General features: G+C 44.2%; 1 long non-coding RNA gene across 1 annotated transcript; it reads right to left on the bottom strand.

Annotated features, from left to right (window-relative positions):
• Positions 1 to 23,194: 23,194 nt before the first annotated feature.
• On the bottom strand, positions 23,195 to 59,422 carry LOC147011023 (uncharacterized). Its single transcript, XR_015052303.1, has 3 exons — positions 59,338 to 59,422; positions 34,993 to 35,110; positions 23,195 to 25,411 (listed from the first exon to the last, which is right to left on the bottom strand). It is a non-coding gene; the product is annotated as an uncharacterized LOC147011023 (long non-coding RNA).
• Between the last annotated feature and the right edge of the window lie 12,667 nt (positions 59,423 to 72,089).

Raw genomic sequence — 72,089 nt, 5'->3', positions numbered from 1 at the left:
CAATAACGGTTAAAGCATACTTGTACCCCTTATCATAATTGAGTTCAATCAAATCAACGGACCAGATATAATCAACTTCCTTGGAATAAACCTTCCTTCTATGAAACTTTGTGAATATTGGTTTATGTAATTCATCAGCGAATTGTTCTTCAGTCTTAATGACATCATTAGAGCCAATAAGATTTTTGAATTTCCAAGCCCAAGTTTCAATTTAGTACTGATCATCTTCTTCACGATGAACCAATCAACTTTTTCTCTCAAGGTTGGATTTTGTATCAGACACAAATTATACAACATTTCTCTATCAGCTTCATGCTTTTCTTCCAAAGTTGTGGTATTCCCATAATCAATATCGTGCCTCATGCACACTTCATCAACCCTATTTATGGGTTTACTCATTGGTTTATGATTATCTTCCTCATTTAATCTTTTATCCAAGTTTGTGCCTGGACCACAGAAAGAATACCCTGGAAGATGTAATTCCCCTGGTATTCCAGTAGTTGTAAATTTACTTCCTGATAAAAACTTTTGTATATCTCCTCCACGTTTGTGTTTGGAGATAAATTGACTCTTTTTTTGAACCACACACTGAACATGTACCTTTTTGTATAACCCTATTATTTTTACTTTTAAAATATGAGATTTTTTAGTGTTATTTTCTTTTTACATTTGACACAATAACTCATTTATTTATGAGAAAAATTCCGACAGAGTGCAAAAACCTTTTTAGTTTCCAACATTCACATTTGAATCTTCATTTTTAAAACATAAAGAATCCTCAGAAATGTCTTCACTCTCTCCTGAATTTATTTAAGAAAAAATGAAAAACTTTAATTAACGTCAATATCTTTCCCTTGAAAACGATGTCAATAGTCTTGTCGAAAATATTTCTAATAGACTTGTCAATTCTTTGTTTTCCTCCTCGGTACGTTGAGATTTATTTATATTCTGTAATACCACCAATCTTTTTTAATCTCACAGGTTTCCATATTTTTATATTTATTTATTCTCTCTCTTTCTTCTCTTCCCTCCCTCTCTCTCTTCTCTCTTTCCTCCTTCTCTCTCTTCTCCTCTTCTCTCTCTTCTTTTGTCTCAGTTTCTTCAACTCCTTCCTCGTCCCTTACTATCCTTGAATCAATTACACCCCAAAGAATATCATACATATATTCATCAGGATTTCCTGTTAATCCTCCATCCAAAATAATTTTTTTACAACAGGAAGCCAATAAAATTTCTTCTGAATTTCGAAAAGCCCTACGTTGTCTTAACTTTATATTTTTTTCATTATTTAACATTTTAATTAAATCTAAAGTTGTCAGTTTAACAACATCAGTATAAAGCCAATCTTTCATTGAAAATGCATCATTCTTATGTTGTAAAACATATTTATTAAAACACCGAATACCCTTTTCTTGAAGGTATGGTTGGACACAGAAATTATAATTTTCTTGAAGCCTTCTTGCTGTCATTTATGTATTCGAAATATATGACAGAATAATTTTATGACACGAAACACCTCCCCATAGTTAAATCATTTTGTATTTCCTTACTTATTATATATAATCCTGTTTTTTCTGTTTTCATGATGTAAACTTGGGCAAAACCATTATTATATTTATCCTTATTAAATTCTTTTATTTGTTGTTTACAAATCATGCTTCCACAAAACTCATTCTCAACACCAAGTGGATAATATTCTTCCTTACGAGACTGATTTAATTGTCCCAGGTCTTCTAGATCAATTTTAAATGACCAATTAAACCCGAGATCAGTGGTTCTTAACCTTTTTATGTGCTCGTACCCCTTGAGATTTCATAATATTTCCCTGTACCCCCTGTCGAAAATGACATGGAAATAAATGAAATTATAATAATTGATATGAAATACAATGTAATCACTATGCAGCATTGAATTTGACACCATATATCGTACCCCCTGCTGTGATGCTTCGTACCCCCGGTTAAGAACCACTGTTCGAGATCAATCATATCATACCCCATTGTTCCATTCTCATATAAACGATACGCCCTTCTTTATAAAAATTTATTTTAATTGGAATTATGAATTCTGTATGACCTGGAGATAAAATTAACACTTCTGTATCTTTGGAATACATGGCCATTTTATTTAAAGATAGATAGATAGATATATATATACATATATACATATACATACATACAGTGGGGAGAACAAGTATTTGACACACTGCCGATTTTGCAGGTTTTCCCAATTTCAAAACACGTCGAGGTCTGTAATTTTTATCATCGGTACACATCAACTGTAAAAGACGGAATCTAAAATAAAAATCCTGAAACCCATATTGTATGATTTTAAAATAATTAATTTGCATTTTATTGCATGAAATAAGTATTTGATCACCTACCAACCAGTAAGAATTCTGGCTCTTACAGACCTGTTAGTTTTGTTTTTAAGAAGCCCTCCCATTCTCCACTCATTACCTGTATTAACTGCACCTGTTTGAACTCGTTATCTGCATCAAAGACAGCTGTCCACATTCAATCAATCAGACTCCAACCTCTCCACAATGGGCAAGACCAGAAAACTGTCGAAGGACATCAGGGACAAAATTGTAGACTTGCACAAGGCTGGCATGGGCGACAGGACAATAGGCAAGCAGCTTGGTGAGAAGGCAACAACTGTTGGCGCAATTATTAGAAAATGGAAGAAGTTCAAGATAACAGTCAATCTCCCTCGGTCTGGGGCTCCATGCAAGATCTCACCTCGTGGAGCCTCAATGATCATGAGAAAGGTGAGGGATCAGCCCAGAACTACACGGCAGGACCTGCTCAATGACCTGAAGAGAGCTGGGACCACAGTATCAAAATAAACCATCAGTAACACACTACGCCGTCATGGATTAAAATCCTGCAGCGCACGCAAGGACCCTCTGCTCAAGCCAGTGCATGTCCAGGTCTATCTGAAGTTTGCCAATGACCATCTGGATGATCCAGAGGAGGAATGGGAGAAGGTCATGTGGTCTGATGAGACCAAAATAGAGCTTTTTGGTTTAAACTCCACTCGCCGTGTTTGGAGGAAGAAGACGGATGAGTACAACCCCAAGAACTCCATCCCAACCGTGAAGCATGGAAGTGGAAACATCATTATTTGGGGATGCTTTTCTGCAAAGGGTACAGGACGACTAAACCATATTGAGGGGAGGATGGATGGGGCCATGTATCACGAGATCTTGGCCAACAACCTCCTTCGCTCAACAAGAGCATTGAAGATGGGGTGTGGCTGGGTCTTCCAGCATGACAACGACCCGAAACACACAGCCAGGGCAACGAAGGAGTGGCTCCGTAAGAAGCATCTCAAGGTCCTGGAGTGGCCTCGCCAGTCTACAGAGCTGAACCCAATAGAAAATCTTTGGAGGGAGCTGAAAGTCTGTGTTACCCAGCGACAGCCCCGAAACCTGAAGGATCTGGAGAAGATCTGTATGCAGGAATGGGCCAAAATCCCTGCTGCAGTCTGTGCAAACCTGGTTAAGAACGACAGGAAAGGTCTGATCTCTGTAATTGCAAACAAAGGTTTCTGTACCAAATATTAAATTATGTTTGTCTGATGTATCAAATACTTATTTCATGCAATAAAATGCAAATTAATTATTTAAAAACCATACAATGTGATTTTCAAGATTTTTATTTTAGATTCTGTCTTTCACAGTTGAAGTGTACCTATGATAAAAAAAATTACAGACCTCTACATGTTTTGGAAGTGGGAAAACCTGCAAAATCGGCAGTGTATCAAATACTTGTTCTCTCCACTGTATATATTGTGATAAATCACTTAATCTCACCAAGTCATTCACGTCAGTCGGGCTTGGATAATTTATTAATTTATAAGCATTTTTCACATTAATATTTTTTGCTATTCTATATTTCTGTCGTTCAGCCTGTGCCTTTGTGTAATAATTTGATAAATCAATATCCAGTTCTTGGGATACACCAAAGATAGAACCATCTTTACCAAAATAAGTCATTAATATTAGATTAAAAATAATGTCATAAAATTTTTTATTTTTGTTGAGTTGAAATAACACATATAGACAAAATTGACCACAACACTTGGAATTTAATTCTTGGACTTGAAATGTTTGATAAACACCATTCTGTAAGAATTTTATGACTTCAACAGGTGGTGGAAGACCAAAACTATCAAAATAATATTTATCTTGACGATTAAAAATACAAACCCAATGAGAACCTTTCCCATTATTATCTTCTAATTTCATAATAATATTCCTTGTATGTTTAGGCACGTTTTTAATTCATCTCTCATACAAATAACCACATTATTAATTTTTTATTTCTTACATTATTTGACAAGTTGTAAATTTGATGTTGCATTCTTTCCAAATTCTTTAAACCACTCATCAATGCTCATTTATTTATTGGAAAGATATCATCCATTACCTCTTTTGGTTAATTTCACACCTGCTCGTGCGATAGAAGAAAGCATATCTCCAACTAACAATCTCACTTTATCAGGCAGACTTTCAAGTTTTTCAGCAAAATCTTCATTTACACCACTTCCACTAATTTGTTTCTCCAACTCTTTGTTATGTCTTTCCAAATATTTTTGAGCCCGGAGTTGAGCCTTCCTTTCATTGGAAGCTTTCACCGCTGTTGAAATACCACCCATCATTGCTCCAACCGCACTTAAACCAGCAAACAAAGGAATTAGAAATGGGAGAATTCCTCCACTCGTCTTTCTTATTGAATATTTTTTCAACATTGGTTTTGACATTTTAATTTTAAGTGAGCCAGTATCGTTCAAGATTTTAACCTGTTCTCTTGTTAGCAAAACATCAATTATTACTGCTCCTTTTCTCTGAATTGTATTAACGTTAATCATACAAGGCTTTTGATTTTGAACACAAGATGATAGTTTATGATGATTGATTTGATTAACATATACTCCAGTTGTTACTTTGCCACTCATTTATTGAACAAAAAATTATGTGAGACTAATCATAACACCATTATCTGTATTAATCTGTAATTCTGTTTCTTCCAAAAGCAAACAATATGCATCAACTTCTTCACTCTCTCCTCTTTCAATATATAGGGAAGTGTCCACTCGATTAGACTTTATAGTTTACTTTTGAGCACTCAGGTCAAACGCATAGATTGTATACAAACTTTTAAATGCTGTCATATCCAAAATAGGTTCATTATTTCCATTACTTTCACACACCTTTGGTAAGACTTGTGTGCTTCAGCATAATCATTTTTTTTCCCCAAATAATTTCCAATCTATGTCGTGGATAAAATGTTCCATCAAGAGAAACACGAAGTTGTTTCACCTTAGCATTATCACTCAATGCATTGTTCTTATCAGTAGCAGTATCACCATCTGTTTTTTTTTTTTAATGATCCTCAGATATCGTGGCTTTCCTTCCAGAACACCCAAATTCCCCGTGTAAGTGGTTTGGCTCAGTTTAACGTGTTGACATCTTTTCTTAAGGTATGATACATTTAGTGGTTTGTTTGAGTTAAGTCTTCTATTCAACATCTCTTCTGTTTTAAGATTAGGAGTATATTCACTAATATACCAACTCATTTCATCAATTACAAATTTATTCTGAGCACCAAAAGCACAAGCAACACCAAAAAGTAATCTATTTTCATTATCATTCCTTTGCAGTTGAAATCTAATTTTAAGACCATACAGAACTTTATCATGATCACAAAATCCAAATATACCTTTAAGAGGAACTGCCACAGTAAAACTATTAACTGCTTTTGCATCATCATTATACATTCATTTCCTTTGACTATTTCCAGGGAATGTGTTTGTTCCCGTTGACATATCAGGAATAAAATCTTCGACAGCCCCCTTTCCCATTCTATCACCGAATGAATATAGTATAAATTTCATCATTTCAGATACAGCAGAGAAATAATCAACCGCTTCAACTTCTTGTGTTCCAATGTGCAAATGAACACTATCAAACATTTTCCAGAAGAAATCATTTACGAATGCAGCGTTTGTGTTATTCCCAGCCTTAGTGAATGTAAATTTACACAACAAGAAACTTTCGGATATATTCAAATAAGTTTGTTGATTATTTATTTCAAAACTTTTTGTACCATTTGCATTCCAGTCTGTTCCAGTTATTGCATTTACCTTGAAGTAATCTTCTTCTTTAGTGGAGTTTGAGATGACAATGGTATCATCCAAATCATAGATACTATCAATTGCTTCCATACTTGTATTAATTTAGGAAAAAAGATGTTAAAACTTTTGGAGAATTTTGTCTCCACTTCCCGGATTATAACTAAACTTGTTATTTTTCTCGGTTATATTAAATAAGGTATTATAAGTTTCCATGGACAATAAAGATGCCTCATATTATTTTGTTGTGTCAAGTTGTAGTGGGTATGGGAATGAAGATGTGTGGTCACTTGTGAAATTAAAACTAAGGATTGTGCTTCTCATCTTATTTAACATGACATAAAATGTCTTTGTATTGACATTTATTAATTGTTTTCATGTTCATCAACTGGTCTAAAATGGCTGATGCTTCATTGAAACAATTATTTCCAGCCTTCTTACTACCCCACAACAATAACAGTTTATTAATTAATTGTGATGGGTCATTCGGAAGAAAACTAACACTTGAACCATGGATACTTAAAGCCTGAAAGATGTGTTTCTCCTTCTCATGCTTCCTACTTTTACCAGATAGACTAACCCTATAATTAAGAGAGTTCAGCAGATCAATATATACTCCATCATCCTTATTTTTCATATCCAATGGTTGATCAAAATACTTTGATTCATCCCTCACATAGTCGGGTAAATCTACAACAAAAAATAGCCTTACCCCAAAAAAATTGATACAAAAGGTTTTTTAACGGTTTTGGGTAGGGTTTGACCTCCAAAATAACATACTAAAAATCTACTCAAATCCACCTACCGGAAAGGGCCTATTTTCAAGATGGCGTCCAAAATGGCCGCCGTGGGCTTAAATTGCCATAGAATGGGCACTAGTTGGCCTACATTTGCGATTTTTGTGTCAATTTCTATGTTTCGGAGGTCAACAAATCTATTGAAATCATTTTCAAAGTTGATCAGTGATGGAAAAGCCTTAAATCCAAGATGGCGTCCAAAATGGATGGCGTATAAAGTTCTGGGCGGGTCTAAGCTCTGATCTTGTCATCGAACAGACCTTGATGAGATCCCTGAAGAGCACTGGTGGCCTAACACGTGGAAGTGGGATGGGTGAAGAACAACGGTCTCTATGGACAATGTCAATGCCGGTCACGTCGGAATATAACAGTGCGATGCAGGAATTCACTGATCTTTTGTACACGACTAGTGAACAACACAAGGAATCTAGTGGCGCAAGGATGGAAAGAGATGCTTCAAATCAAACCTAGCCAAAATCAGTTCAAAACTCAGTGAATGCTCTCCGTTTTCACCAGATCCCTCACTAAGAAATGTTGTGACTGGAGTGGTGGCCGCGTCGGATGTGAATGTCCACGAGCATAAGTCTGTTGGAGAGAAGATTATGGAAAGTATGGTCAATAAACCCGCTTTCACATCTTCCTTAAAACGAAAAGACAGAGCCAAAACACTTGGAGATGTATCTTCAGTCAAACTTGGTCCAGACAGAGCAATTGACCCTGCTCTACTCTTTCAAAGATTTTTTGTTGTGTCAAAAACAGGAGACATTTCGTTGGAAGATGTCATGGGCTATGAGCTGAGCCCATTTCCCCTGCCCTGTTTGAGGGTATAGGTATTTTCAGAAAGGCTGACAAACCTCAATTAGTTCAAGCTATCAGAGACCATTCTGCCAAAGTGTCAAATGATACCGTGTCTGACTGTTTCCCAAACTGAGCACTATGTTCTTGATGGTGGCTCCTTGCTGCATCGTTTGTCATGGACAGCCGGGGACAGTTTCAATGTGATAGCCAAGTCGTATGCTGACTTCACTATTCGTCACTATGGAAAAGCAACAGTCGTTTTTGATGGTTATGACGATGGACCATCTATTAAGGACAATACACACAAGCGCCGTGGCCATATTGTTCATCCCGAAGTCAGCTTCACACCTGGAACATAATTCTCTGGCAAAAAGGATGAGTTCCTGTCCAGGAGCTCCAACAAGCAACAGCTCATCAACCTCATCAGTGAGGAAATGAAGAAAATTAGCTTGAACGTAATTCATGCACCAGGGGATGCCGATGTAGACATAGTAAAAGCGGCAGTGACATCGTCATACCAACAATAAACTACCCTGATTGGAGAAGATACAGATCTGTTGGTGCTATTATTGCATTACGCTAGCGTCGACAGCAAAGAACTGTATTTTCGTTCTGACAATTCATCCAGGAACTGGAAGGTGCACAATATCAACCAGCTGAAAGTATCATTGGGTGAAGATCTATGCCCACATCTTCTCTTCCTTCATGCCTTCACTGGGTGTGACTCGACATCTCGAGTATTTGGAATTGGAAAAAAGTCAGCATTTCAGAAACTGGCAAAGGGGGATTCAGCAATCAAGACTTGTGCAAACACCTTCCTTGTCCCCAACCAAACAAGAGACATGGTCGTGGAAAACGGCAACAATGCCATGAAAGTATTATTTTGAGGACATCCCTGCGATTCCCTTGCCAAGTTGCGATATAATGTCTTTGTGAAGAAACTGGCTTCAGCTAAGTCGTTTGTCACCCCAGAACGTCTGCCACCAACAGCGTCTTCAACAAGGTTTCACTCTCTGAGAGTATACTATCAGATTATGGTCTAGATGGGGAGGAACGGAAACTTGAAGGCAACAGACTGGGGTTGGAAACTGGAGGACAATAAACTGGTTCCAGTCATGTCAGACAAGGACGCTGCTCCAGAAAAGTTGTTGAAGATGATCCGATGCAACTGCACAACTGGCTGTAGAACAAGTCGCTGTAGCTGTAGGGGATACGGTCTGCCATGCCACAGTGTCTGCGGACCCTGTCAACTTGATACCTGCGAAAATCCTTTCAACAAGACAGTATCGGAGGACGAAGAGGAAGCATAGTTTATCTATGGTAAATGCTACTTCAATGAACGAACTTTCATTGATGTTTTCGATTTACCCTAACTTGAAGGCATTTTAATTGAAAGTACGTTCTAGAGGAAATGGTGATCATTGTGAGAGCCGATTAATTTATTACTTTCTAAATTACCAAAGCATATTTTTATTTATGTTATGCACAAGATGGTCAATTAATTCTGATCACTAAACACGGGACAACTTTTCAGGTAGACACTATTTGAAGGATTGGGCATGACCTCCAAAACATAGGAATAAACACAAACACTACAAATGTAGTCCATTTATTGCCTGTTTTAAAACAAGTACACGCCCATGGTGGCCATTTGGGGGGGGGGGCATTTTGGACGCCATCTTGGATTTAAGGCCTTGCCATCACTAGTCAACTCTGAAAATGATATCAGGTGATTTGTTGACCTCCAAAACATAGAAATCGACACATACATCACACAAGCACAGCATTTATTGACAATTTAGTAGCAAATTTATGCCCATGGCGGCCATTTTGGAGGGCCATTTTGGACGCCATCTTGAATTTAAGGCTTTTCCATCAATGATCAACTTTGAAAATGATATCAGTGGATTTGTTGACCGCCAACACATAGAAATCGACACATATATCACACATGCACGGTATTTATTGACAATTTAGTAGCAATTTTATGCCCGTGGCGGCCATTTTGGACACCATCTTGGATTTAAGGTTTTTCCCATCACTGATCAGCTTTGAAAATGGTTTCATTGGATTTGTTGACCTCCAAAACATAGAAATTGACACAAGAATCACAAATGTAGGCCAGCTATTGCACATTCTATGGAAATTTAAGCCCATGGCGGTCATTTTGGGCGCCATCTTGAAAATAGGCCCTTTCCGGTAGGTGGATTTGAGTAGATTTTTAGTATGTTATTTTGGAGGTCAAAACCTACCCAAAACCATTGAAAAACCTTTTGTATCAATTTTTTTGGGTCAAACCACAAATTTACTCTACTAACAGTTGAACCTTGTCTTCCATCTTTTGTGGAAGAAACATTAATCTCAAAGTTAGTTTATATTAACAGGAGGTTGAGCAGAACTCAAGAACCTTAATTCATCATTAAATATCAATACCTTTTCTTGAACAAGATGAAATATTACTGGTTGTTCTGTTGGAATGAGTCCTGTTTTGGTTTTTGAATCCGCTGAATATTCATTGTTTTGAAGAGCATTCACAATATAATCAGGGGGTTTATTAATCTCTTCCAGTTGTTGAAATAATCCTTCATCATCATATTCTAATTCTCCTATATGCTGTAATTCTTCCTCCGTCATTTGATTGAAATCTTTTAACATTTGAAGATTTTTAGGAGTATATTCTATTGTGGGAACTGTGGAAACATCTACAATTTTTCTTGGGAAGTTTTTAAAAGTGGTTTAAAAAATTTCTCTTGTTTTCTTTCAAATGATTCTTCACCTATTAGTATTTTCTGCATTTCTTCTTTATGTCTTCCTGTTGTTTTAAAACTTTTGAAATCAACTCTTGATGCTCCTTAAATCTTCGTGCTCTTTCTTTCACATCCATTTATTTATTGGAAAATATCATTTTATATCTCATCTTGTTTCACAACAATATATTTATATTTTTCAGTCGTGTGCTTCATATAATCCCCAAATTCCTTTTTACTGCATAATGTGGAACAATTGTCTCTCCAAAACTTGTTTACATCTATTGAATTTAACTTGAATAAAATTAAAGTATTAGCATTGTTTCTTCTGGAACGACAAGGAAGTTGAAAGTATGATTGACGAAGATAAATACAATTACAAGAAGAATGTCGCCCTCTTGTGTAGTAGCTGTCCATTACCGTTTGCTTTCTCTCATCAACACAATCATCAAGTAGAGGGGAACACTCGGTAGTGTGCAAAACCTCCGCCGCGAAAACTGCTGGGTCACTTAAGTGAACCTGATATCATCTTCATTGTAGGTCAAAACAGATCAGACTCTACTGAACCACGATTGAAAAAACTAAACTAGATCGATGCGCATGTAGAAATGCCAAAAAACAAACAAACAAACAAACAAACAAAATCGAATTTTTTTTGAAAAAAAAGTTGCAAAATTTTGTTTTTTTTTTCTCAAACAAATTTTTTTTTTGCTTGGAAATCACTTAAAACATGTAGAAATGCAAAAACAAAAATTCAAATATTTTTTCAAAATGGCCACAATAGCGGCCATATTGGACTTTGCACCAAGTCCAAAATCGAATGGCATGATCCTTGGACCATACCTAATCACCCCACCAAGTTTCGTCGAAATCAGTCCATGAGTTTTTCCGTAATACTGTTCACAAACAAACAAACAAACAAACAAACAAAGACAGGGGTGAAAACAGTAACCTCCATCTATCTTCGATGGCAGAGGTTAAAGATAACGAAGTTCTTTTTTGATTTATCCAAATCTTGGGGAGAAGGTATATCATCTGTATTATCACTAAAAATACGTTATCAGTTTTGATTTCTTTTTATATCTCTGTGTATCACAAAATAGTTGTATTATATCTTCAACGCTGTAATCATTTAGTTTGTTTTGAAGTTTAAATAAACCGATTTTATCTTCTTTTTGAAGACCAGCAGTAAAACCTTGTGAGAGTAGTTGATACTCAGGTTGAAAACTCGACTTTGTGAAAATTATTAAATTATTATAATCTAAAAAGTTGGAAGTCAGGAGCATCTTTAAAAGTAAGCAGGTTTTCCAACATCCGCTTGAACCAACTATGTGACATCTTAATGAATTTGGAAGATTTTTATGGTTGTTAAATTTTATCTTATTTTCCCAAATGGGTAAAAAAAATCATTTATATATTTTGAAAACGTTATTTAATTTATTATTGACTTTTTTAGAAACCCTATATGTTCACCTAATTTCGGTTTTAATTTCAAGATAATCCATTATTTTATTTATACAATATCTTGTGTTGATATTTCCCAGAAATGACAATCGGGAATAATATACAACAACAATCCTTTGAACATTTCTCTGATATGTTCAGTTTCTTCCCTTGTAAGGAAAGGTGTCTTGTCACCCTCAGACTTTAAATTCATTTCTCGAATCAATCTTGTAAAGTAATTCATTTTTGGTGTAAATCTAAAATAATTATTTTCCTTTTTATATTGTTTATTATCATTAATTAGAAGATGATCACAGAATATACATTGTTTATGAGTCATTCCATCTGAAATCACCAGATGTAAGAAAATGTTTCCAGTTGACCACCTCAGATTTACTTTAAACTTTCATAAAATAGTTCCCAGGTATCAAAATGAAGCTGCATCAAATTTTAGGTCCATAGATGCGGTGAACTCCGAGATATTGAGGGTTGAAAATGTGGTTGTGGTCCTATTTTTATGGTCGTTGCGAGCATCAAAAAATGAGCGGCTACTTTTCAACTCCCACAACTTTTTAAATATTAATGCTAGAGCCTTGAAATTTTCAGAGATTATTCTTCTATAACTGATCTGGAAGAAACAAACATAAAACTGATATATACATCTATTAAATTTTATGACCTGATCAGTTGAAATCCAGAAAAAAATATTGGTTTTGTATGAAGACCCCATATATTTTTATTGACCTATCCCAGAAGCTTGAAATTTTTTCATGTAATAACTGTATGGTAGTAGTATTCAAATACATGTTTACTTTTCTTAAACAGTCATATATAATACAATCATGATCCCTCAAAAATTGAAATTTTTCATTTTTCCCCGAAATTCAGGTGAGGATTGCAAATATATGACAAGGTATACCACTTCAAATTGTCCACCATCGGAAAGAGCATATTCAAGTTTACAGAAGTGTCATATATCAAAGTGGTATATTTTTTTAAAATTAATTTTCTATTTTTTTTAAAATCGTTGTTCACACAGTGTGTACATGGTGTGGGCATCATGGCAATCATGAATGATTAGTTCTATGATTCAAATTAATGATACAAAAATATATCACATACCGCAAGAACAATGTAATAAAACATTTCACGTAAATGATTTGAATCGGCCCTTGATCTGCTTTTCCAAGTCAGGTGCGAGCTTGTACTGCCTCAAAGTTGATGTTTGGGGATCATTAATAACTTTCATCACATGGACCAAAGGAACCCAACAAATGTCCTCCCTTGAATGTAACTATATACACTGCTGACATCAGCAGATCAGCCACTATTCCTGAGTTCTATTTTTAGCCCCAGCCAGATCAGTTAAGCTCTTGCTATTTACAAATGAGAAACAAAGAATTACAAATTCAAATTTCAAAGTATTGTGTTCATGGTATCCTAATAGCAGATGATATGTATGTATATTGTATATACATGTACTACACATATGTACTGCATGTAAAAGGAGTTCATTAAATAGCACACACGACACGCACAGCACTGGCAGAACATCATTTATTCAAATATTTTTTTAAATATTGATGGAAACATTATACCACTTTGATATTTGACACTTTGCAAACTTGAGGGATCATGACTGTATTGTATATGACTGATTAAGAAAAGTAAACATGTATTTGAATACTACTACCATACAGTTATTACCTGAAAAAAATTCAAGCTTCTGGGATGGGTCAATATAAATATATGGGGTCTAAATGTTGGTGCTTCATACAAAACCAACATTTTTTTTTCTGGATTTCAACTGATCAGGTCATAAAATTTAATACAGGTATACTCAGTTTTTTGTTTGTTTCTTACAGAGCAGTTATAGAAGAATAATCTCTGAAAATTTCAAGGCTCTAGCATTTAATATTTAAAAAGTTGTGGGAGTTGAAAAGTAGCCGCTCATTTTGTGATGCTCACAACGCCCATAAAAATAGGGCCACAACCACATTTTCAACTCTCAATATCTCGGAGTTTACCGCATTTATGGACCTAAAATTTTACGCAGCTTCATTTTGATACCTGGGAAATATTTTATGAAAATTTAAAGTAAATCTGAGGGGGTCAACTGGGAGGCCTCCGGTGATATGAGGTGGAATGACTCATAGGCTTTTGACTCTGTGTTTAATCCCACTCTATCACATGCAGGACAATTCTCAAATTTGTCATCTGGAGAATCAGGGAATTCAAGGGGCTCAAAATCTATCATATTTATAAAGTAAAACTTTACTTAAAGTAAAATTCATCTTCGGTATCATCTTCGGTACTTTCACAATCATCTATAAAACGACTTTCATAACTATCGTTTGAACACAAACTCTCGGTGTCATAATCACTCTCATAATCTTCAACATCTTCAGGTGAATAATGACTCGTATTTAATTAGTAGAAAAAACATTATCATCGATAACTATATACTTTTTTCCTTAACAGATTCAACTCGTACATTTTTTATATTAAAGGTAATTTAAAATGATCCTTAACTACCCTTGAACGAAATGTCATTTCACCTGATATATTAACATCCTTTATTTCATCAGGATTTACATCGTTAGGGTTGTTGAAAAAAATACAAATTTCTCCTTGCATATTACAGATGGTCTTATCTTTTCTTTCTTAAGCTTCATCCATAAGGTTTTTATTTTTTGATACTTTTCTTGTTTCATTGATTTTTCTAGTTTTGAATATATTACATCTAAATTTGTTTTCTTTTTATTCCCAATGTATATTAAAAGAGTAATTGATATTACAATTAAAAGGGTCAGACTTAAAACCGTTATTATTCTTGTTCTTCGATAATTCTCATCATCCATTCCGAGTATGAAAGCAGAATGGTTTGTGCAATTACATACTCCCAAAAAGGATTCAAATTAACAAAATTCCTCATCTCGATGTAAAATATCACTCCATGAGTAAGTTTGAAAGGTTAAATAACATTCCAATTTATTTCTATTACATTTTTAAATATTTAAACATTTTCGCATAAGATCATGTAAGTCAATTTTCCTAGCAAATATAGTAGCATTTAAAAGAAAACAACAACCAACATCTCCAACTATTTCTAAATGATTATTTAAACCATTAATCCAATAATATTCATTTTCAGCTTTTTTGTACAGTCGTCAAATTGTTTTTTAATCTCTGGACAAATATCCATTTTATTTATTTCTTTTAATGTATCTGTTGAGATTTTATAAAGAACCAGTGCTTTTGTATTTTTTTTTCAGAATATGGTGGTTGTGTAATAATTGGTGTGGGAGTTAAATAAATATTTTTTGCCTTTTTTGGAGGTTTATTTAAAATATCTTTTGGAATTTTGATAACTATTCCATTCATAATATTTACATTTGAAGGAGGACCAAAAAGTCCTGAACATTCCAAAGTGCATTCTTCTTTACTTTCTTCATAAAATACATTTTGAATCAATTTAAATTCTTTAATATCATTTCTATTACACGGATTCATAAGAATTATTTTTAATCCTTTTTGTTTAATTCCCTTTTGATTTTCATAAAATAAGTCTTTATTTTTTTCAAACTACTTCTCTAGCACATTCTGAATCTTGATCAAAATTATTCATTAAATTTTTCAAAACGGTAGATTTGAGACATACATTTCTATCTCTGAATGTCAAAGAATAATTATTATTTTCTTTCTCTTGATTTAATATTACATTTTCTTTCTTTGAAAATATGAAAGTATATAAACATTTTTGATATTCTGTTAAATATTGTAGTTTTGGTTTATCACAAATTTTTTTTTTTTTTTAATAAACCCTATACTACAACTAATAAGGTTTCTAAAATTATCTATATTTTGTGAACGATCTTTTGTACAAAAGATCTTTAGGGCTACCGGATGATGAGAAAAACGTTCTTCCTTTACTCGCATGAAACTAAAGGATTTACACAGGCTGTACTGACACAGGCGCACGGCGACCGCCAACGACCAATCGCATATTTCAGTCGAAGGCTGGACCCGGTCGAACGCGGCCTACCTCTTTGTTTACAAGCAGTGGCCGCAGCCAGCTATGCAGTTAGGCGCACGGCAGAAATTGTAATGGGACACCCTCTTGTTTTAAGGGTTCCCCACTGTGTTGCGGCCTTCCTCACACAAAAACAAACACAACATTTAACCAATACACGTTTGATGCAGTATGAGATGACTCTCCTTCACCAACCGAATCTACAGATTGAAAGATGCAATGGTGAACTTGATGCAATTGAAAGGTGAAGACATATACCGACTCTAACTATGCTTTTGGTGTTGTCCATGACAAAGGTGCGATATGGAAAATGCGAGGGTTTCTCACCTCTGCAGGAACACCAATAAAGAATGGCAGTTTGGTTTCTGAGCTGTTGAAAAGCATTACACTGCCAGCGGAAGTCGCAGTTATTAAATGCCGTGCACACCAGAAGCTGACAACTGACATTGACAAAGGTAATGATAAAGCAGATAAAGCTGCAAAAGAGGTGGCTCATCTGCCTTTGCCTTCGATAATGCCAGCACGATTGGCGAAGGAGAAAATCAAGCTGCACCAATACAGCTTGTCAGACATTATTGCAATCCAAGCCGCTGCAACACAGGAGGACCATGATAAGTGGCAAGCAGCAGGAAGAGTAGCGGATGACGACGGACTTTGGTCAAACAGTGGGAAGATAATAGCACCTGTTGAAATCCTTCCATGGCTTGCACGCATGGCCCATTTGAATGGACATGTGTGCAAGAGGGGGACTGTGAGACAAGTACAAGGATCATGGTATGCCCCAGGGATTGGGAAGATAGCAGAAGGGGTTTGTAAAACTTGTCAGGTATGTCAACAACACAATCAACACAAAAGTGATAAGATAGGGCAGCCGGGAACCCACCCGGCCCCCTGGGGTCCTTTTGTGCATCTACAAATACTTTATAAATATGCCGCCATCATGCGGAAATGGAAATGTCTTGGTAGTGGTAGACATGTTCACTAAATGGGTAGAAGCATACCCATGTACAAAGGCAGATGCTGTCACCGTTGTGAAGCACTTGTTGAAAAGTTTCTTCTGCCGATTTGGTATCCCTAACAAAACATCACATGATCAAGGGGGACACTTTACGGGGGAACTAACACAGGCAGCATGTAAAGCGCTGGGAATAAAACAGGCGCCGTGGAAAGACAGAACGGTATCCTAAAGAACAAGCTGGCGAAACTAACAATGGAAACAGGGCTGAAGTGACCAGACGCATTACCCTTGGCACTAATGAGCATGCGATCCACAGTAAACTGGAAGACAGGTTTATACCCTCATGAAATACTCATGGGAAGGCCGATGCGGCTTCCCGTGACTGCCTCCACCAACATAAACAAATTGAGTATTGCAATGATGGATGAAAACATGCTGACATTCTGTAAACAGCTCTCCAGGATCGCGAGGACGATACACACGAGAGTGAAGGAGGCCTTACCCGAGCCAGTGGAAAGGCCGTATTACATTTTCCAGCCAGGAGACTACGTACTGATAAAGCACTTTACAAGGAAAACGGCCTTGGAACCACGGTGGAAAGGACCGTTTCAGGTATTGCTGACCACCCCAACTGCCGTAAAGTGCGAAGGTAAGCCTGCTTGGATACACTTCTCACACTGCAAACTTGCCATCCCAACAGAGGAGGAGGTTGCGCAAAAATGAACCCATTACAGCAAATCCTAGTTGCTATAAGTGCCCTCTGGATAGGAAGCTGGGAAGTGGAAGGGCAAATTGATAACTGGCCAATCCAACCCATCCAACAGAGGGGGAAAAGAGCAATTGGGAACCACGCTGAACATTTACACGAGTTGGGAACACATGGGATAAATACATTCTTACTTTTGTCACACAAATATGCTACATTGAGTAATAAGACTAAGTGCTGGGTGTTTGCTTACCTCCCGCACTCTCCACAAACGGGTTTGCAGTTATATGTGATCCCACTTGAGGAAACAGACTTATGTAATACTGCTTGGTACCACAATTTTAATTTGACCAAAATCGGTAACACATCATGTATCGATTGGAAAGGTGCGTGGTATCCTCCTTATAATCTAAAGAAAAGACCTCCGTACTTCAGAATCACATATAAGCGAATGGGGTTTCTCTGCCTTACTTGGACAAAGCCTCATGCCAGATTTCAGGCAGGAAACTCCACTTGTAACATATCCATAGAGGTAAATGACTTACCAGATAAAAACAAGGGAGAGAATGGAACATATCCGAAGATTGCATCTAATGGCACATATTTCGTATGTGGGTATAGAGCCTACCCGTGGTTTCCCAACAAATGGGGCGGCTCATGTTATCTAGCTTATGTTATATCGCATATGCGTCTGATCACTGACCCATTCTCTGAGATAAATCAAACACGACGTAAGAAAGCTATATCAGATGGGGAATATGCAGAAATGATAATTTTCCCCAGATATGGGGCCTGGGTGGCAGGAAGAGAACTTATCAGCATGGCATCAGCATTGGAAGTAATGGGAAACGATACCGCTGATCGGCTTGAAAAAATTAGCGCAGAGTTGGTCGCATTAAGGACTACTGTAATGCAAAATAGAGTAGCTTTGGACATGATTCTAGCTGAGAAAGGGGGAACATGTGCTGTAATTGGCAAAGAGTGTTGTTCATACATCCCCGATAATTCAGAAAACATTAATGACCTAGCGGGCCACGTAAGAAAAGAAGCGAGCAAGTATAAGGACTACAGTAGTGATAACATGAGTAGCTGGTTAAAGGGACTGTTTGGGGGTTGGGGAGGAAATGTTTTAAGATTCTTTATAACAATCCTGACAATCATCGTGGCAGCCTTTATACTACGAATGCTTTTCAAGGTAATTGCCCAAAAGGCCATTGGAAAGTGTTTTTCAGGATGGACAACAAGGCCCAGTGCCCAGCTGGTACAGACGGAGATGGCTCCGGTGAACACTGCTGAACTGCTACCATCTTCAACCCCTCCTGCACTTACACCTACCCCCCCCCCACCGTTCCAATACTATGTACCCCACCCATGTCACCCCAACCCACGAACAATGAAACATATTGTAACCTTGAAGTGGTCGCTGACCCATTACTCCGTCTTCCATCGAGTGGTGAACAATTACTTCAACTCACATTAGACGAATGTCTTTCGTTACTTGCACCAGTTGAGGAGCTTGGTAGAAATAGCATTTGATTTGCCTTGTTGGCAATTGTTGGCAATTAGTGCCTTCATTATACTCTGGCTTGCAGTTTATCAAATATCTTTTTGCTTTGTTCATAAAGAACATTACATTTTATATACTTTAAGGCTGCCTTACTTATTGTTCATAAAGTGCATTAAGTGGCTAATATGTAATCAAAATACTTAATGGAACGTATACTCCTATATAACTTCATTTGTGTTTAGCCATGAGCAATTCTTGTACGAACAGCATTTGGGAGTGCTTGGCTTCCTTATATTCTATGTTTAATTGTTGAGATATTTTCCGATTTCCCTTGCTGAAGATTTGGGGTATTGGTGGACCGGTTGGAAAGTGGGTAGGAACCCCCTTTCGGGCTAGGGGGCGCAGGTGGAACTCCCGACCGTCATGGACCATTTGGAGCAAAACATAAGAATGGCCCACCCATTGGGGGTTGCTGTCTGCTGACCTGCCGGCCTGCGGATGCTCCTTTTCTTCATTTATAGTTTCTTTTCTAAATGTTTCAAAGAAACAAGAGGAGGGAAATGTCGGGGATTGAATGTACTCTAACAGCAACCAAGCATGTTTTTAGTGGTTTGTTAAACTCTTGAGCTAATTGGAAATGGGGAAAGAATAAATCTTCCCAATGTTTATCTGTGCACTGTCAAAGAACTTGTTTTGCCAGCCTAAGGGCTGGCACTGTTACACCACAGCTGGCCTTGTTGACTGTTTGAAGGGGCCTTGCTGACCGGACAGCTGGGCTGCCTGGAATCTTTTGGATTACTGACCAGAACTGCTAAAGCTCAACAATATGGAGGAGGCGACCTTGCCAGACCTGATAAGGGAAGGAAGGGAGCTGATTCTGTTCTCTCTGTGCTCTCGTATCAGCAGTACTGGCAGGAGAATGCTAAAAACTAATGAATGGTAACAAATCCTCTTTGACAAGCAGTCATTCAGAGGTCACAGTAAACTGAATATAAGGCAGTGCTGAAAGCCAGCTCACTAGAGGATTAGGCTGGGTGGACTATTGTGTTCAAAGCCTGTTGTCTCCATATGCATATGTCTGATGTGTAATAAAACCTTCTCTACCAAGATCAGTGGGAACAAAGCTTGATCTTAATCAGTGTGGACCTCACCTGGATCTCAACATGTGTGTGTGTGTGTGTATGTGTATGTGTATGTGTATGTGTATGTGTATATATATATATATATATATATATATATATATATATATATATATATATATATATATATATACATATACATATACATATATACATATACATATATACACACACATCAGATGCACCTTCTGACTGTTTTGGTGAGCATCACCGTGGATTATGTCTCACATGGTAAAACCACATAATCGGCAAAGAACAACTGTCTGTTTGCCACCCAATTGTTCCCACAAATGCAAAGCATTCAATCAGAAGACACTTGATGTGATGAGTGGGTAAATCGAAACATGTGGAGTGTGACGAGCACTTCCCCGATCTCCATTGGACATTGTCTAACACCAAAGCATCACTTTCAATCAAAAGGCCTCGGCCTGGCAACTCTGTTAAACAGACAAAGATTACATGGTCAATAACAGTTAAACATCAAACGGAGCAGCCTATCCAGATTTCGGGCTTGTTTACTCACATCAGGAAGGCATACGGGTAATTCCAGCATAGCGGACATAACATTGAGACAAAATTGCATCACTAATGTTGAAATTTTGAAAAGGTTGGCCATATTACAGAGAGTTTCTTTATTACATATCATAATTAGTCTATATGGCTTTCTGATATTGGTACAAACCCCACTGTGTGGTCTACTACTAAAGCAAAAATCAACATTTAAGAGGCGTAACGGACATAACATCGAAATGGACACAACTAAAACTGGCCATAGCACAATTCTTAAATTCTGCGAAATAACGAATTTGTAGTATACCTTTCATTTACGGTAAGCAAACTAAGCATTAGTAGCATACTTTCAATATTCTAATGATACGATCTGTCTGTTGTTTGTTAAAACATTTTGAAAAGTTCACTGTAACGGACGTAACTCAGCAATGTAACGGACGTCACCCATGTGATCACATATTGGATAGTTGGAATGACTTACCGTTGGAAGACGTTGAGGCAGTTCTTTCAAGATGGCTACCAAATCACGTGACATCATCCACGGAGTAAATATCGCATAAATTATGAAAATTCAGACCAAACTAAACACCGTCCAACAGAAATCCTTTTGAAAAATACATTTTCAAATTTTATGCTTCATATCCATTATTATGTGGAATTACCCATACCAATAAATACCTAACCAATGATGACCACATTAATTATTTAACCATGATGTAAGAGCGTTGGTGGTTGGCAAGGGTATACTAGATTCTTTGCCATTGCCTACCCAGCATTGTTCATCTGTGCTCCATCCTGAGTATCAAGCATGGTCCGTTCAGGTCAGTCAGGTACGTGAGCATACACTCGAGCTGCGTGTCACTGTGTCCACTTTTTGCCGGTACTCCTGGGGTCTCCGTCTGGCCATCCCTCAGACAGATGCCTGGCACATCCCCATCACATTGAGATGCCAATGAAACTGCTGAAACCATGAGGCAGGTGGTCGGTCCATTGCCCTCCTCCACTTACAAGGCTCCCTTGCTGAGAGAATCTGGTGAGCAGGATCAGCATCAGGAAATGGAGCCACATGTCCATGCAGCCACAGCTGACACTCACGGACAATATAGGTAACAAATTTCGTCAAATTGCCTCTCCGTATCAGCTCGTTGGATACAAAGTCTGACCAGCGATATCCAAGGAATCTCCGAAGAGACCTGTTACCAAAGGAATTAAGTCTCCATCTCATATCCCTGGTCAGAGTCCAAGTCTCACATCTGCAGAGCAAAACTTGAAACAGCTTGGTAAACACTTGTCATTATCGCTTGAACCAAACACATGATTTTGATGAAACATGGCCACAAGCTTCATATTTGATGCCTAACGAAGGTGTATTGACCACATCAAAATGTACACTCATTCAGCGGGTCTACGGGGATCGGGGATTGACCCCCCCCCCCCAATAAAGGTATTTCCCCTCTTCTCCAAAACTACACACACTTTCCATGAAACTTGATCAATACCTTCATCACAGGTGTTGCACCAAAGTGCATCGACCGCATCAAAATCTGCACTCATTTAGGGGGTCTACAGGGTGCGGTTTCACCCCCCAAAATAGGTATTTGTTCTCTTCTCGGAAACTACACACATGATTTTTATTAAACTTGAGCACAACCTTCATCACCTATCATGTACCAAAGTGTATTGACTGCATCAAAATCTGCCCTAATTAAGGGAGTCTCTGGGGAAGGGGGTGTCTGAATACTCAAAATAATTATTTGCTCTCTTCTGTGAACTACACAAATAATTTCAATGAGACTTGACCACAACCTTCATCGTACTTTATGTATCAAAGTTTGTTCACGGAATTAAATAATTCAGGGTCTGGGGGGTGGGGGGGTCGAAGGAGGGTTTGAGTGACTGCTGCTACGGATCCAGGTTAGCTTCAGGCCAAGCGGTCCTATTTTTATGTGTTTCGTGGAATGAAGTGTTTTACGGTGGACCAAGTGCAATTCCTGCTACCAACCTCCTAGGGAAGGGTACCTACTGGTTCCAAAAATGCGGCGATGCTAATTATCTTCGTAAATGCATACCATGTAGTGCCGATCCCGGTGGTGGTGGGAGAGGGTGTTAAGAGACAATAATAATAATAATAATAAGACAATAATTGGCAGTAATAAAAAGAATAACATGACCCCCCCCCCCCCGGCTGCTCCCATCGATAAATTTCAAATTATTGTTGTGTCCAGGGGGTTTAACCCCGACGTGGATGGATAGCCAAACAGTTCTCCCTTGAAGGCGGACAGCCGAGTTTCTCGGAGATTAATGGCACGCACAGGAAAATGGTTAAGCACTGCACCAGGACGGCACAAATACACAGCCACAAGCAAATTGAATTAAATAAAACATAATTTAATAAAACAGAGGTAATATTTACAAGGGACAATAATTCAGGAAAGAAAAAGGAAAGGAAAACTAAAGTATAAATCGAGGCGTCTCCAAACATGGACTGAAATACAGAAAAGGGGAAAATGAAACAGAAAAAAATCACTCCTTTATCCCGGCACTTAGCTGTGTGCCAGAGATGGTCTTGAGGAAGCTTTGAATCAAGGCGCTTCGTCCTGCACGGGTCCACGTGCCCAAGAAAATGGTGTCAAACTCCACTCCCGCAGCGGGAACGTACGTGAGGTATTCGTGAGGGGTATTGAACCCCAACTCACCAATCACCGGGCAGTCTCTTCGTGCATGATCGTCCTCCCCGACCTGCTGCTTTTTAGAATGGTGCCATCCCTCTCAGTAACATAAGTGAGGCTCCCGTTGCGTCCCCAACCAAGGGACAAAAGCCAGCATCTTGCTCAGCACGCTAGCCAATTACTCAGCACGAACATGAGCATTGTGCCGTCTTCCTCATGCATCGAAGGAAAGACAGCTCGTCGTGCCGAGAGGAGGGCAAAACGAGACCCTCCGTCCCCGCCATGTCTCACCAAATTACCGTTCCACTTCGATATGAGCTGCTTCCCCCCATCCTCTTTGAGACGTGCTCTTTATGGCTCAGCCAAACGGCCAATGATAAGCATCCTGCCCAGCATGCTGCAAATTCACACAGCACGAGCACGAGAATCACGTAGCCTTCATTGTGCCGTGAGCAAAAGCGAGATCCTCAGTGTCCTCCTCCCTTGAACTCCAGCATTCCTCTACCCTTCACCCTCTCTCAGCATGCCCATCAATCATCCACCATCGGGACGTGGCCTGCTCACCCGAAACCCGGGAAGGTGGGGCCTCTGCACACTTGTATTTGTTTTCGGGACATGTTCCGCTCCTTCACTGATGATCTTGGAATACAAAAACTTAGGGAAAAGTGACATGGGGGCAATTACATACTGGGGGAATTATCCCTAATCCCTCTCTAATTAATATGCCACCACCCCCCGTGTGGTGACAAGTCACACTTAAGCTTACAGTCTCCCTACTCAATTGCATTGAGATGTCTCCTCCACGTCCACAGGACCAAACAACTATTATACAATCCTTTCTTTCCTCTGAAATCCCTTCATCTTCCCCCACAAACATAACATTATTTTTTGTGATTAGAATTACGGTAACCTCCTTATCTCACCACCATCCATAAACACAAACTAATGCAAAAAGCTGATCCATGGGGTGTGTTCCATTATCAATGAGCTTGCTATCGCTTGCCAAGCCAGCCAATCCTTATCAACCATTTTGTTGGAGGGCTTGCTTGAGTGTTTAAGCCACTTGGCAAGTGCTCTGCAAGCTGATTGGTAATGGAACACACCCCAGCACATGTGCTCGGTCTCGGACCCTCGTCTGGCTCTGACGTTTGTGTGACGAGAAAAGCAAATTTTGGCTGATTTTAACACTTTTTCCCTATTGTTGAGCTATTTTCTCTTTTTAGCACTGCTGGGGTAGTTTTATTTCATCCTCGGGATAGGTGTTCTGATATTAATAACCTCAACATTCCACCGTGCTCATGGGTTATTGCAGTATGTTCTGATATTAATAACCTCAACATTCCGCCGTGCTCATTGTTGACAATGACGATGAATGAATGAACATGATATCATGTAACGACATCTCAGTGATGTGTTTCTGACTAATTTTCATTCCATGTCTGGTGGGATGTGATTATATTTATAAACAGACAGTCTGAGAAAGAGGATTGTTTTGTGATCATGCAATAAATTGTAGTTTGGATTTGTTAAACAATATCGACATGTATTAACATCAGGAATAATACTAATCGTCTTTATTTTGATTATTGTTATACTTGTAAACATTGAACGTAGTTATTATTTCACTTGCTTTCTCCATGAACACTAACCTCACCTCCTAATTTTGTAATCGTCCTGTCGAGTTAAACATCAGGGAAAACATACTATGAATCGATTCATCACACATCACAGTGGTTTCTTTCCTTGAGATGGAGAATCCCTTTGCACTGTGTTTATCACCAATCACAAGTTGATATGTTTTCTTGACAAAGTGAGATCCCACCCTCTCAAAAGATTGCGAACCATGATCAGTCATGTGGGGGCCCCTCGTCATCTCGGGGCCCCGTGCAATTACACAGGATACATGCCCCTAACGCTGCATCTGTCACTGACACTCCCGATCCAACTTGACAGAGCTTGAGCAAATCTGCAAGGAAGAATGAGAGAAAAAATCCCCAAATTCAGATGTGCAAAGGTGATATATATACATATTGTTGTGGTTACCAAATTCGCAAACCACCATTCAGGTCCCTTAGGTGAGGTATCTCGGTAAGTACATGTGTAGTTAGGCCCAAACCCGTTGTCTAGTGGGAATACATGTCATTTATGCGTGCTGCGACTCTTCAGGATAGCCGTTTTTCTTTTACTATCTTTAATTTGGACCAACCGCCATGATTACCACCACAACCACAACATCAACCACCAACCACAACGCCGCTTCACCACAACCGCCACGACCTTCACGTCACACCTCGCAACCGTCGCATCGCCACCGTTCTTGCGCTGCCTGTGGGTACCGGTGTTGGACTCGTGCAGGGCGCGCGCCGAACAGCGTGTACAAAATCACGGATTTTGTGCTTCAAAAACGGATCAAAAACGACACACGCCCACTTTTTGCCGTCCAATCGGTGAGCGAGGGGCGAATTGGCCCCGCCCCCAGGGCATTGGAGGGCGATCGATATATGCAAATTTATGGATCAAAAAGCCTTCACGCCCACTTTTTCTCGGGCCAATGGGGAGCGAGGTGAAAGGTCGAAGGGAGGGGGTCAAAGATGAGAGGGCGAAGCCACGGGGCTGATAAAAAGCGACCGTGTTCGTCAGTCCAGTGAGTAGGAGAGTAGGAGAGTCGAGAGGGAACAGAGAGTCAAGACTTCGCGGGCGGTGGAGTTGGCAAGAAGGAGCTGGTCGTCGTGTGCGTTGGAGTCGGAACGGAGGGGACGGAGCTGTGGAGAGGCGGCGAGGGCAGACGAGGGGGTGCTCGCGTCGTGCAGGGAGCTGCACCCCGGGGAGGCCGACAGCGCGACCTGGCCGAGGTGGAGACGCTCGTTGCGGGGCAATAAAAATCCTCTATACCCCGAGCATCAGCAACCCCCTCCTGTTTCCCCCCGCGCTGAGATAGTGCGACCAAGGGGGCCCCTTTCCCACCCCCTACCAGAGACTGTCCGCGAGGCCCGCGGAGTTGGGGCGCCATCGCCGCTCCGCGTCTCATCACCAGACGGGTAGGCCGACCCGGTCTCGGCCTCAGGCCCGCCTCATCCTTGAGGGTATTCTTTCCTTGGTTTTGGGTATGTGTTGTCGGCGCCGTCTGTGAAGTAAAATTGTATAAGTGTTGCCGTGTGCTCGTGTAATCGGTATTAGATCTGCATTGTCGCATTTGCTTTTTGTGTAAATTGCATTGTGTTTTTCTTTTCTGTGTGCATTTGGTGGAATTGTATATGTGTGCTTCCCGTGTGCCGCGAATAAATGTGCTTTGTGTCGAACTGTTTCCCGCTTCGCTTCGTCATTTCCTTCATTGAATCCTCATCTTGCTTCACGTAAAGGGTTGGTAGTGGGCTGAATACGCCCGATAATTAATCGAACCGTCGAGGTCGACGATAACACCGCTCGGTTATCCCGATAGTACGGAACGGGTCGCTTAAGTGGCCCGTGTCCGAAGTCGACCTGCGGCGAGGTGCGGTCTACCCTCCGCGTGGGTACTTAGGTAGGTCGAATTTGGCGAGCAACCCTATCCCACGCGGGGGGGATTGGCTCGATCGCGGTGAGACCGAAAGGTCCACCCGTGACTGGTTCCCGGCGTTAGTCCGAGAGGGTCACGACTGGATTGTCCGTCCGGTGGGCGACGTGCCGCGATTCGAGTTACGTGGCCGTCAGCACGCCGGCGGGCGCGAATCCGCAACACTGGTGTCAGGTCGTGCGATACAAATTCATCGCCCTCCTCGCGGCACTGGTATCGGAGAACAGGAAAACGGGCTCTCCTGTCTCCGGCTAAATTCACGGGAATCGGTCCAGGGGTGAGAGAAGCGACCCCCGATTCCCTCCAAATTACGAGCGATTTAAATTAACCCTTCACGAGAAGCAAGATGGCGTCTCAAGGCGAGCGGGTGCCGGGTGGATTAGGTATGTGTAATAGTAATGTAGAATCCATGGCTCAGGACGAGATCACCGTGCAAGAGAAACCCGTACCAGAAGGTTGGGAAAGGCATCGATGCCGTTCATCTGGTCGGTTTTTTATTATAACCCCACCGCTAAATGTAGTCAGTGGGAGTGGCCAGGGCAGGTGACAATACAGCACGTTATGGAACTCGTGCAGAGCATAATTGACGGAATGAAAGAAAGGAACAACGAAATGAAGAGAAATACGCAACAAATGGAAAATAAAAAATGGATGGAAACGCACTCGGCGAAAAACCAATTAAAAGAAAGCCAGGAGGAGACAGAGGAGGGATTGAAGGTCGAAACGGTGGAGTGTGAGAAAAGACTTCAAGACATGACGAAGAGAGTTGATAAGCTGGGACTGGAGGGAAAAACGGAGACAGAGGAACTGGGAAGACGGGTAGAAAACCACAAGCGCAAGCCGGAAGAACAGTTAGAAGCCAAAGCAAAGTCTGAGTGTGCGGAGATGAGAAAGGAATTGGAAAAGAAAGTTTCTGAGTTACAGAAACACCAAAACAAAGAGAGGGAACTACAAAACGAACTGAGAGTGTTAAAAGAGGAAAGGAAGAGAACGGAAAATGAAACTTTAAGAAACCACACTGTACAGATCGAACAGCTGGAAGCGAAGGCCAGACTAAAGAATGAGGAACAAGAAAGAGTAATGAAGGAAGAACGAATGAGACAGGAGAAAGAAATCAGTCAGTTGAAAGAAATGACGAGATTGCAGAAGGAGGAACAAGAAAGACAGTGGAATAGAAAACTGAAAGAGTATGAATTTGAAACTGAACGACAAAAGGAAAAAAATAGGTTTGAATACGAGGAGAAAGTAAAGGAGCAAGGAATGAAGCAGGAAGGAGAAATCAGGAGATTGAAGGACACAACGAGATTGGAGAGGGAAGAACGAGAGGAACAATGGAATAGAAAACAAAAAGAACATGAATCTGAGGTGGACCAATTGGAAGAAAAGCTGAGGCTGGAGTACGAGATAGACAAAGAACAGCGAATGAAACACAAACAGGAGATTAACCAAATGAAGCAAACCATGAAACTGGAGAAGGAAGGACAGGAGAGGAAACGAGGAAGAGTCGTGAGAGAACAGCGAATGAAACACAGGAAGGAAATGAGCCAATTGAAAGAAACGATGAGATTGGAAAACAAAGAGCAGGAGGAACAGTGGGAGAGAAAACAACAACTCTATGAGTGTGAAATTGAACAACTAAAACGGAGGGAGAACGAACAGCTAATGGGGCTCAGAGAGAAAGAACGACTCAGATGGGAAAGGAAAAGGAACCAGGAAGAGACAGAAAAAAGGAACCAGGAGAGAAAATGTATAGAGACACGGGAGACAGACAAAATAGAGGAGAGACAACATGATGAAGACGGGGTAAGTGACGCGCACACACACACGGAGGTAGTGGAGGATAGTGAGGTTGAGCTCGCGGAGCGTGTAGGGACCCGGTGCGAGCAGCTGGATGACCTCCTCAAGGAACGAGGGGAGGGAGTCTGCCCCCTTGAGGCGAGTCACGACCAGGTGAGTTCGGTCGTGCTTTGCGAGGTTGAGAGGACGGGTGCTGTGGACGGGTGCACGGAGAGCTTTGGGGGTATAGAGGCCCCGGAGACCCTTGTGGGGACACAAATCCCCAGTGTGGTTGTCCCTGTGTGTGTGGTGCAAGGCGTGAGTGCGTCCCCGTGTGTGGAAGCGACCCCGTGTGTGAGTGGTGTGGTGGCGATGGTGCCGGAGTACGTGCTTCCCAGCACGCCGTGTGTGGATGAGGGACCGTGTGTGAATGTCGCCGTGTGTGTGAATGAGGCACCGCGGGTGAGTGCCCCCGCGTGTGTAAGTAGTATGGTTTGTGTGAGTAGTGAGGAACGCGTGAGTGAACGGCCGTATGCAAGGGAGACCGTGTGTGTGAGAGAGCGGTATGTGAGGGAGATGTCGGTTGGCATGCGGGAGCACGCAGCCGCATCTCCCGGTGTGAATGTGATGGAGTGGACTGTGTGCGTCGTAACACGCAGGTGTGCGTGGGTTGAATGGAGGCGACGACGGAGACATGTGAGTAAAGAAAGCCGAGTAGCGGCTGTAGTTGTTTCGCGGACCGTGCCGGGTTCACCCAGCAGTGAGCACGCGGTCCGTGCTGTGCAACGCACGAGACCGCCACGTGCTCGCTTGCGAGAGTGAAGTCCCGGTCCGGAAACGCCAGCGGTGGATTTGCCGATCCCGCGGACGGACAAAGTTTAGGCAGGTAAATGGATTTGGACCGGACGGGTTCTCCACGCGATCGTGTGTGTTAAGCTCCAACGGGCAAAGCACATGTGTTCGCGTGGGGAACCCCTCGAGACGTGGGGCTTGTGTTTTTTTTTTTTGCGCACGGTGACGTCATGGCTGCACGTGTGGTTGGAATCCGGCAGGAGGGGTATCTCTGCCGGATGGTACCGTCCAAGGAGGGACGAGGAACACGTGCAGCTGCATGACGTCACGGGCAGGTGTAAAGTGCGCGAGCTCTGAGTTGCCGCGCAGGAGCTGCGCATAAAAAAAAAAAAAGAAAAAGCAAGCCTCACTTTCGGGTGCAAGGGATTCCTGGGCAAGGGGTGGAAGACCCCCTTCCTGGGCACAGGATGGAAACTAGTTAGGGGGAAGGGTTAGCTTAGTTAGACCGACTTCATGGGGCAGGGGTAAGTCCTCATGGAGTCCGTGGAATGGATTAGGTAGAGGGATGGTAGCGAGATTTAGGTTGGGAAATAATTTTTGGGATTATTTTGGAGACAGAAACAGACTTGTGGATGTGTAGAGTTGACGTAGCTTAGCTACGTAGTGTTAAAAGGAACGTGCTACTAGTTTAAGGGACGACGTGGGAGCACGAGTTAGTTAGGGGATGTAGTTAGAAGGATGGCAGAGTTCAGTGGTGTGTGTGTTGAAGAGTTGGTGAGTGAAGTGGAAGCATGTGCATGGTGAGTGAGTGAGGCCAGCGGGTCTGTGTGTATGGAGTGAATGGGGAATGCATGGTGCGATGAGTGATTGGGGGGAGGAGTGACTCCCACCCAAGGGACCCCGGGGTCAGTATAAAGTGAGTTAGGGGGTTAGTCAAATTGAAAAATGGAGGTCGTTTTGCTGTTGGTGGGAATGTAGGCTCGAAACCCATTTGGAGGGGTGCAGGAGCCCTGTTGACGGGCTGGGAGCGTGGCTGCGAAAGGTGAGTATCGCTGAGTGGGTACCCCGGGCACCAGGCTAGTCGGCCGCGGTAGGCCAAGGGCCCATGGGGGGCCGGGATAGCGTAGTGGGCACGGGTGCGTCTGCTTGGTGCGGGGGCCCGGGGCGCCATTAGCCGCGTGGGCAGTGTTGTGGGCACGGGTGACCCTCGGAAAGGGGCCCGGGAGGCCGGCCTGCCACGTGTGCGTTTCAGGGGAGGTGCCATGGGGGGCACTCCCCGGTGTTAGGGAGCTGGTAGGCTCGGAGGCAGTGTAGTGCCCGGGGGTGCCATAGCGGGAGAATCGGCAGAGGGTCGTGCCTGCCAAAGGGAGCCACGTGTCCCAGCCAGGAGACCGTGTGAGGGCACGGAGAGAAAATTGGGGGGGCGAGGCCCGAAATTGTGAGGACACCAACACAGGCGACGGGAATCTGGGTTGTTAGAACCAATAGTTTAAGCGAGAGGCGCTTGTTGAAAGCCCCGGGGTAGTTTAGCAGTTAAATGGTTAGGGTAGATTAGGAGATGTACCCCTCCGCACCATCCATCCCCTCGCTGTCGTTGTGGGCCGCTGGACCCACTTTGGTTATAGATCGCCGAACTCTGGGGAGGCCATTCTGAGGCTTCGTTGGGCCTCGACACAGGACGTTAGCTCTCCCTTATTCCCCTCCGGGAAGGGAACGTCGGGGTTGGGAGTAGGCTAGGTGACAGGATAGGTTAGCCGAACAAGGACAGTAAAGGGGGTTAGGGGACGATTTATAGTGGGGAAGTAAAAAATAAAAAAAATAAGTTGGGGCTAAATTGGGGTTTGACAAATTAAGGGAGTGGGTATGTACAGTGACAGGCAAAGGCGATAGGTGGGAGGGAGACAGGTAGGTAGGTCCGAGCCCGCCTTCCAAGTGGCCAGCACCACCGCACTCCCTCCACCAACTTCCACTGACGGCAAAAGCTGGCCAGCTTCATCTGCTGGCTGTGTTACTGCAAGGCCTGTGCCGGCCCACTTCATCTGCCGGCTGGCTGTTTTTCTTCAAGGCCTGTGCCGGCCCACTTCATCGGCAGCTGTTGTTTTGCTGCGAGGCCTGTGCCGGCCCACTTCATCGGCAGCTGTTGTTTTGCTGCAAGGCCTGTGCCGGCCACTTCATCTGCTGGCTGTTTTTCTTCAAGGCCTGTGCCGGCCAGTTCATCTGCCGGCTGTGTTTGCCTACAGCGGCCTTCTTCTGCGGGCTGTGTTTGCCTGCTACCTTTGCCATGCCATGCCCACTGCCCACGTTCACCAGCCCCGTTCAATTTTACTTTGCCCCCCCTGTTCATTTCCATGTGTGCCAGGATCCGCAAGGCAACAGTTTGCAAGCTGCAAGAACTGCCCTGTTGGCAGCTACAACACGGGCCTGCAGTGGCGGCCCGTGCACCGTGTTTGTGACCATTCATCCATCCATTCGAATGTGTTCATTGCGTGTGCCACTTGAGCTGGCACGGAGACTGCATTTGTGCAGCCCATGCACCGTTGTGGTTCACTGCGTTCAGTTCAAAAAGGAAGGCCTTGGACTGCGTGTGAGCAGCCAGCCACGTTCCCTGTCACCTGCATTGTTTTGAGCCAGAGACTGCATGCGGGCAGCCTGGCTCCCTGCTAACTGTTTTCTTTTGCAGAGTTCAGTGATCCTGGGCCATGGTTTAGTGTAAAATTTGTAAGTTAAGGTTAAGATGTACTGTAAATATGAGTGCGCCCCCGGCATGTATGTCTTAGCGCCGGCAATTTTATTTAAGTCGTCCGTGTGAGTGAGTTTGTTTGTTTAGGTAGTTACGCAGCCCTCAGGTTATTTATTTTGGGGACACGAATACCATGAATGTCGCACTCAGGGATCCGTAGGTAAAATGTACTAGGGGAAAACTACACATGATGGCACACGAAAATTTGACGACTCGGGACGAGTCTGTAAAAAGGGGAGGGGGTAGTGTTGTGGTTACCAAATTCGCAAACCACCATTCAGGTCCCTTAGGTGAGGTATCTCGGTAAGTACTTGTGTAGTTAGGCCCAAACCCGTTGTCTAGTGGGAATACATGTCATTTATGCGTGCTGCGACTCTTCAGGATAGCCGTTTTTCTTTTACTATCTTTAATTTGGACCAACCGCCATGATTACCACCACAACCACAACATCAACCACCAACCACAACATCAACCACCAACCACAATGCCGCTTCACCACAACCGCCACGACCTTCACGTCACACCTCGCAACCGTCGCATCGCCACCGTTCTTGCGCCGCCTGTGGGTACCGGTGTTGGACTCGTGCAGGGCGCGCGCCGAACAGCGTGTACAAAATCACGGATTTTGTGCTTCAAAAACGGATCAAAAACGACACACGCCCACTTTTTGCCGTCCAATCGGTGAGCGAGGGGCGGGTGGCCCCGCCCCCAGGGCGTTGGAGGGCGATCGATATATGCAAATTTATGGATCAAAAAGCCTTCACGCCCACTTTTTCTCGGGCCAATGGGGAGCGAGGTGAAAGGTCGAAGGGAGGGGGTCAAAGATGAGAGGGCGAAGCCACGGGGCTGATAAAAAGCGACCGTGTTCGTCAGTCCAGTGAGTAGGAGAGTAGGAGAGTCGAGAGGGAACAGAGAGTCAAGACTTCGCGGGCGGTGGAGTTGGCAAGAAGGAGCTGGTCGTCGTGTGCGTTGGAGTCGGAACGGAGGGGACGGAGCTGTGGAGAGGCGGCGAGGGCAGACGAGGGGGTGCTCGCGTCGTGCAGGGAGCTGCACCCCGGGGAGGCCGACAGCGCGACCTGGCCGAGGTGGAGACGCTCGTTGCGGGGCAATAAAAATCCTCTATACCCCGAGCATCAGCAACCCCCTCCTGTTTCCCCCCGTGCTGAGATAGTGCGACCAAGGGGGCCCCTTTCCACCCTACCAGAGACTGTCCGCGAGGCCCGGGGAGTTGGGGCGCCATCGCCGCTCCGCGTCTCATCACCAGACGGGTAGGCCGACCCGGTCTCGGCCTCAGGCCCGCCTCATCCTTGAGGGTATTCTTTCCTTGGTTTTGGGTATGTGTTGTCGGCGCCGTCTGTGAAGTAAAATTGTATAAGTGTTGCCGTGTGCTCGTGTAATCGGTATTAGATCTGCATTGTCGCATTTGCTTTTTGTGTAAATTGCATTGTGTTTTTCTTTTCTGTGTGCATTTGGTGGAATTTTATATGTGTGCTTCCCGTGTGCCGCGAATAAATGTGCTTTGTGTCGAACTGTTTCCCGCTTCGCTTCGTCATTTCCTTCATTGAATCCTCATCTTGCTTCACGTAAAGGGTTGGTAGTGGGCTGAATACGCCCGATAATTAATCGAACCGTCGAGGTCGACGATAACACCGCTCGGTTATCCCGATAGTACGGAACGGGTCGCTTAAGTGGCCCGTGTCCGAAGTCGACCTGCGGCGAGGTGCGATTGCCCGGTCTACCCTCCGCGTGGGTACTTAGGTAGGTCGAATTTGGCGAGCAACCCTATCCCACGCGGGGGCTGATTGGCTCGATCGCGGTGAGACCGAAAGGTCCACCCGTGACTGGTTCCCGGCGTTAGTCCGAGAGGGTCACGACTGGATTGTCCGTCCGGTGGGCGACGTGCCGCGATTCGAGTTACGTGGCCGTCAGCACGCCGGCGGGCGCGAATCCGCAACAATATATATGTATGTGTGTGTAAAAAATATACCCATTAAGACTCGAAGCTGTAATCACTGCCAAAAGCGCTTCGACAAAGTATGAACTCAAGGATTGAATACTTATTGATGCAAGACATTTCAACTTTTCATTTTTAATTACTTTGTAAAAAATTCTAAAAACATGTTTTCACTTTGTCATTATAGGGTATTTTGTATAGGTCGGTGAAAAAAAAGAAGTCTCAATTTTATCCATTTTAAATTCAGGCTGGAACACAACAAAATATGACAAAAGTCGAGGGGTGTGAATACTTTCTGAAGGCACTGTACATACACTGATTATACAAATATCGATTGTACGTGACACATTACAAACACATGCACACTAACAGCCTGTGGATGAAACAATGGAAATTATACAAGCCTGCAAGCAAACAAATGGTGCACACCTAAATGAACCATAAACTTCACAACACAATGCTGTTTCCCAGCACCTGTCGCATTCACCACACAGTGGTAGAACTGAAATACAACATGCATTTCACCAAATTAAAGATCATGTACGAATGTTAAGGACGTATAACATAATATTTCCAACTCAAAGTAAGCAATATCCATATGTGGGTCTTTGAATGCAGCGCAAGGCTGTGGGGTAGCATCATTGACTGAGCACAGCTATGCCGTTGATGCAGTGCCCTCTGCTGGTTATGGCAGGAATTTGTAATTTAGCCAAGGTGCTGGCAATAGCTCACCTTCTCTTTGTGAAGGACACAGTGGTATCTTTAATGTGTATCAATTCATGCTGGCAGATGAGACACACAGTTTAATGTCGATCTGATGGACGGCACACATATTGATGACTCACCCTGCCTGTGAAAGACCGGGATGACAATTTATAGCGAGATCAGGATTCGAACCCAGACTAGACAGCTGAGAGGTGAGTATGCGTACCTCAAGGACCTTGTCCATCCTGTCAGCTCTATAGATACTCGACCGTAGCTTTCACTGTTTGCCGACTGTATCGGTGTATTGGTGATATTGTTTCGGTTATTCGTCAATTATATTGGGAGTCCACAGTATCTCAAGTCTCCTCGGCACCCTGGCACCATTGTTATTGTATTGCCACCATCGTTTTTTCTTAAAATAAGAAATTTATTACTTTCTCTTAAAATTGCCATCATGGCTCGAGTTTTTTCACATTGGAAAATGTGTTTTCTAAAGCAATCTTTGTTTTTCATCTTTGGTGCAACAATTCGCATTGAAAACGCCAGAGGTGCAGGTGTGAAAGGATGTAATTTAAAATGGAAACATATTTGGCCAGAAATTTCAAGGTTCATGAAAAAGTTAAAATAGCAAGCAGAGAATATGGACTAAAACTTGAAAATAGAAGAAATATCAACAGGCTTGAACAATTGAAATGGACAAACATGGACATAAAATAAGTGAATGAAGTGACAAACAGAATTAGTTGTGGATGGGAAGTTTCAGTGAAGGGTCAGCTTACAGAATTGAAGGAAGGAAAAAGTGACATAACTTCCCCCAATCTCAGTGGCTGTTTGAGTGAAAGTCAAGTCTGGTGTTGTCTCGTGTATCTGTCTGCATGTGTGCATGATTTGTGTCGCAGCTACTCCATGAGCCTTAGAGCCTGTTAAAAGAAAGACATAAAAAAGATATACGAACTCTATTGCTGAGAGGTGTAGACAGGCTTGAAAGGTGGATAAACTGAGGGTTAATCCACCACCTTTCAGAACTGTGGAGGCAGACACACTGAGAAAGGATTGTGTCATTCAGAGATGATGACTCGAGTCACAAATTTTGTGATTTGCGACTTGACCTTAAAGACTTGAGACTTAAGCTTGTCGACTTGTTGACAATGACGATGAATGAATGAACATGATATCATGTAACGACATCTCAGTGATGTGTTTGTGACTAATTTTCATTCCACGTCTGGTAGGATGCGATTATATTTATAAACAGACAGTCGGGGTTGTGCGCCAAGGGGAGCATGAACAGATCACGCCGAGCATAGAAACAGTATGTTAGGGATAGGGTGAGGGTTAGGGTTAGGGTATTAATAACGAAACTTCCATATTCGGAAAAGAATCACCAACATTAATGACACGCAAAAGACCGAGTCTGGTCACAATTTAGATACCGATCGTAACCACTTTGGTCACCAAAATGTAACCATTACACCACCGAGTCTGGTCAACTGGTTTGAATTAAAGCAATTAAACTGTCATTTTAACTTTTTCCATGTCATTTATTTTACAGATCGTCCATGAGCCAGTAGGGTTGGTGGAAGGTTGGTACCCTTTGGGGGAAATAATTCACATCATGATTTTTGGCAAGGTATCCAACCCAAGAGTTAGAAAATATTTCATTGCATTGCATCGATGGTAGCTGTTTGTGTGTTATCACAGCTTATATGCCTACCCTTAAATAAACTTTTGTGCAAAATGGCCAGTACAAGGTAAGACATCCTACTTCTACTTAACTTTTATTTTTCGCAGTCAAGCATTAACATTGAAATTTGTCGCACCTTTTGCTGGGATCATTTGCTTCTCAACAAAAAGTGCTAAACATGCCTAGGTTGAATGGTATGTCATTGGTGACACATATATCAGTGTCTATTTCCTGTGTGATAAATCAGACTGCCTTTAGAAAAGTATTTGTCTATAATTTACTGTGGAAAGTAAATAAAAGTTCTGGAACAATATAATTATGTGGGTGTTTAGCAAATTTATTAAGAAATCCAAAAATCTAAATTTCTTTTTTGTATGTTGTTTATTAAGATCAGTATAGCAGACAATGTTACCCCCCCCCCCCCAAAAAAAAAAAATGAAAAAATACCTAATTTGGACGGATTTATGTAGTTTGGCCAATGTCATGATATTTTCCCTGTTGCTATTGAAGGATACTTTCCAAGAATCAAACAAAGGTAAATGATAGCACGTTCATGAACAAGATTAATGTTTTTTTCCCTGTAATTTCTCAAAAAATACAGAATTTCAGGGATTTAGATACTCAATAATGCACATATGAAGGTATCAAACACTTGCATTACACAATATAAACCAATAAGGCAGTAGCAAGATGGTTAATCATGTGCAATCTGATGAATGAGTCAAAGGTGAAAATGAAACACAATCTTCTGTTGTAGGGCATAAAATTACAGAATAGAAACACAAATGTGGTGTTCCACACTAACAAGGCCATTACCTAGGCCCAATGTATTGCTGATAAACATATTGTCTTATAAACCAAAGACGGGTCCTTTATAGTTTCTTAGACATCTCTGATCATATGCACCGATTGTAAGTGGTATAAAATGTTCAAGATGAACTTAAAAATCATAATCATTATCCAGTTCTTCAATATCCTCATCTAAACTTTCCCCATCGTCTGACACATAGATGCCTGGTTCTCACGGTCTGGCAGTCTACACATATCAGTGCATTTCAGTCCGTTTGACAAACACACACATTTTGGTCATGAACACTTCCATTTACAATTGCAGGCAAATAACATGAGCTATGTGCCTAACAATTTTCAAGAAGATATAGCCTATAATAAGATAGAACCATTCGTTTTAAATAGAATGTCTTCTTCTGTCTTGCACCGGTTTCAGAAAAGTTTATTTTGGGATGGGGTTATTAAATGGCTAATAACACACAAAAGGCTACAACCAATGCAATGTTATCACATAGTTTCTGACTGTAGAGATGTACACCCTGCCAAAAATTACGATGAGCATTATTCCCCTCGGATGGCACCAGTGGCCAAAAATTACCGGGTCCGGCTCGTGGCCTTAGAGTACATGTGCACCAAAAACCATCAAGCTCATATAAACAACCAGTTCATGACTAGGATAAACCTTTTGAGTATTAAAGACTTACATGAAACCAAGGTCCATGATAATGACATTACAACGTGACACTTGACTTGAGACTTGCCCTCAAGGACTTGAGACTTGCCCTCAAGGGCTTGAGACTTGACTTAAGACTTGCCCTCAAGGGCTTGAGACTTGACTTGAGACTTGCCCTCAAGGGCTTGAGACTTGACTTGAGACTTGCCCTCAAGGGCTTGAGACTTGACTTGAGACTTGCCCTCAAGGGCTTGAGACTTGACTTGAGACTTGCCCTCAAGGGCTTGAGACTTGACTTGAAACTTGCCCTCAAGGACTTGAAACTTGCCCTCAAGGACTTGAGACTTTCCCTCAAGGACTTCAGACTTGACTTGAGACTTGTTCAAATCTCTGGTGTCATTACTTGTGTAATTGATGTTTTACTCACTGACAAGGCTGGCAGGAAGATGCAAAGGTAGCACACTCCCCTTTGAGCTGTTGAATCCATCCGTGTTCGATTCTCGACCAGATTATAAACAGTCAGTCTGGTGTTTCATAGCCAGGACATGGTGATAAATGAATGTGCTCCATCCTTTAGATAGATATTGAGCTGGGTGTCCTGTCCAATCATATCAATCGGTATGCTAAAAATAATAGTGTTTTTCCATGAAGAGTATGTGAGTTATCACCACCAGGATCAGAATCCAAGTTATTCACCCAATGAGTAGGAGGAGCTCCATCAGTGATGATGCAACCACCAGAACAAATTCTACTTTTCTACAGGTGACAGTCTCATTCTTTCAAGTATTGAAAAAAACGTCTTCTTTCAAAATGTATGTGGGGTTGATCTGCCAAAACGAATGCAAACAAGGGAGGGATAGTCACAACAGAACATCATGTGAAACCATCCTGACATCTTTTGTTGAATAATAGTTGTTCCCTGTCCATGCTGTCCATTCTCCGACTAATTACAATGATAGTGTCTGTCGATTGTTACCGTTTATGAATTTGAACAGTGAGATGTAAAACAGTCAAAACAAACACACACACACACACACACACACAATCGGCTATTCCTAAAATCTATAATCTATCCTTACTATAATTCATGGACCGGTGTTTGTGGGATTGTTTGTTTGTTTGTTGGGCTACTCCTCCTATAGTTCTGGGCCAATTACATCCAGACTTGCTACAGAGGATCAGCATGACCCCAACTAATGTATAGTGTTGTTTTTTTATCTTGCCAAAACTAAGTTTTTGCAAGATATGTTAGTCAGCTTGTATGTTTTTTTTTTGTTTGTCTGTAATCACGTATAAAAAATTCTGCAGAGCACAGTTATCATCGGAAATTTTTGTAACTTCGCATATCAGAGGCCTATAGAGGTCCCTTTCAGTGCACAAAATTTTGAAGGTCAAGGTCAAAGGTCAAGGTCACTTTGGTGCAAATCAGGGGAGTCGACGAAACCCTTATTTTTTGAGTAATTTTGATCGGATAGTCTTCAAACTTCATGGGAATATAGTTCATGGTCTGGCGCTCAGCTGATTAATTTTTGGTGGCGATTGGCCTTAACCTTCATATGTTTTTTTTTGTTGTTTTTTTTTGGTCTGTAATCACATATAAATCACTCTGCAGAGCACAGTTATCATTGGAAATTTTTGTAACTTCGCATATCAGAGGCCTATAGAGGTCCCTTTCAGCGCACAAAATTTTGAAGGTCAAGGTCGAAGGTCAAGGTCACTTTGTCGCAAATCAGTGGAGTCGACGAAACCCTTATTTTTTGAGTAATTTTAATCTAATCGTGTCCAAACTTTATGGGAATATAGTTCATGGTCTGGTGCTCAGCTGATTAGTTTTTAGTGGCGATTGGCGTTGACCTTCATGGTTAGCGCCTGAGGTGAAACATATTTGACCCCAAGGTCAAATTTTCAAGTTTTAGGAACCATATCGTGTAATACCTCAAATTGAACACCTCGATGAGTGCTTTCCAGATATGTCAAGCTTGAGACATGATGACGTCATTTGGTGACGTTATGAGGCAAACACATATTTTTCATGGTTACTCTGTAGAACGATTCTCATCGGAATCTCTCGGAGGCAGATATTCCTCAAGGAGTCGCTCCTGGTGGATAGCAGCTCTGTTCACCTCAGTGTGACCTTAAAGAAATCACACGTGGTCACCTTTTGGCAAGATACGGGTCACCCTGCGGGTGACATTGATTTATTTTTTTTTATCTTTGCCAGTGGTTTTGGAGGGGGGGGGAGGGGGAGGGATACAAATTTTCTATGTTGATGTATATCGTGTAGCGCTACCTCCAGGTGGGAGAGGGAATTACAAGTCTCCACCATTTACATCCTGAGTTCCTGAGTTCAAATCCTGCTTGGCTGTTGAATTAATACCAGGTGGGGTTGACTCAGCCGGTCATCCTTCCAAGGTCAGCAAAAATGAGTTCCAGCTTGCTGGTATCCTGCGTCGGAGTGGCGACCCATCCAGGATTGTGTCCAACCACCAAGGAGACTGCTTAGGCAGCACCAACGCTCTTCACAGAGTATGGTCCCAATGGATGGATGGATAGGCTTATTAAAAGCTGATATTCCAAATCTGATTCCATATTTGATGATCAAAACTCATGGCCTCAATAGTTATGATGAAATCTAGAGTGAAATCAGATAACAAGAAGAGGCAGGGGAAGGGGTCGAAGGAGGGAGCCAGGCAACGCCGGGTACCCTTGCTGGTATAATATAATTAGAAGGATTGCTGTATGCATGTATGGTAAGTTGGAATCGATGAAAAGAGGGTTATAAGGAATCTAAGGCGGGTTATATTAGTCTCGCCCCAAAGGGGATGCGATACTATTCCATCACCCCTGTCTGTGGGTCTGAATCTAGATATTTTCGCTTTAAAAATGCTCATCTCTGCAACCGCTTTTCCGATCGATGCAAAACTTTAAAGGTAGGAGGGACTCTCCATGGAGAATATATTATTTCTAACTGAAATCATAGGTCACATGGTATGGTAGCCATATTGGATTAAAGGAAAAAAATTGGATGTCATTCTCTCCAAAACCCCTTAACTATAAAAATTGAAACTTAGCATTTGTCATCAACTCCTCATGGGGTATATATGGTGGTAATGATGACGTCATCAGTGAAGTGGTATTTCAGCCATGATTCGTTGAATTGAAATACTCATCCAAAAATCTGAAACTTTATGTATCTCATCTATGACCCAATGTGAGTGAAGAATTTAATTTATGAGGTTTAAAATCCATGTCAATGAACTATGTGATACAATAAGATACATGGATGATATGATTCTGGGGGCTATAATCGTAGCATGTTCAGTTAACGATCATATTTGTGTTCAGAATGAATGCACGAGGCGAAACTATGCTCTCTTCGAGTGCCATTCCAGTTCACTTCATTACATTTTTCCCAAATCTGGTAAATATGCTGTTTGAGAGCTTTCTAGTGACACAAAATGCAGTATATGTACCAAAATACTGAGATAGCCGCTTATTGATGAGTAATGATAAGGAGGTTCCAAGTAAGACAACTTCAAACTTAGTGATTGTGGTGACCTGATGTTAAATATGTAATGATCGATGTAAGAATGCCCTTTTTCTTTTGTCAGTCGGGAGGATGGGATAGAGAGTTGGGTTTCGGAGAGGTGGGGGAAGCAAAGAGGACAGAGTTGGGACGGTGAGGTTGAGTCTTTGGAGGGGGGAGGGGGGGGAGGGGTTAAAGACTTTTGATGGGGTTTATTGATGCCTTAGGGGTGGGAGGTGGAGATTGAGCACTTAGAGTTTGTGGAGGACGGGAGGGGTGGGTTCATGACTTGGGGCTTGAGGACTTGAAGTCCCATTTTACATCACACAGAATTCCCGTCAACCATAATTGTTCTGTTCTTGAATGCAAATCGGACTCAATGAAATATAGGAAATACAAGCAATATCTATGGATGAGAGGTGTTGGGTTCACATAATTTCCTGTTCATACAATTAGCTATCGGAGGCAGTGGTTATCTCACACACACACACACACACACACACACACACACACACACACACACACACACACACACACACACACACACACACACACACACACACACACACACCCTTAAAGGTGGAACACATAAGGCCTTGAAGGTGGAGCAGGGTTAAGGTGTGCCAAGGAATGACTTTGTATGACAGAGGATGCCCAGTCGGCGGCTGGCTTTGTAGGCCAATTTTGAAATGTGGTTTGTCCAAGAAAGATCAAGGATGATAGTAAGACCCAGGAGTTTGAATGATTGAACTTCCTCAAGAGGATTGTTAAGAAAGTAGATAGTAGGGTTTGCCAAACGGTTCTTCTTCAAACGGTTCTTCTTCTTCAAGTTCTTCTTCAAACGGTTCTGCCAAATTCATTCTTCCCAAACACCTTGCTCGGAGTGACAAGGTGAAAACCGTGCCATTTGTCAGGATTGAAAGAGATTTTAGAGAGAGGGGAGCAGCATGTCTGTAGCTGAGTGACTAGGACAGAATCCAAACTGTGGTCAAGCAGGATTTCTTCATAGACCACAAATATGCATCGAATGGCAAGACATGTCGGTGAAGCTGACTCACCTTTCAATGATCAAGCTTGAGGTTCATGACGGAATTGACAACAAACTGTTGATCTTGACATGGTATTCCATAATCAGCAGAAGTACACCAGCCTCCTTCTCGGAGTTCAATGTCCTGGGGTACCTGACACCAATACACTTTTATATTCGATACTTTAATGTCCTTGTGTGCAAGCCATCGAGACCTGGAAAAAAAATGGACGAAATCAACAGGATGTTCCAGACTTGGAGTTTTGTTTTACTCTCAAAAGCACAACTTCATCGATGTGCTGATCTTCTCCACCAAAGCCAAGTTTTTGGTTCACGAGCGCCAGCCAGAATGACCACTGTATTCGTTATGTCGGTGTGTCTGTCTGTCGAGAGCATAACTCCGTGGACTTTGATCCGATCTTGATGAAACTTGTGTCCCAGAGACAAACTACACAGAAATGAAATAAACTCCTCATTTAAAATCATTAAACTGTGCAGTCTGAAATGTTCATGTTGAACAACCAATGATTGAAAAAACAAGCTCAAATGAGCTAATATCCTCGTGTTCTTAATGATGACGTCATAAAAACGAATATGACGTCATTGTGATGTATCAGGTTTGCGATAAATTATCTGTGCTAATGCCCGGCTTGATTCCTGCAAACAAAATTCAAACAGCTTGCCTAGTTTCGGAGATAATGGTATAGGCGATTTCCATTCGCGGCGATATTATGACGTCAACATTTTTTCTTGGAAGAATTTCCAAAATCGGAAATGGTTACTGTCTGCGCGTGGGCTTTCTGCATATACATGGCAAGTTTCACGAAGATCCGATGAAAACTCTGGGTTGTGAAACAAAAAATGTCAAAAAATAGGAATGACGTCATAAAAATTGATATGACGTCATAGTGATGTATCATATGTGCGGTAATTCATCTCTGCTAATGCCCTGTTCGATTCCAGCAAACATAATTCAAAAAGCTTGCCTAGTTTCGGAAATAATTTTTTCGTCCATTAACATTAGCGGAGATATTTTGACGTCATCACTTTTTACTTGGAAGAATTTCCAAAATCGGAGATGGTTACTGTCTGCGCAGGGTATTTTTACATATATATGCCAAGTTTCAGGAAGTTTCGATGAAAACTGTAGGATGTGAAACAAAAAACTCCACAAGAAGAAGATGAAGAACAACAACGTGAGTAAGACTGAGAGATCCTCCACGAGGATCTAAAAAACATAATCTAATCACATGAAGTGTTTTTTTCACTCAGACAATTTGCTGCTGCATTTCAAGATATAACGTCCACAGTGTAGTTTGCAAAAACGCTCTCGATCCTCCATTTATCCCCCGTTTGACTATTTTATATATCCGTCAAGATTCTATCCGATCCATCGTCTGCAACTCCAAAAAAATTCTCTGGGATCGAGTCACGTCTTCACTGATTTTATTTTTTGTATACCTTGTCGAGGCTCGTATGAGAGCGAACACACAATGCACCGCAAGGGGGGGGGGGCAGGAGTGGGAAGAACAAAAAAGTGGGGAACAGCGACATTCGGAGATCTGTGGAAGGGAGAGGGATTGGGCGGGGAACACAGGGTATAAAAGATGGACACTACAGGGACTTTCAAGAAGGAAAGCAGGGAATTTGAAGGAGGTGGGTTTGGGGTGAATTAATGGGGGTAGAAAGGATCGAGGTTTTGGATGGGGGATAAGAGGTGGTGGTGAACAGCTGTTTTGAAGGCCCGGAGGGAAGAATGGGATTGAACAGAGTGAGGGAGTTTATTCCAAAGGCAGGGAAAAAAAAGAAATGAAAGAGTGAAGGTGAGCAGTGATTCGTGATTTTAGTGGTTTTACCAGAAGGGGTTGCTGGTGGACCTTGAGCACCCAGTGGAAATATGGGGGGACTGATCACAGTCAGAGCAAAGGAGGCGTGGCCACAGAGGAGACGGTCAAAAACAAAAAGACCACCGACCTGTCTGCGGTGAGAGACCCAAAGACAGCCTCATCACGGGAGATACCAATGATCAAAAATGCCTTGGTGTCCTCAGCGTGAAGCCGAGAAAGGTGAGAGGCGGGAGCACCAGCCCAGAGGGGAAAGCAGTACTCCATCACGCTGCAGATGAAAGCTTTGTACGTGGACAGGAGCTCAGGTGTGCTGAGGAAGGACTTTGCATGACAGAGGATTCACAGCTGGCGATGGGATTTGGAGGCCAGCTTGGAAATATGGCTTCCCCAGGAAAGATCATGGCAGACAGTGAGACTCACAAGTTAGAATGAGAGGACTGCTTCCAGAGGATTGTTGAGAAAGTATATGGGGGGGGAAGTGGGGCTCTAGATGGTCCTTTTGGAGAGGCATAGTGAGAATGTGAGATTTGTCATGATTGAAAGACATGTTTAAAGTGTTGGACCAGCTTGTGATTTTATTCAGATCTGCAGAGAGTGAGGAGGATGGTGGAGTCATCAGCAAGGAGATGAAGAGGATTTTCCAGAGAGTCAGAGAGATAATTGATGAAAATCAGAAAAAGAACAGGGCCCAGAACACTGCCTTATGGAACTCCAGTCTGGACAGGAAGAGGGGATGAGAGAATTCCATTAAGGGCCACAAGTTGACTGACAGGAGAGGAATTCTGCCTCTCATGAGTGGAGATGTCCTTGGACACCACAGGAAGAGTTTGGTGAGCAGGGCAGAGTGCCAGACCACATCGAAGACACACGATATGTTGAGGGAGATGGCTCTGATTTCATGTCTGGCATTGACTACCTCCATCCATTGTTGCGAAAGCAGGAGCAGCATATCCAGGGTCGAGTGACCTGGTTGAACCGAAATTGATGATCGGAAATCAAGCCATTGGAGAAGAGGAAGGATTTAATGTCTGAAGCGATGATTGAGTCCATAACCTTGCTGATGATTGGAAGAAGGTTGATTGGTCTGTGGTTGCAGGGATCTGTTTTTGCACAGTGGTAATGTTTGCTGATTTCCAAGAAAACGGCAGATGACCTTGAGCAAATGAGAGGGTGAATAGAATAGAGAGAGGGTGAGTAAGAGCAGAGGAGCAGGTTTTTAGGACACGTGGGCTGATGCCGTCTGGACCGGTTGCAGAATCTGAGTCGAGGTTTGACAGCAAAATCTCTATCTTGGGAGGAGAAAAGGACACAGAAGGATGAAATATGTTGTTTACTGGCTCTCCGATGGGTCGTGTCAGGGCAGTTTTGCCCACCTCGAGGCAGAAAGAACTTTTAGTTCAGTTTAAGCTGTTTATTCAGGAACAAATAAAAGACAAGCTTGTGCACAATGAAGCTTAGCCTGGAGCGATGTCGCAAGCAAAAACTTAAATTTCACATGGAGTATCACGAGTATATGTGTGATCTCACCAGGGCATGGTTTTTTCATCAAAGGAAATTAACTGAAGAAAGAGAGGCCTTTTGAAGAAGCAACAGATGGAACTTTGAAAGGTTAAAATCACAAACACAGGATGAGAAACATATTATTAAGAAACTTATTAAGAGAAACTCTTATCGGTGCTTGCTCCAGATTGTCCGGGTGAGGGGAGGAAAGAGAATGTGATTTCTTGCCCTGGCCATCTGGGCCAGCGAATCAGAGATAAAGTTTTACAGGGTCTTTTCCGAGTACTAAGGAATGTGTGCAATACCTCGCTACCAGCTTTTCCAGCATGTACTTATTAAATTCTTTCTTGAAGCATTAACTCAAGCTAATTGGCATTTTACCTCATTATATATTCAATGAAGAATTCAGGTTCCCACAGCAGACAAACTTGTTCCAAGCTTTTTGGAGGGAATTCAGATTGCCTTCACTTGGATTTTCCTTCCATGAGGCAAATGCAAGTTGTTTCAGGACAACTGCCCCGCCACAAGCATAAGTGTACCATGGGCAGGAGGAAGGATATGACAACTGAAGACGAGATGGGATGAGACAGAGACAGAGAAAAAAATTTCTTGGAAAGAATTCCCAAGATGAGTTGATGTCGGAGAGAGCAGAGATGGGAGACGAGTGCAGAAGTTTGATGGCTGCTTGAAGTCCTTGCCAGTCGGCATGAGTGAAATGCCAGACTCGACGGCGTTGAGGTGGTTCTCTCATAACAGCGAGAGAGATGTCGACTTTGACAAGCATGTGGTCAGAAGAACTGATTGGAGTTAAGGAAGAACAGCAGATATTCTCAGGGAAATTGGTCAATATCAGGTCCAGAAGAGATGGAGTACCGTTGGTTGAGATCCGGGTTGGGAAGTTGACTGATTGAGTCAGTCCCAATGAGTCACAGAAGTCTTTTTCTGAAGTGCCATGGCAGGTGAGAGAGGTACCCACACCCAGCCAACTGGCATGATGACAATTGAAGTCACCACATATGGGGAAGAAAGAATTGGGATGAGAGGATAGAAGTTGGTCCATGTTTTTGGACAGTGAGGTGTAAATGGAGGCATCACAGTTTGGTGGACGGGACAACACACGTGTAAACATGAGCTGGGAGTGGAGGGGAAGCCATAGCCAGATGTATCCCTGGGGGTGTGGGGGAGTGAGGAATAGAGTTTTTGATAAAGAGAGCAACTCCACCACTAGGACGAGGCTCAGTTATATCATTCCAGAGGAGGGAGTAACCAGGGAGAGATACTAGGGAGTCAGAGACGTCTTGAAGGAGGAAAGTTTCTGTAAAGCAGATTATGTCTGGTTTGTCAGCGGCAACCTGTATGGAAAGATCCGTCAGGTTTCAGCGAAGGCCTCAGATGTTTGAGGTCGACACTGTTCAGGAAGGAGGAGTGGAGGAGAGGGGGAAGGTAGGACAAAGGAGTAGGGGGGGAAGGGAGAGTTGTTGACAGAGTGTAGGGGATTGCAGATGAACAAGGGGTGAGGGCCGGATGAGCAACAGAAAAGGCTTGGTCGTGATGGGATGAGGCACAGTGGGGAGTAATAAGAGAGGGGGTAGAGGGAAGTTGAAGATTGGAGGAGGTGGAGGTTTGAGATGGAAGAGAGAAGGAAGGGGAAGGAGACAGCTTTGTGGATGTGAGGGGGGGGACAACTTTGAGAAGGGGAGAGAGGGGGAGATTGGACGGAGAAGGGTGAGGGGAGTTTTTGAGGATGGTGAGAGGGAAGTTTGGAGGGGGAAAGAGTGTGAAGGTTGCTTTGAGAGAGAGGGGTGAGAGGGAAGCAGAGACGATGAGAGCAGGCACGGCCAAGAGGCAGGAGAGCTATGGGAGAGGGGATGGATGAGACTTGGTAGTGGTATGGTGAAGAAGGGAGCAGGAAGGGGGGAGGTGCAACATTTTAGGGGTTGGGAAGAGGGGGAGTTGTGATGAGAGGAAATAAATTTGGCCTTTGTTGACATGCAAATCCTTTTCAAGTTAATGGGATTAAAAGTGAGTATTTTAGACATTCTAGTTTAGTTGTTGACCTTTGGCCGATGGTGACCTTTTGGTCCATGTTGACCTCAAAAATAATTGGCTGGTTGAATTCAGTGACCTGAAATATAAATCCTCTTCAAATTTCAAATCAATCCGGTGAAAATTGAGGATTTTAGAAATACCAGCTTAGTTGTTGACCTTGTGCTAATGTTGACCTCAAAAATAATTGGTGGTTGAATTCAGTGACCTGAAATATAAATCATCTTCAAATTTCAAGTCAATCGGATGAAAAATGAGAATTTTAGAAATCTCACCTCAGTTGTTGACCTTGTGCCTCTGTTGACTTTTTGACCTGAAAAATAATCGGCTTCTTCCTTATGACGAACTCTACCATGTTTGGTTTGATTGTGAAACAAACTATGTGGTGAAGTTTCATGAGGATCAGTTTAAAATTGTGACCTGCCGGTGATAGACAGAGACAAACAAAGAAACAGAGAGACAGACAAGCCGGGAGGCGGCCATGGGTCGCCGAGCATCCGATGACCTTTGACCCCTGATCTGAGTTAATCTAGTACTAAGTACTTACAAAATTGCAATCGAATCGGTTAACCCTTGTAGGAGCAAGGGGGATTTGAATGGTCATTTTGCCCAAAAAATGCACTCATTGACCTTTGACCCCTGACCGAGCGAGATAGGTCAATATGTCCTGAAACAAAGTTGTAGTACTTATTGAGTGCAATATACCTGTGAACTTTCATTCGTATCGGTTAATCTGTGTAGGAGCAAGGGTGCCTTGAATGGTAATTTCGCCCGAAAAATGCACTTCTTGACCTTTGACCCCTGACCTACTCGAGATAGGTCATTATGCAAATGAGCAAAGTTGTACTACTCATTACGGTCCATAAGCATGTTAAGATTCATTTGATTCGGTTCAACCGTCTTGGTACTTTGTACTTTGAATTTTCAGCCAGAATGCTCAATGGCCCTCGGACACCCAAGTTGCGAGGGTCACCATTTGGAAACTACAAGATATATTTGGAAAAAAAAAATGGATGTCATAAAGCAGATAGAGAATCACCTTAAGATTATGCATACCAAATCTCATTGAGTTCCATCTACTGATAACTACTCGGTATCAATTTGAATGAAAAGTACCGAAAATGCGGTTTAATATCGGAAATCCCCAAAGTTCGAGGGGGTGCTGTGGGTGAACAAAGATATAAATCGAAAATCCGGCTCGATCGTTTGTGCACAATGAATTCCAGATGATTAGTGTGAATTTTCATGACCATCTGACCATAACCCGAGGAGTAGTAGCATTTGGCGCAAGGCACCTCCAGCTCTCGCATATTATCGATTTTTGCCCTCTGACCCCTGACCTAAGGAATATCGGTCAATATGTCCTGAGGCAAAGTTGTAGTACTCATTGCGTGCTATGAACCTGCAAAGTTTCATTCGGATCGATGCACTCACCTGGTCGCGAGGGGGCCTTCAATTTTCACCAATTTTAGGGCATACCCCATTTGTAGGGGGCGCTGCGGGTAAACTATTCCATATATCACAAAAACCAGAATCTATTTGGTGGAGCATCACCTGTAGATGATGCATGCCAAATTTCATAAGCCTACATGGGATATTGGCTTTCGGAATTGATTTCGCGTGAACGGTACCGATTTTGAAGGTTTTTCGGCTGTTGCTGGGGAACCAAAGTGTCCCGAGCAACCATCACAATTTCCAAAGCACTAGGTCATAAGATGTACCTACCACCTGAGTTTGGTCAAAATCGGCCCACGTTTACTACCAATGATGCTGATGACAAACGAACAAGCATCCAAACAACCAGACAGAATTACTAACAATAAGGGTCACTTATTTCGGCGACCCAACAGAATAACAAAATCGACTGACGAGTATACTTGAAAAATCTTCGATTTTGCAAGTAACAAACAAGACAAGATCAAGATGTCATGCAGAGCACGATACTTGCAAAATCCACCCCTCTCCAAAGGTTACCTTGGATACATCAAATTGTCCATTTCATTGACATTAAAATTGACAATCTTAATCAAGGCTCAGGTCAATCGGATAAAAAATTAATTATTTTTCAGATTGAAATTGATAATTTTAAAAGTTTGACCTCGAGTTGACCTTTGACCTCATAGTTGGTTTCCAAATTCAGTGATGGACGACGCAAATTCTGTTCAAATTCCAAGTTAATATGATGTAAATTGATGATTTTTCAGTTGAAAATTGACGTTGGTCGTGATGGTTTCATTTTTTTAACGTTGCACCAAAGAAGCCGGTGGTCGCTCCAACATGTGTCGATCACTCCCGACGACAGAAGATCAGCAGAAATATTTGTGAAGAGGAGGTCAAGACGGGAGCCGTATATCGTGGTGGGGACGTTGATAATTTGTCTGAGGCCGCACTGCTGTCGCAAGACCGTAACGAACGGTGTTTCTGCAAGTTGGTTGAAATCACCAAGTAGTAGGACTGGATCCTCTTTTTTTGACGAGTGAAATGAATTCGATGAGTGCGTGTTGCTGGAATTCTGCCCATGTTGTCCTTGGTGAGCAGTAGAAGCAGATAATTTTAAACTTTCCAAATGGTGATTGAAGACGCGAATGGAACCATTCATAATCCGCCGTACAGATACTGCTGTTGTCGGGAACGGTGATGTGATCCTTGGTATACAAGGCTAAACCGTGGGGTGGCCTACGTTCAGAGTTGGAATACTGCTGATCGAATCTATTCAACTCGAAATCCGGCATTGAAAACAGGGTATTGGTATCGGACACAGAAAGTCTCGTTTCAGCACAGCATACCACGTCGGCAGAAGTGAAATGCGGGTCAGATGAGAGATCGGCGAAATGACTATGCAAAAATCGTGTATTGTGAAATACGACATTGACACCGAGTTGATGACTGTACACTGGCGTATAACACAACTTCAGTCTGTTCAAAGGTTGCCGCAATCACTTCATTTCCTCTTGAACCTTTTTGTCCACGTTTATGAATTTCCCTTCTGATGTGGCAGTGTCTTGATAAACGGTCTTTCTGTCCACTAATCTCATCTTTCTGTGCATGTTCAGAATGTGGAGTCCCTGCAGCTTCGTGACCCGACTGAAGGCGACATAATGTGAATGAGGCTGAGAGACTTTGTATGTGTGGTCGGTCACAATTTCTTCTTTGGATTCACCCTGGCATTTGTGCACAGTTTTTGAGGCGGATTGGCGTAATGGTATCTGAATCCGTGCTCGTCGGAAGTGATTGTAATTGAATTCTCTGCGAACAGCAAATATTGGAATCCAAGACTGATGTAGACCTTCTTTATAATATCCTTTGAAGGCAGCTCTCTGTTTCGCACCGAATCGAGGATCGTGGAAATCGACCTATAAAATATCTGGGATGTTCTTGACTTGTGATTCTTGACGTACAAAGTCCAATTTCAATATCACACAAGCAGAACCATTCATGAGTCCATCGTCCACAGACAAGTTCACGGAGATTTCATACTGCTGACCGACGACAACAGGAAGCACACGTTGCAGACCGGCACACATTTCTGAAGCTTTAACACTGTTCAGAAATTGGCGCAAGTTCCTTTCACCGAAGCTGTCCGAATGAACAGACAGATGCTGGGCAGCAATGATAGTGTTTTCAGCACCTTCAGCGACAACGATGTCGAACAGAGTTTGGTTGTGTTCGTTCACACTGGCATTTAAACAACAGACGTGCGGTACGTTGATACATTCGCCTGGTTTGACGAGTCGGGTGTTCAGCAATTTCATTTCATCCTTTGTTTGATTGCCTTCACGCATACGGTTAAGAAGTTCAGCATACTTCTTATCATCCTTCTGGCGCATTATTTGCGTTAATTCGTACATTTTAACGTTATCACGCCAAACATTAGGTCCAAGAACTTCAGCTCCTGTTTTAGGGAAATCGAACACCCACTCATCCATAACAGGTTTCAACTGATACCCCATTCAAGTCATTACAGTTTGGTGGACGGTATAACACACGTGTAAACATGAGGTGGGAGTGGAAGGGAAGCCGCAGCCAGATGTGTTCCTGGGGATGTGGGAGAGTGAGGGTTAGGGTGCATCAAACGCTCGCTTTTTTGCGAAAGTTTGAAAAACATAATGGCGACATGACAGATGTGTTCGAATACATGAAAAAACATCTTTTTTTTCCGAATTTTCAGTCATCATCTTGGGGGTCCACATTGGGGTCAAAGTTCAGGCACGCAGCTCCTGCGCATTTTTCAGAATAAGTGTTTTTTTCACTGTATTGTGATCAAAACTTGTGTCTGGTGGTGAAATAATTCTGACATATCAATGTACTGCTCCTTTGGTGATGTTGGTAACACGGTTGGCTTGTAATTTGTTGGCAGTTTCCCGGAAAATGGTATTTTTTCCCCGGAAATTGTGTTTTATCAGAGAATTTGACAGATGGCAGATCATGAATGTAAAAGCTTGGATGATTTGGACAGTTTGGACAAAGGAACTTGGACTATTGCCTGCACGCTTTGGTACAGAGTTAGGAAAGCCTCACTTTCCCAAGGACATTCACTTGACATCTTCCCTATCTGACTTTGTCTCGGTTGATTCTTGGTTTGTGTTCCAAGAACTTGAACTGGACGATTCATTCTTAACTTATGAAGTGAGTGAGTGCACAACACTTTTATATTGATTCAAAATCTAAAACCAAAGCACTCAATGTAACGAATGATGCGGCTGAACGTCGAAGAAAACTCAGAACGGACTGTCTCGGTGCAACGAGGTCTGAAGAACACTTTCAGAATGTGCAACAAGTCACTGAGAATGACAGGAAAGAGAATCCGAATCTCCGGAAACGCTTGAAACTTGATCATTAATGATTTTCTATGAGTACCTTGATATGAATACACATAATTCTGGGTAATAAAGCCGTGAATTTGACAGAACCGAGGCATTTGTTACTATTTTGTTGTTTTTTTTTTCTGGGAAAATCACCAGTTTCCCGCTTCTTTGGCAAATTTCCCAGAATATTTGATTGGCTCCATATCACTGGAACATCATTAAAGGAGCTAAAATCATCTGACATCGATATGTCAGTATTATTTCACCACCAGATTTCACTATACAGTGAAAAATAACACTTATTCTGAATAATGCGCAGGAGCTGCGTGCCTGAACTTTGACCCCGATGTGGACCCCCAAGATGATGACCGAAAATTCTGAAAAAAAATGAGAAATGTTTTTTCATGTATTCGAACACATCTGTCCTTTCGACGTTATGTTTTTCAAACTTTCGCAAAAAAGGGGGCGTTTGATGCACCCTATTCAAAACTGTCCTTTCGGAGAGACAGAGTGAAAGTGTGACTGTGATATAAACAGTGAAATAAAGAATTGTGGAGACCAAAAACTTTTGTCAATTTCAACTTATTGGAGAAAAATGCGAGTTATTTGAAAAAAAAAGTACAAGAGTGCCAATATTTTTGGTCACGACGATAAGTAAATGTGGGACGTGACACAAGTTGAAGACTGAAGTAAAACTCTGGTGACTTGAGATTTACCCTCAAAAACTTGAAACTTGATTTGAGACTTGTCCTCAAAGACTCAAGATCCCCTCGAGGGAAGGAACAGCCAATACCTTCCAAGATCCCCTCTGGCAAAGAAACAACTGATACCCACCAGATCACCACCAGGGAATGAATCGTCAACACCCACGAACACTGCCTCCAGGGAACAAACAGCCGACATGCACCAGATCCAGGGGAGAAGTTATGATGGAGTTGGATGACCAAAATTTACTTGTGGTTGCAGTAAATAAAAAAAAGTGGTAATGATTGTTTGGATGCACTTTTACTGGATGTTTGTTATTGAAGGATGTGGGACGTGACACAAGTGTGTACGAGGTGCGGTGGGACGCAAGAAGCACGCGGGCCACCATCTACTCTGCTTTATTGCGCGACCAGAAGCACAGTCTTACCACCCCTAGCGGGCGAGGCATGATATACGAAAACCCAATCACGTGACACAGCACACTCCTCCCCCCCCCCCCCCCCGTAAAATGACCCATCACATAACGAAGGGATAATCACAACATGACCATCGGAAACCCATCAACACTCATAATCCTCCAAGTACCGCGGCCGCACCCTGACCCGCCTCGGACGGGCAGCGCCACCAGACAGTCCAGGCTCAGATGCCTCCCGGCTCGGTCGAGGTGACACCCTCGCCGGACTCGCACTTTCCGCAACACCAGCTACCCCCGACTGCCCAGCCTGCTCGACGTCCCCGGGCAGGACGGCATCAGGCGAAGACCCCCTCGGCGCCGGCCCAGCCAGCCCCGGCGATACGTCAGGTGCGGGCGAGACTACCGGTGGGGGCCCCGCAACGTTCGGCTCGGGGAGGTGTGGGGGGGTGACGCTGAACAGCGATCATGCATCTGGTCCACGTGCTGCTTCCACACATCCCCACCATCAGTCCGCACCATGCAATTCGCCGGCCCCAGCACCACAGAGACCACCGCCGGCACCCATTTGGAACCGTGGAAATAATCGCGTACCATCACCCGCTGCCCCACCTCGAAGCTGCGCAGCCGCGTCGGACGCGACATTGCCCCACTCCCCGACCCTCCAGGTCGCAGCAAATCCAGCCTGGACCGCAAAGCCCGTCCATAGAGACGAATGGCAGGCGAATCACCCGTGACAGGATGAACTGCGTTCCTGTAATGGAGCAAAAAGACATCGACCACCGTCTGCACAGGTGCAACACCCCCCCTGCGCAAAGCCCGCTTCAACATCTTGACAAACGACTCAGCTTGGCCATTCGTCTCAGGATGATACGGTGCGGACCTTAGATGTCGAATACCATTCTGGCGCATAAACTCATCAAATACACCCGCGAACAACTGCGGACCATTATCAGAGACCAGGATCTCCGGCAACCCTTTATTAGCAAAGATCGTCCGCAGCTTCTCTACTGTAATGTTTGCTGAAGTATGCTGCATTACTACAACCTCCGGCCATTTAGAGAATGCATCAATCACAATCAAAAACATCTTGCCATTAACCGGTCCCGCAAAATCTACATGGACCCTCTGCCAAGCTCGGTCTGGCACAGGCCAGAGACCCGAAGCTCGACGCGGGTTATCAGCATCTGTCTGGCACGTGGCGCAACGCTTAACCAACTGCTCAATGTCTTTGTCCAACCCCGGCCACCACAACAGGCTACGAGCAAGACTCTTGGTCTTCACGATGCCCAGGTGACTGACATGCAGTTCTTCCAAACACCGCTGCCTGAACCTCGGTGGAATCACGGTCCTCATTCCCCACATTATGCACCGTTGGACCAACGACAGCTCCGCTGCGCGTGACGTGAAAGGTTGAAATGCCGGTGTCGAAGGCAGATCGCTCCAATTCCCCGTAGAAATCGCCTGGACGACACGGGCAAGCACCGGATCACGAGCCGACTCCACCGCGACCTGCCTGGCCGTGACCGGCCCGCTTTGGACCTGGTCCAGCGTGAACACATCGACCCGGTCGCCCAACTCAGACGCAGCTGGACCCTCCGCACACGGCAAGCGTGAGAGCCCGTCGCAGTTAGCATGCTTCTCGGTGCTTCGGAACTGAATATCATAATCGTAAGCACCCAGAAACAGACACCACCGCTGTATTCGCGCGGCTGCTACCACCGGCACCCCGCGTTCGGGTCTCAGGATGGATTGAAGCGGTTTGTGATCTGTCTGTAAAGTGAAATTCCGCCCCAGCAGATATTGATGAAACCTCCGCACACCCCAGACGAGGCTGAGAGCCTCACGCTCAATCTGGGCATATCCACGCTCTGCTGTGGACAGGGTCCGGGATGCAAAACAAACAGGCCGCTCGGAACCATCGTCCATCCTGTGGGAGAGCACTGCCCCGATGCCATATGCAGAGCTGTCACATGCCAATAGGAGCGGACGCGCAAGCTCGTAGTGCACGAGGACCGTATCCTCTGTGAGCAGCCGCTTGACACGGTCGAACAACGCCTGGTGTGCAGGCACCCAAACCCAGCGCTCGTCCTTCTTGAGCAACCACGTCAACGGCGCAAGTTGTGAGCTGAGCCCGCGCACGAACCTTTGGTAATACTGGGCCATGCCAATGAACGAGCGCAGCTGCGTCTTGTCGCGAGGCGGTGGCATGCGCTGAATCGCCTCCACCTTCCGAGGACCTTTCAACAGCCCCTCCGGCGTGATGATGTGCCCGTGGTATTCCAAGCGCTGCTTGAAGAACGCGCACTTGTCCCTGTTTAAGCGCAGGCCGCACGCTTCTAGCTTCGTCAGCACTCGGGCAATGTTCGCCAGATGCTCGTCCGCCGTTTTCCCCGCAATGAGTACATCGCCCAGGTAGGTCTGAGCGGGCAGGCCAATGCAAACCTGATCCATAGCTTTCTGCCACAAAGCTGGGGCCGAAGCAATCCCAAAACAGAGTCGGGTATATCGATAGAGTCCTTGACACGTGTTGATTGTTAAAAGCTCGCTACTCCCGGGATCCATCAGCAGGTGAAAATATGCATCACGCAGGTCTAGCTTCGTGAAGTATTGACTCCCCGCCAATCGCGCATATATTTCATCGATTGACGGCAATGGATATTGCTCCACGCTGAGCCCCGGGTTAACTGTGGATTTGAAGTCCCAGCACAATCGGACGTCTCCATTCCGTTTCAGCACCGTGACAACCGGGGTGGCCCAATCCGAGCATGACACCCGTTCGATCACTCCACAGGCCTCCAGCCTATCCAGTTCACCCTTGACCTTGTCCCGCAGGGCATACGGCACCGGACGCGGTTTACAAAACCGAGGAACCACCCCCTCCTTCAAGAAGAGTTTCGCCTCCATGCCCTTGAGTTTTCCAAGGTCGTCTCTAAACAACCCTTGATGTCTTTGAAGAATCTCCTCCAACTGATCCTCCCACTGGCTTGGCACGGGTTGCACAAGGTGAACTGCGGCCCAGTCTAGCCTGATGCGGGTCATCCAATCTCGGCCGAGGAGAGACGGCCCCCTCCCCCGTACGACGTACACCCGAAGCGTGGCGACCTGGCCTTGGTACCGCACAGACACGTCTGCCATCCCGACTGGCGTTATCTTCTTGCGGGTGTACGTGAACAGTGTGAGGTTTGACCTGATAAGCTTCAAGCCGTTGAGTCTACGCGCGGTCTGTTCGCCGATGAGCGACACCGCTGCTCCCGTATCGACCTGGAACGTGATAGGCGTTTCGTTCACTTCGACTTCCACCGTCATCAGGCGCGCCGTCGTCGGGCCAACTGAAAACAGGCTCAACAACGGCCGCTGGTTCCGCCCCGAGTCGCGTCGCACATCGCCGTCCACGACTTTAACGGTGGCCGACGCCCCACGGCACACACGCGCTAAATGACCCACCTTGTGACAATTCAAACACACGTTGCCTTTATACGGGCATGCACGGCGCAGGTGTCGCCTCCACATCCCAAGCATGTCCGCGGGGTCACCCCGCCGCACGCGTGGCCGCGCGGCGACGTCCGACCCGCATCGAAGGTCGTGCGCGCGTCCCGGGGTGCTCGCGACCCCGCGTGGCCGGTGATGGCTCGAACATCCCCGCGAGTCTGCTCAACCGCCATGTGTGCTTTCATTTTCTCCACAATGTCCCGAAACGCCAGCCCGTCATCCCGGGGCCTGTTCGGTGCCACTAAATCACCCAGCAGCCGATAATGCTCCGGCGAAAGCGAAGCGAGCAAGATAGACTTCTGCTTGCTCTCGTCGACCACATCGTTCACGTGGAAATAGCATTCCAATTGCTCCGAAAACAATTCGAAGTCGTCCCCGTCGAAAACGGGCATAAGTCCGTATGCACCCATCCTCGTCAGCCAACTAGTGTGTACGAGGTGCGGTGGGACGCAAGAAGCACGCGGGCCAGCATCTACTCCGCTTTATTGCGCGACCAGAAGCACAGTCTTACCACCCCTAGCGGGCGAGGCATGATATACGAAAACCCAATCACGTGACACAGCACACATTTAACTTTGTGATGCATAATGTGGATATCAATCCGTTGCGAAATATTCCCATATTGATGGTGATGCTCCAAATTACTGCAATTTAATAAACAGTAAATCATAAAGTGTTTTTACATGTAAACTTGTCAGAATTGGATTGTTTTTGTAACTAGTTTTCCTCATGGGTGAAGTGGAGCTCACAGCTCACACATGCCATGATGTGGTCAGTCATCACCTCTGTCTCTGCCCCATCATTCAGTCAGTCAGTCATTGCCTCTGGTTCTGCCGCATCAGTCAGTCAGTCATCGCCTCTGTCTCTGCCCCATCAGTCAGTCAGTCATTGCCTCTGGCTCTGCTCCAGTCAGTCATCGCCTCTGCCTCTGCCGCATCAGTCATTGCCTCTGCCTCTGCCCCATCAGTCATTGCCTCTGCCTCTGCCCCATCAGTCATTGCCTCTGTCTCTGCCCCAGTCATTGCCTCTGTCTCTGCCCCATCAGTCATTGCCTCTGTCTCTGCCCCATCAGTCATTGCCTCTGTCTCTGCCCCATCAGTCAGTCAGTCATTGCCTCTGGCTCTGCCCCAGTCAGTCATCACCTCTGTCTCTGCCCCATCGGTCAGTCATCGCCTCTGTCTCTGCCCCAATAGTCAGTCAGTCATCGCCTCTGTCTCTGCCCCATCAGTCAGTCAGTCATTGCCTCTGCCTCTGCCCCATCAGTCAGTCATTGCCTCTGGCTCTGCCCCATCAGTCAGTCATCGCCTCTCTCTGCCCCATCAGTCAGTCATCGCTTCTGTCTCTGCCCCATCAGTCAGTCAGTCATCGCCTCTGTCTCTGCCCCATCAGTCAGTCATTGCCTCTGTCTCTGCCCCATCAGTCAGTCATCACCTCTGACTCTGTCCTGACAGTCATCGCAAATTAAAGAGGAAGGGAAGGACTGAAACGTTCTTCACCCCATTTGGAAATGTATCCCATCAAGATCGAGGCCTTTCAACCAAGGATACACACACATTCAATATTCATGATACTTGATTCTTTCATGTTTCAAACATCGATAAATGATTAAATTGGCTGAAAACAGTTCAAGAGAATTAAAGTACAGTACAGTACAGTACAGTACAGTACAGTACAGTACGAGGAAAATCATCAACATCGCCAAACTGCTTGGACAGGCCTCAATAGTTTATCACGAACCCCTCACTCCCTTTCAAGAGACCGTTCCTCATCCAACACGATCTTCCACCAACCCCACACAATAAATAAATAAATAAATATGAACCTCACACTTCGTACACAGATTTCCCCCCAACAGGCCTCACTCACCTCATTGAAGACTTTCACATGTTGTTTTCTTCCCTTGATCGTGTTCACGTTTTTCCGAGAAAAAAAAGATTTTTCCAAATCCGTTCATTTGTTTCAGTGAAGTTTATTGTTTTATTTGATACACTTGGATCTTTCTCCGTTCTTCAGGTCAATTTCGGGTTTAAATCGGTTTTTGTCTTGAAAACGAAACCTCCTCATGACCGACGGAGAAGCCAGCCCCGCTGAAAAGAATAATGAGGGTACACCACGTTCCACAATAATTCCACAATCTTCCTTTTTGGGAAACAAAGTCGAGAACACAATGAACACATTGGAAATGGGGCAAGCACAACAACATCAGGATGGACGAACAAAAGAGGGAGAGAGGAGGAATTGGTGTAGAGAATGATGAGAACAAACAACACAGGAGATGACACACAACAGACTTGAAGTGATATGATGAAGCTCAAACTTAAGAAGGAGAGTTATGGAAAATGGATTCAAATGGAGATGGAACAAAACCCATGAAAATTTGGTTGCAAGGAGAGGAGAGAAAACAATAATCTGCAAAGGGGTGTACTTGAGCAGGGTGAATGGGGGTTGAAAAGATCATGAGTACAGTGTTGTGTATTTATAGTTAAAGTGTGTTGACATCAATCCTGGGAGGTGGGGATCAGTCATATGGAGGGCTGTCTGATTATTAGGTTTCTGCTTGGTTGCTGTTTACTGTTTAAGCATTTCAATGACAATGAGCACAGCACTCGTGGAGTGTATATTCTCACCTCGCGCGTTCACTCTGAACACAAATACCATCATCAACTGAACACGCCACCATTACAGCCCACTGCTATTATGACCCATCTTCCCGTATCATCCATGCACCCCATTATGTTACGTCGTTTCTTGGCATGGGTTAGGAACGTCATATATTTAATTATTCACTCAGATCGGGTCAGAGATCAGATATATGAAGTTCCAGCCATTTCAGATAATAATTTCAATTCAACCAATGATGGTTGGAACACTCCCCGTCACCCGATTTTCCCCATGGGGAGTTGATGACAGATGACAAGTTTCAATTCTATTCGTGAAGCGGTTTTGGAGAAAAAGATGTCCAAATTTTTTACCTAATCCAACATGAGTGACATACCATTTGACTTATGACGTAGGAATTAGCAATAAAAAAAACTCCAATGTTTAAAGTTTTGCATCGATCAGCCAAGCGGCTGCAGAGAAAAAACATTTTTAAAGCGAAAACATATCGACGTAGATGCACGCACGCATGCGCGCGCGCGCACACACACACACACACACACAGCAATAGTCTTGTCTCCCCTTTGGGGGGAAACAAACAATATATTGTTATGGATTTGGAAGCCTTTGGCACACAGTCAGCAGCCCCCGCAGTTCAGTTATTTCGATGTTTGTGTTTATAGTTCGGGTCCCATTCTTTATGTCTCATGGGAATTTCATGTGTGCGCTGTGGGTTCATTTTTTTAGTTAGGTATTTTTTACAACAGCGGCACCGTCGCCTCGCTCCACCGACGCCATTGCGCACGTGTTTCTGGCTGCGGACTTGGGTGCCACCCCTCGCTCCAGAGCCGACTCCGCCCACGAGGGCAAGGGCATGCCCTTCGTCCAATCAGGAGGCTCATCGCCTCAGATCGGGACTCCACCCAGAAGGGTGGGAGTTGCCCCGCCTACCCTTGGGCCTGTCCAATGAGGGACGGCCAGCGAATCGTGCGACGCAACAGTCCAATCAGGAGGCAAGTGGCCAGGGAAGAAATCCCTCCCACCTCAGGAGAGGAGAGTGAACGGTGCGTTCTGTCTGGGTCTGCCTCGCCTGGTGTCGTCTGGTCCGTCTGGAAGCTTTTTCGGCCTTGATCGCCTGTCGCCTCGTTCACCTTCTTGCTAGCTGGCATCCGTCGCTCTATCCCTCGTCCCTGGTGCTTGGTACTGCGTTGAGGCGGTGGGTTCGAGTCTCGCCGAGCCAGTTCAACCACATTGCACGAGTCGGACAGGTGCAAGTGCAGACTCTTGCCCTCAGGTCGCCTTCCCTCCTGAGATGATGGGCCAAATAAAGGCCACGGCCACCATTTATTTTGGGTGTGTGCGTGTGTGGCTGCGGGCCTAGTCTATAAGTAGCAATTGTTTAAGTGCCTTGTGCATGACTTGCATTCCTTCTTGATAATTGGTTTAACTCTGCTCTTTTCGTGCTCCCCTGCCCCATTAAAAATAAATCCCGATTGCTCAATGTACAAGCTCGTTGTCTGTCACTTTGTTTCATTGGTTTGGCACAGTGCGTATTGGGAATTAGGGAGTCCGTCGTGCCGTCATTGTTCATTTGGACCGACGGACCTTGGTAATTCCCGCTCGGTTTACACCCGATTCGGGCTCGGTAAACGGCCCATTCCACCCAAGGGCCGTCGAGGGTGTGACCTCCCCGGTAATTTGACGACGTGAGCACTTAGGTATATTGAAATTGGCCTATTAACCCTACCCCACGCCGTCAGAGAATTTGCGAGCACGGTCCATAAGTGACCCATGACCTTCGGGGTTGTCCGAAGGTTACAACCTGCAATTCCGGGTGTTCAGTGGGAGACGGCTCCACTGCTCCACCTGGCGGCCGTTCCTTGCCACTGACCCCTGGCCCACAACAATATTAGGTTCCCTTCCAAGAAACTTCAACACGTGAGGAGGTTATTAGGCCCATGAAAGCCTCCACTCCTATTGTTGAATTGTGGTTCTTTATCTCGGCTCCATAAACAAAGGAAGCAGCACCTACCATTTTGAAGTTGTTTCGTATGACTCACTGATCTCCCTGATCTATGAAGACAGGGTTTGAACCACTGATCTCCCAGATTCAGAGGGGATGCTCCAACCATTACACAACCAAATCTGTTAAAAGCTGTTGGGTGCTCCGATCTTTTAGCTGCTGTCGAAGCATGTACATTTGCATACCTTACGCCAGAAAGGTACCAAATAAAATTGGGGTACCAGCTCAACAGAAAGGTTTTTAGGAAATTAAAAGCAATGTTCGTGTGTGCAACACCCAGTGTGCAACCTTGCTGTCGGCTTAACTCTGTCTTTCGTACGACAATACCAGGCCAGTCTGACAACCGAAACACCAGCACCTTAGACAGCAATAGATCTATTTTGGTATGGGATTCAGGTATTCTCGGCTTCACACGTGCAATGGAGAGGAATTCCACGAGATGAACGAGAAACTCAAGAAGTGCAATGTGGCTGAGTGTGAACACGTGCCCAAATGCAGTCCTGGCTTGTTCTTGAAATGATATGCCATCAGCGACTTGGCCCGTCGCTGTATCCTTATTGATGTCATAGTTCGAATCCTATCACGATTGCTTTGTGAAACAGTTTCCAGATGCTTGTGGTCATTCTTTATTGTGAATTAATGTTCCGAGGGATATGGATGAAATTTCTTGACAGTCCCTCTCCAACTGTGAAGAACTTCCTTCCGCTGGTGAAGTCACTTGGTGCCATCGATGGGATGTGATGACCTCGACACCAAAAGTTGAGTCGTCTCACAAAAGCACCAATGCTTTGGTGCGATCAAAATGCACCACCGCACCAGATAGCTGCAACACGAACAGTGCTTTTAATTTCCTAAAAACCTTTCTGTTGAGCTGGTACCCCAATTTTATTTGGTACCTTTCTGGAGTAAGGGATGCAAAGGTACATGCTTCGACAGCAGCCAAAAGATCGGAGCACCCAACAGCTTTTAACAGATTTGGTTGTGTAATGGTTGGAGCATCTCCTCCAAATCTGGGAGATCAGTGGTTCAAACCCTGTCTTCATCGATCAGGGAGATCAGGGAGTTATTTCATCATCGCCCAGTTCAATAATATATCTCATCATCACCCAGTTCAATAGTTTGTCTCATCTTCACCCAGTTCAATAGTTTATCTCATCATCGCCCAGTTCAATAGTTTGTCTCATCATCACCCAGTTCAATATTATATCTCATCATCACCCAGTTCAATAGTTTATCTCATCATCGCCCAGTTCAATAGTTTATCTCATCATCACCCAGTTCAATATTATATCTCATCATCGCCCAGTTCAATAGTTTATCTCATCCTCACCCAGTTCAATAGTTTATCTCATCATTGACCAGTTCAATAGTTTATCTCATCATCGCCCAGTTCAATAGTTTATCTCATCATCGCCCAGTTCAATACTTTGTCTCATCATCACCCAGTTCAAGAGTTTATCTCATCATCACCCAGTTCAAGAGTTAATCTCCTCATCGCCCAGTTCAATAGTTGATCTCATTATCACCCAGTTCAAGAGTTTCTCTCATCATCGCCCAGTTCAATAGTTGATCTCATCACCACACAGTTCAATAGTCTATCTCATCACCACACAGTTCAATAGCTTATCTCATCACCACACAGTTCAATAGCTTATCTCATCACCACACAGTTCATTAGTTTATCTCATCATCACCCAGTTCATTAGTTTATCTCATCATCGCCCAGTTCAATAGTTGATCTCATCACCACACAGTTCAATAGTTTATTTCATCACCACACAGTTCAATAGTCTATCTCATCACCACACAGTTGAATAGTTTATCTCATCATCACCCAGTTCATTAGTTTATCTCATCATCACCCAGTTCATTAGTTTATCTCATCATCGCCCAGTTCAATAGTTTATTTCATCACCACACAGTTCATTAGTTTATCTCATCATCACCCAGTTAGTTAGTTTTTCACATCATCACACAGTTCAATAGTTTATCTCATCATCGCCCAGTTCAAAAGTTAATCTTATCATCGCCCAGTTCAATAGTTTATCTCATCATCGCCCAGTTCAACAGTTTATCTCATCATCGCCCAGTTCAATAGTTTATATCATCATCGCCCAGTTCAATAGTTTATCTCATCATCGCCCAGTTCAATAGTTTATCTCATCATCACCCAGTTCAATAGTTTATCTCATCATTGCCCAGTTCAATAGTTTATCTCATCATTGCCAAGTTCAATAGTTTATATCATCATCGCCCAGTTCAATAGTTTATCTCATCATCGCCCAGTTCAACAGTTTATCTCATCATCGCCCAGTTCAACAGTTTATCTCATCATCGCCCAGTTCAATAGTTTATCTCATCATCGCCCAGTTCAATAGTTTATCTCATCATGAACCAGTTCAATAGTTTATCTCATCATCGCCCAGTTCAATAGTTTATCTCATCATCGCCCAGTTCAAAAGTTTATCTCATCATTGAGCAGTTCAATAGTTTATATCATCATCGCCCAGTTCAATAGTTTATATCATCATCGCCCAGTTCAATAGTTTATCTCATCATCACCCAGTTCAATAGTTTATCTCATCATTGCCCAGTTCAATAGTTTATCTCATCATTGCCAAGTTCAATAGTTTATATCATCATCGCCCAGTTCAATAGTTTATCTCATCATCGCCCAGTTCAACAGTTTATCTCATCATCGCCCAGTTCAACAGTTTATCTCATCATCGCCCAGTTCAATAGTTTATCTCATCATCGCCCAGTTCAATAGTTTATCTCATCATCAACCAGTTCAATAGTTTATCTCATCATCGCCCAGTTCAAAAGTTTATCTCATCATTGAGCAGTTCAATAGTTTATCTCATCATCGCCCAGTTCAATAGTTTATCTCATCATTGCCCAGTTCAATAGTTTATATCATCATCGCCCAGTTCAATAGTTTATATCATCATCGCCCAGTTCAATAGTTTATCTCATCATCACCCAGTTCAATAGTTTATCTCATCATTGCCCAGTTCAATAGTTTATCTCATCATTGCCAAGTTCAATAGTTTATATCATCATCGCCCAGTTCAATAGTTTATCTCATCATCGCCCAGTTCAACAGTTTATCTCATCATTGCCCAGTTCAATAGTTTATCTCATCATCGCCCAGTTCAATAGTTTATCTCATCATCGCCCAGTTCAATAGTTTATCTCATCATCGCCCAGTTCAACAGTTTATCTCATCATCGCCCAGTTCAACAGTTTATCTCATCATCGCCCAGTTCAATAATTTATCTCATCATCGCCCAGTTCAAAAGTTTATCTCATCATTGAGCAGTTCAATAGTTTATCTCATCATCGCCCAGTTCAATAGTTTACATCAACATCGCGAGTTCAATAGTTTATCTCATCATCGCCCAGTTCAATAGTTTATATCATCATCACCCAGTTCAATAGTTTATCTCATCATCGCGAGTTCAATAGTTTATCTCATCATCACAAAGTTCCACAGTTTATCTCATCATCACAAAGTTCAACAGTTTATCTCATCATCGCCCAGTTCAATAGTTTATCTCATCATCGCCCAGTTCAATAGTTTATCTCATCATCACAAAGTTCAACAGTTTATCTCATCATCACAAAGTTCAACAGTTTATCTCATCATCGCCTAGTTCAATAGTTTATCTCATCATCACAAAGTTCAACAGTTTATCTCATCATCGCCCAGTTCAATAGTTTATCTCATCATCCCCCAGTTCAATAGTTTGGCTCATCATCACACAGTTCAATAGTTTATCTCATCATCACTCAGTTCAATAGTTTATCTCATCATCACTCAGTTCAATAGTTTATCTCATCATCGCCCAGCTCAATAGTTTATCTCATCATCGCTTCTTTCAATCGTTTATCTCTTCATCGCCCAGTTCAATATTATATTTCATCATCGCCCAGTTCAATAATTTCTCTCATCATCGCCCAGTTCAATAGTTTATCTCATCAACGCCCAGTTCAATATTTTATCTCATCATCGCCCAGTTCAATAGTTTATCTCATCATCACACAGTTCAATAGTTTATCTCATCTTCACCGAGTTCGATAGTTTATATCATCATCGCCCAGTTCAATAGTTTATCTCATCATCGCCCAGTTCAATAGCTTATCTCATCACCATATAGTTCAATCGTTTATGTCATCATTGCCCAGGTCAATAGTTTATCTCATCATCTCTTAGTTCAATAGTTTATCTCTTCATCACCCAGTGCAATGCAAAAAGAAAAAAAAAAGCAAGCCTCGCTTCAGGTGAGCAGGATTCCCTGGGCAAGGGGTGGAAGACCCCTGTCCAGGGCACAGGACACAACTGGTAAGGGGGAAGGGTTAGTGATACCTAGACCGGCTCCATGGGGCAGGGATAAGTCCTCATGCGGCCCATGGAATGGATTAGTTCGAGGGATTGTCGTTGTGATTTTGGATGGGAAAATAGAGTTTTGGATTTTGGAGACAGAGACAGACAGTGAGTGTGTAGAGGGGACGGAGCTTAGCCACGTAGATTAAATGGAACATGCTGTAATGTAAGGGACTACCTGGAAGCACGAGGTAGTTCGGGGATTAGCAAGCAGGATGGCAGAAATCAGCAATGTGTGAGTTGTGAGTTGTTAAAGGAAACATGATGAGTGAGTTAGGCCAGCGAGCCTGTGTGTATGGAGTGAAGGTGGTATACATGGTGTGATGGGTGATTGGGGGGAGGAGTGATTCCCACCCAAGGGACCCCGGGGTCAGAATAAGGTGAGTTAGTGGGTTTGCGAAATTGAAAAATGGAGGTCGTTTTGCTGTTGGTGGGAGTGTTGGCTCGAAACCCGCTTGGAGGGGTGCAGGAGCCCTGTTGACAGGCTGGGAGCGTGGCTGCGAATGGTGAGTATCGCTGAGTGGGTACCCCGGGCACCGGGCTAGTTGGCTGCGGTAGGTCAAGGGTCCATGGGGGGCGGGTTAGCGTAGTGGGCATGGGTGCGCCCACATGATGCGGGGGTCCGGGGCGCCATTGGCCACGGGGCAGTGTACTGGGCACAGGTGACCCTTGGAAAGGGGCCCGGGGCACCAGCCTGCCACGTGAGCGTTTCAGGGGAGTCACCATGGAGGGCACTCCCCGGTGTTTAGGGAGCTGGTTGGCTCGGAGGCAGTGTAGTGCCCGGGGGTGCCATTGTTTGAGAATCGGCAGAGGGTAGTTCCTGCCAAGGGAGCCACGCGTCCCAGCCATGAAACCATGCTCGGGCACGGGAGGAAAACTGGAGGGCGAGGCCCGAAATTGTGAGGACACCAACACAGGCGACGGGAATCTTGGTTGTTAGAACCGATAGTTTCAGCGAGAGGCGCTTGTTGAAAGCCCCGGGGTAGTTTAAGTAATAATGGTTAGGGTAGATAGGAAGTGTACCCCTCTGCACCATCCATCCCTTCGCTCTCGTTGTGGGCCGCTGGAGCCACTTTTGGTTGAGATCGCTGAAATCTGAGGAGGCCATTCTGAGGCTTGAATTGGGCCTCGACACAGGACGCTAACTCTCCCTTATTCCCCTCCAGGAAGGGAACGTAGGGGTTGGGAGTAGGCTAGGAGACGATAGGTTAGCCGAACAAAGACGATAAAGGGGGTTAGGGGACGAAATTATAGTGGGGGAAGTAAAAATAAAAATAAAAACAAAAAAAAAAGTTGGGGCTGAATTGATCTTTGACAAATTAAGGGGTGGGTATGGCCAGAGACAGGCAAAGGCGATAGGTTGGGGGGGAGACAGTCTGGTAGGTCCGAGCCCACCTTCCGAGTGGCCAGCACCACTGCACTCCCTCCACCAACCTCCTCATTACAAGGCCTGTGCTGGCCACTTCATCGGCTGGCTGTTTGCTGCAAGGCCTGTGCCGGTCGATCGTCTGCCAGCTGTTTTTGCTTCAAGGCCTGTGCCGGTCATTTCATCTGCCGGCTGTTTGCTACAGCAGCCTTGCCATGCCTTGTCTGCCTGCCTTTGCCTTGGCCCATTCCTGCTGCCCTCGTTCTTTTTGCCCAGTTGTGTTTTGCATTCCCCCCTCCCCCCTGTTCATTACCATGTGCGCCGGGATCGTCACGCAAGCTGCAAGGATTGCCCTGTTGGCAGCTGCAACACGGGACTGCACTGGCAGCCCGTGCAACGTTTGTCAGTTCACTGCACTCATTGAAGAAGGGGGAGGCCTTGGACTGCGTTTAAGCAGCCTGGCCCCCTGCTTGTGACAGTTGTTTCTTACCACAGAGTCCATCAATCCTGGGCCATTGTATAGTGTACAATTATAAGGTTAAGGGTAAGATGTAATTGTAAATGTGTTTTGCGCCCCTGGCATGTGAGTCTTAGCGCCGGCAATTTATTTATGTCGTCTGTTTGAGTGGGTTTGTTTGGTTAGTTACTCAGCCCGTAGGTTATTTATTTTGGGGACACGAATACACTGAATCTCGCACTCAGGGATCCGAAGGTAAATCGTATGAGGGGAGAACTTACACATGATGGCACACGAAAATTCGACAACTTGGGACAAGTCTGTAAAAAAGGGAGGGGGTAGTGTTACGGCTATGGACATTTGCAATACACCATAAAGGGTCCTTAGATCAGTTATGACGCTAAGTTTATATGCAGATCGTTCCCCACCGTTGTTTAAAGGGAATTTGTGTGATTCACCAGGCTGCGACTCTTTGAGAGCCGTTTTTCTGTTCTATCGTTATTTTGGACCGTCCGAAGACTTCAAACGAAGGCCCCGTGAAAGGCCGACAACGGCGCACGAGTTTTCCCGCTTCTTTTTGCGGCGCCGGGGCTGACGGGAGAGGATGCGAGAGCTCGCTGGCGATTGGTGGATTCGAGGTGTGTGAGGCGGCCGTGAGGAGGAAACGCCCCTTTTCAAGGAGCTTCTCGAAAGGGCAAGAGGAGAGGCAGAGCCAAAAAGGGGGTGGAGCGAAGGGGCGGAGCCCCGCGCTATATAGGGCGAACCGCGCGTGGGCTCGGCCTCTCTCCTGCCTGGATCATCGTGTTGGATTCTTCCTCTCTCTCTGTCAGGGACGAGTGCTTCTCTCTCTTGCTGGACATCGTGTTTGAGCTCTCCTCTTCTTCGCTCTGGATCGTCGTGTTTGGACTCTTCGGGCTCTGGATCGTCGTGTTTGGACTCTTCGGGCTCGGATCGTCGTGTTTGGATTCGTCGGGCTCTGGATTGTCGAAGTGGGCTCTGGATCGGCGAAGGCTCGTCACTCCCTCTGGGCGCCAAGTCGTGAGGGTTGGGAGCAGTGGTCCCGGGTTGATGCGCGCACGAGGAGAGTGCCCGAGAGGGCTCGCCGACCGTCGCCCCTCGAGGGGGCAGGTAACCAGCTCGGTCTCGCGGACCTATTCTGTCATCCACGGCCCACGGCAATAAAGGTCTACGGACCCCGTCTACCCCCCTTGCCTGTGAGCAGGGTTTTTCCTTTGGTTTTTTGTGTGCAACTGGTGGCGCCATCTGTTAAGTAAACCTGTGTAAGTGACTGTACATCATCGTAGTCGGTAGTAGTACTTTCTTTGTCGCTTGTATATTGCATGATTCCTTGTTGCTTGTGTTGTGTGTGTGTAATATGTGCTTGCTACAATATGTCCTTGTGTGAAATGTATCCCGTTCCTCATCGCTTTCCCCATTGAAAGTGCCATCTTGAATCGCGGAATAAATTAGTAGTGGGTTTTGAACACCCAGGGTAAAGAAGAGAATCTGATCCGTCGAGGTCGGTGATAACACCGCTCGGTTATTACTGTAGCACGGAACGGACCGCTTTAGCGGTTCGTGTCCTAGGCCGACTTGCGGAGAGGTACGATCGCCCGGTCGACTACTCGCGCAGGTACTTAGGTCGGTCGACTTTGGCGAGCAACCCTATCCTGCGCGGGTGGGAAATTGGCACGATCGTGGTGAGGTTAAACCCCCACCCGTGACTGGCTCCTGATGGTCATTCCAGGAGGGTCACGGCTCAATTGTCCGTCCGGTGGGCGACGCGGTTGCGATTGGAGTTACGCAATCGCTCGCATGCCTGGCGGGCCAGAATTCGTAACAATATATATGAATGTATATACATATATATATATATATATATATATATATATATATATATATATATATATATATATATATATATGTATGTATATTGTTACGGTTGTGGAAATTTGCAAACCACCATTCAGGTCCCGTAGGTGAGATATCTCTGTAAGTACATGTGTAGTCAGCCCCAAACCCGTTGTTTAGAGGGAATAAATGTGATTCATTCGGGCTGCAACGCTTTGAGATAGTCGTTTTTCTGTTCTATCTTTATTTTGAACCAACCGCCATCACACAACAACCACCAACCGCAACGCCAACAGCCACGACCTTTACCTACACAACTCGCTCCCGCAAACATCGCATCACCACCATTCCAAACGGCACCATGGCCATAAACCACCACCATAAACCCTCCACCACCTTCACCTCTCCTCCTTCTACCGCCATTCCCGCACCACTTGTGAGCACCGAGCGTCAGGCTGTCCTGGGCTCGTACAGGACGCGCGCCGAGCCGCGAGTGCAAAATGCGGCCTTTCCGAGGAGAATTCGGATCAGCAATGCTATACGCCCACTTCTGATCCGTCCAATCAGCAAGCGCGGGGCGGTTTGGCCCCACCTCCAGGCGCGTCGGTGTAGAATCGAGATATGCAAGTTATAGGATCAGAGGAGGTTCACGCCCCCTTTTCTCCGTCCAATGGGCGAGCGTGGCTCCACCTCCGAGCTCGTTCTGATCCAGAAATTTGCATATGGGTTCTCCTGCCGGCCTATAAAGCGCCGAGCGCGGGGCGAATCTGGGTCGAGGCGGTTTTAGAAGGGCGGAAGAGTGGCAGAAAAGGCAGAGTCGGTTTGAGTCTCGGCAGAGTCGGTCTCGGCAGAGTCGGTCTCGGCAGAGTCGGTTTGAGGAGAGTCGGTTTGGGTCGAGTCAGTTTTGGTCGAGGCGGTTTCAGAAGAGCGGAGAGTCGGCCTTGGAAGAGCGGAGAGTGCTTTGGGCAGAGTCAGTTTGGAGCGCGGAGTGGAGTCGGGAGGAGAGGGTGTCCCGGTGGTTTTCGGCAGTCGGCTGATGAGAATTGGGGGAAGACCAAGGAGTTCGGGTCCGAGGCAAGGAAGACGGCAGTCTGCGACGAGGTCGCGGTGGAATCGCAACAGTATATATTGTTGCGAATTCGTGCCCGCCGGCGTGCGATGGGCCACGTAACTCGAATCGCGGCACGTCGCCCACCGGACGGACAATTCTGTCTAATTCGGACTAACGCCGGGAACTAGTCACGGGTGGGCCTTTCGGCCTCACCACGATAGTGCCAATCGGCCCCCCGCGTGGGATAGGGTTGTTCGCCAAATTCGACCTACCTAAGTACCCACGCAAAACAAAAGCAATACGAGCGACTATAAGCAAGGATCAATTGACATGCACAGTTACTTACACAGTTTGTACTTGGCAGCACACGGCACCACAGTATGCATACAAAAACAAAGAAAAACCCTCCCCATAGGCAGGGAGGTAGATGGGGTTCGTAAACCTTTATGGCACGGGACCTGGAGGACCGAACGGGTCCTGTGAGACCGAAGGGTCTTACCCGCGCCCTCGTGGCGCAACGGTGGGCAGGTCGCGACGTCGACTCCCCATGGCCTTGCGTATCCGCGCCTGACCTCGGGCCCCTGGCATGGTCAGCGAGCTCTCTCCGGCGTTGCTGCTGGTGCTTCCACGACCCACGACCAAACAAGCAAAAGACTGAAGGGCAGAAGGGGCTTCAGGACCAGAGAGAGAGAAGCCCAAAACGAAGAGTCCAAACGAAGGGAGCGAGAAGAGAAGCCCAAGGGGTGACCAGCGTCACGAGCCAGCATGAACCGAGAAGAGACTCGAGCCTCGCGTCTGTTCGCCTTTTGTAAAGCGGGGCTCCGCCCTTTTCCCCGCCCCATTTCTGGCTCCAGCGCCCTTCTGGAAGCTTCCAAAAAAGGGGCG

Source organism: Eptatretus burgeri, chromosome 16 (assembly GCF_056783735.1).
Source record: "Eptatretus burgeri isolate ZD-2024b chromosome 16, Ebu_testis_v1, whole genome shotgun sequence".
In the NCBI taxonomy this organism is placed as follows: domain Eukaryota; kingdom Metazoa; phylum Chordata; class Myxini; order Myxiniformes; family Myxinidae; genus Eptatretus; species Eptatretus burgeri.
Note: the sequence above shows the minus strand (reverse complement) of the source record. Positions and strands in the feature narration are given on the sequence as shown.